Below are 72,089 nucleotides of genomic sequence, written 5' to 3' on the forward strand. Positions count from 1 at the left end.
TGATAAGCAAGTAGTAGGTATCGCGGCATAGGCATAGCAAAGGAGCGAGCATCTAGCAAGCAAAGATAGAAGTGATTTCGAGGGTATGATCATCTTGCCTGAAATCCCGCAAGGAAGAAGAAACGAGTCCATGAAGAAGACAAACGGACGTAGTCGAACGGGTCCTCACAAACGCGACGTTACCGGAACCAACCCGAAGAAGCAACACCGGAAAAGAAGCAAACAACGTAGTAAACAACCACCACATAATCATGGCATGATGCACAATCAAGTAAGATGCATGTCCGGTTTAATGAAGCATGGCATGGCAAAATGCACAAACAATCCTACAAATTAAGTGGAGCTCAACATGCAACTCCGTTGCATATTGGCAAAACACCACATTCAAGTTATTTAGTTCGATCTCGTTTATGTACCCAACAATATTAAATGTTGTTAAACATGGCAAGAGGGTGAAGCAAAGTAAAACTACCTATCTAGTCAAGTTTAAATGAGGCCGGAAACAACGAACAACAATTCCGGAAAATCCTCATATGCATATATTAGGTTTGGAACTGTTCTGCCCTAAATCATATTTTATAGTTATTAAGCATGCAAAGTAAGGTCACCATGTTAAACTAGGCATTTTTCTACCCCATTTACATATAAAGTTTATTAAAATCCGAGCTACGGTTATTTAGTTATGATTATAATCATTTTAATAAGTTATTTAAGCAAATTTAAACAAACAACATCTTAAGCATTTTAAACATGGATGAAAAAGACATATTATGAAACTAGATGAAAAACTAAGCATATTTCATATATAAGTTGTTTTAATCCGATGCACGGTTAATTTGTTATTAACAATGCAAAACAGTGGCAAAATGATGTAATTATGCATGCACTGGAAAATGATTAAACCCTAAGCTGAGAAAAAAAACATACTTGGGCCAGAAGCATCACGGTGCAGTGGCCCAGATGAGGCTTCGAGCTGAGTGGCTCTGTGCAAAATAAAATAAAATAAATGAAGAACAGGGCAAAACTTGGGTGCATGGGAATCGAACCCAGGACCTCCTGCTGTTGTTGCGCTGGGATGACTAGCAGAGCTGGCTTGGTGAACTTAGCATAGTAGCAGCAGAATATCGAGCAAACAAGGAGGCGGAGTCTGGACTCCACGGATGCACAGAAGTCACCGGCGAGGATGGCGAGTGAAGCGGCTGTTGCTGCCGCAGCAGAGCAACGGCGAGCGTGCGGGGACGGCCCGATCCGAGGCGGGGAAGGCACGGGCTCGTCCTGTTTCCGACCGGATCCGGGTCGATGTGGCTCCATGGTGCGGCGGCCATGGCGTTCCCTGGTGCAGCACAAGAGGGAAATCGTGAGGAGAGAGGCCATGGCAGGGGAAAACAGAAAGAGGGGAAGGTGAGGAGGAGGAGAGGCACGGCCTTGAGGCCCAGCGTCCATGGTGGAGGAGCTTCAGCGGCGGCGTGCGGCTTCGAGTTCTACGGTGACGGCCATGCCTGCTCCTGTTCGAGGCAAAGAACAGAGAAACACATAGATTAGAGGGAGATAGAGGTAGGGGAAACGGGAGGAAGGAGAAAGATGGGTAGCGGCACAACGAACTACCGCTGCTGATCGGCGCGTGGTCGCAGGAACAGAGACAGGTCCGCGCGATGACGTCCATGGCGGCTACTGAGACCTGAAGAAAGACAGACAGAGAGAATTGAGAGAAGAAAACGGGGGAGGGAAGCCGAGAGAGAGAGAGAGAGAGCAGGGAAGGAGAAGGGCACGAGGGTCCCTGGTGTGGCTGTTACTCTGGCAGGGCACTCCGGCGAGGTCACTTGCCGGCGCGAGGCGAGGGCGTCGGGGAGGCATGAGGCTTCGAGCGCGAGCGATGCGTCTGCTCTCTCCTCAGGTGCAGAGGAACGAGGAGAGCCCCGGGCGGGGTGGAAGGTGATCGATGGATTGGCTGCAGTGGATGGATTGGATCCAGGTGTGGCTGGTGGTTGGCGCGGTGGGGAATGGGAGGATCCCGAGGTGGGAGATGCTGGCGGCGGTGGCTGGGAGGATGGGACAAGGCTCCTCATTTCTAGGGTTCGGTCTGGTTATATATTAAGTGGGTTTTTATTAGGGGTATTTGGTCCCTCCGATCTTAATCGGACGGTCGCGAATAAATAGGTTAGGGGGCCCAAATAAAGAAACAGAGACGTTTTGTAGATGTTTGGGGATGATCCGGACACAACGGTGACGACTGCTCGGGTCGGGTCCGGGACAATTTTCGGACGCGCGCGCGAGGAGGGCCAAGGGCTGACGAGAGAGGTTAGGTTGGGTCTGGTGGATAGGTAGTGGACTGTGCAGAAGGTCTCAGGCTGAGAGAAGAGAAGAGAGGCCTGGCGACTGTTTCCGGAGACCGAAAACGTCCGACGTTTGACTGACTATATTGTCGCTATAGTTAATCGTTGGGGCGTCAAACGAACTCCGAATGCGATGAAACTTGACAGGCGGTCTATCTACACTATAATAAGACCAAACGCCAACTTTCATCCCATTCCGAGAACATTTTCCGGCCACTTATAAATTACTATTTCGGACATGCCGCGGACGCGTGCAAGTGTGGTTGGGCTCAGAACGGACAACGGACGGAACGAGGAGACCGAGACGGATGCAAGTTTTGAAAACATGATGATGCAATGCATATGCTGACATGATAAAATGCAACACGCAAGCAAATGACAAGGCAACAACAGCGAATAACTGGAGGACACCTGGCGCAACGGTCTCGGGGCGTTACACACAGTGACGGGATGACCAAGGAAATATTGCTTCAACTTACGACTAGCCATGAACACTCGATAAACCAGCTTCTGCCAATGTGGGTGCCTCTGCTTAGATTCAATGAGCACCTCACTAACATTGTAAACTGGCCTCCGAACTAGATACTCCTTGCCAGATTCCTTTCTTTCCACAACAACCGCTACACTAACGGCTCTACTGTTAGCAACCACACATAAAAGCAAGGGCTCCTGATCAATGGGAGCTGCAAGGAATGGCAGCTCAACCAACTGCTTTTTCAATGCCTCAAAAGCCTAATCAGCAGCATCAATCCATACAAAGTATCTCTTTTATTCATCATGTGGTATAAAGGGATATCCTTCTCTCCCAAGCGGCTTATAAACATGCTCAAAGCTGCAATACAACCCGCCAAATGCTGGACGTCATTGATACATGTCGGCTTAGCCAAAGAAGTGGTAGCCTTGATCGATTTTCTTCGGGTTAGCTTCAATGCCTCTCTTAGAAACCGAAAAGCCCAATAGCTTACCGTCTAGCACACCGAAAACACACTTGTCCCAGTTAAGCATCATTTTGTAGACCCAGAGGTTGTCAAAGGTCTCCTTCAAATCATCTAACAAGGTTTCCTTGTTCCTGGATTTCACAAAGATATCATCCACAAAAGCATGAACATTGTGTGCAATCTAGTTGTGAAGACAATTCTGAACACAACGCTGATAAGTTGCCTAGGCACTCTTGAGACCCAAGGGCATAGACACGTAGCAGAAGGCTCCAAAAGGACTGATAAAGTTTGTCTTCTCCTAGTCCTTAACTGCCATCTTGATCTGATGATAACCGGAATAAGCATCTAGAAAACTCAAATGCTCACAACCTGCCGTAGCATCAATGATCTGATCAATACGAGGAAGAGCAAAATGATTGGCCGAACAGGCCTTGTTAAGGTCTGTGTAATCCACACACATATGCCAAGTGCTGTTCTTCTTAAGTACCAGGACCGGGTTAGCCAACCACTCAGGATGAAAACTTCAATAATAAACCCAACCGCCAAGAGCCGAGCTACTTCTTCACCAATGGCCTTGCGCTTCTCTTCATTAAAACGACGAAGGAATTGCTTGACCGGTTAAAACTTTGGATCAACATTGAGAGTGTGCTCAGCAAATTCCCTCTGTACACCTGGCTTGTCTGAAGGCTTCCATGCAAAGATGCCCCGGTTCTCACGGATGAACTCGATGAGTGCGCTTTCCTATTTCGGGTCCATATTGGCACTGATACCGAACTGTTTGGATGAGTCGCCAGGAACAAAGTCAAGCTGCTTAGTGTCATCTGCCGACTTAAACTTCAACCAGGGGTCATGCTCTGTGGTTGGCTTTTTCAAGGGTGTCATATTTGCTGGGTTAACATTATCTTTGTAAAACATCAATTCCTCTGTTGCACAAACATACTCAGCGTAGGCAGCATCACCATCTTCACACTCCAAAGCTATCTTCCTGTTGCCATGTATCGTGATGGTACCCTTACGACCTGGCATTTTAAGCTGTAAATAAACATAACAAGGTCGTGCCATAAATTTAGCATAAGCTGGCCGTCCAAAGAGGGCGTGATAAGGGCTCTTGATCTTGACCACCTCAAAGGTCAAAGTTTTAGCTCTATAATCATGCTCATCGCCAAAAGCCACTTCCAAGGCTATCTTACCCACTGGATACGCCAACTTACCAGGCACCACCCATGAAAACAGTAGAAGACTACTTAAGATCTTTGTCAGTCAAATTCCTACCGCGAAAGGTATCATAGTAAAGGATATTGATACTACTGCCTCCATCGATGAGCACCTTTGTAAACTTGTATCCTCCAACCTGAGGAGCAACTACCAAAGCCAATTGACTTGGATTGTCAACCCGGGGTGAGTGATCCTCACGACTCCATACAGACCATCGCAAGTATCAAGGGACTGCTGGCTCAACCGCGTTCACTGCCCGCCTCTGAATCTTCTGGTCTCGTTTGCATAAGCTCGTGGTAAACACATGATGCCCACTATTTAGCTGCTTTGGATTACTCTGATAACTGGACTGCTGCTGCCGACTCCCTTGTTTAGATTGCTGATTAAAACCACCTTGATTGCCTTCGCCCTGAAAACTAGAGCTTGAGCCGCCACCTCCAAAGCCAGGTCCGTGCGAGCCGGATCCTGACCCGACGTGCCGACCATGATTGTTCTGGAAAACCCGGAATTTCTATACTCCCTCATGATGAAGCAATCTTTCCAGAGATGATTGGCCAGCTTCTCTTGCGTACCATGCTTTGGACAAGGCTGATTCATAATCGCCTCAAGGTTGAACTTTGGCCCGCCAAACCAGGGTGTTGATGATTTCCCCTTATGACGCTGATTGTTATTCTGCGTGTTGGTATTGACCACAAAGTCTGAATCGCCGTCCATCTGCTTGTGCTAACCATTATTAGCTTGACCCACTTTATTATGTTGTTGTCCCTTTGCATTGCCACTCTTCTCCCCTTGCCAGCCTTCTCCTCATCAGACTCAAGGTCCTTGGTATTACCAGAGTCTGCGTATTTGATAAGAGCCACCATGAGCTCTCCCATATTGTTGTAGTGGCGCTTAAGCCGCCCCAGCTTCTGTTTGATAGGAAGGAAACATAAATTTTTCTCCAAAACCAGGACAGCTGAGCCGGCGTTGATACTATCTGATGAGTGGATAACAGCCGAAATCTGGTGCACCCATCGAGCGGTTGACTCGCCCTCTTCCTGAACACAAGTGTCTAAATCAAGAATCGACAGAGGCTGCTTGCATGTGTCCTTGAAATTCTGAATAAAGCACATCTTCAATTCAGCCCATGATCTGATGGAGTTAGGGGGCAGGCCCTTTAACTAGGTGCGGGCCGTCCCATCCAACATCATGGTAAAATACTTAGCACATATAGCATCATTGACATCCAACATCTCCAGGGCTAGTTCATAGCTCTCAATCCAGGCCTCTGGGGCTGATCCGCTGTGTAATTACGCACCTTATGAGGGCCCATAAAATCCTTGGGAAAGCGCTCATTACGTAAAGCCGAAACTAAGTACGGCACACCAAGGGTTCTAGAGGTCATTCCTGCCTCCACGGACACCGATGGGTAAACCGGAGATTGTTGATGAGCCGCCAACTCAGCCTCCCGACGTGCCCTGCCTTGATCCACCAAAGCCTGAACATTGTTATCAGCACATGGCTTGTCGTGCCTACGGGGCTGGTTACGGTGCCACTCGTTGCTTGAAACTGCTGGCGACTCAGTATGCCTGTTGTAACTCTTGCTTTGACGAGGGGTTGAACGAATCCGATCCCGACTGTACGAGTAAGCCGCATGTTCAGCCACCGTTGTCTGAAGAAGCCCCGACCCTCCATATCTCCAGCACGGCTGGAGACTCCCCTTCAATGGGGAGAGCCAACAATTGCGTAGCTAAAACAATCATATTGTCCAAAGGGTTAGAATAATGACCCGACGGTGTCGGAACTTGCCAAGGCAGGGTCAAATTCAAACGAGGCGGGTCTGCAGCACGTGGTTGAACCGTCGCTCCAGTCACGGGTGCCTCAACAACCCGGTTTAGCATGGGCAGGTCACTGGTTCCTACCCTAGGTGTATTGAAAAGGTTCCTAGCCTCAAACTCAGTGAGTAGATGGGTCTGGTGCCTCCTCCTCATGACGGTATTCGAAGCGTTCTGGTCCAAGGTGAGCCGGAATGACTCTGCCTGAATCTGTTGTGTCGCAGCGTCCAAGCAGCTCGTTTTGTTGCCATCCTAGAATTCTCAGCATTAAACTCCTCCTTGGCCTGAGCTATCTCGTCTCACAGTTTCATAACATCCACCTTATGATGTGCTTGATTTTCTGGTGTCACCTCTGTAGCCAATAAGGTCGCCAAAGCTTCCAAGAGCTCGGATAACACCCGAGTCAGTTGGCGCGCAGAGCCGCTCGCCTCGGCCGTTGCTGCAGCCATTGAATTAGAGGTCATAGCCGCAACAGTTGTCAAATTGAGCATCGGTTGTGTGCCAGCCATGAAGATCGCAACCCTGTTCGGCGGCTCATATGGGTCCGGAATACTGTCGCCATCGGAACAGCCCCCAAGCCCACCATCTTGCAATTGATATACGTAATTGGTCTCACCTGTTGAGGACTCACCAACGGAATATATGGCTGTCTCTCCACCAGACACAGATCCCTCGTCAAGATCCACTCCGTGAGTAAAACCCACAAAATCATGTTTCATGGCGGCTTGAACCCTGGCGAGTCGTGTATGTTGAGCCGTCTCGATGATGTCGGTGCAGGTGCCCGGCTCAGGCTCCGACTCACCGATCTTGCTGATGAAGACGTGGATTCCGCTGAAGGGGACCTGGTACCCGTACTCGATTGAGCCGGCCTTGGGGCCCCAACTAGCGTCGTCGATGTAGAGCTTGCCGTTGTGGCTTTTAGTCATCCGGCTGAGGGCGTACCCCTTGATCCCTGCGAAGTTGCCCTTCAAGAACTCAAAATCACCATGCGCTGGCCCCACAGTGGACACCAACTATCATGGACATAACACGACAGATGCCCTAGAAAAAGGACTTAGGTGTGGAGCCATCGCAACTAGGTTAGCTTGAAAGGGTTAAACGTGGCAAAGGACTCATAAAGTTTACCCAGGTTCAACTCCTCTCAATGAGGTAAAAGCCAACTCCTGCTTTAGGTTGTATTGCATGCATTTCAATTACTAGGGAGCGACTACGCTTGACCTAGCTCTCAATTGATTGTTATTTGAGTCAACCTGCTGCCAGGACACCCCTTTATATACAGGTTGATGCCCGACGGCTTACAGAGTCCCGGCCGGCTCACACAAACGTGACCGACTCGGTTTCTACTAAGCTTGCCTCACAATACAAGCTAAACATATGGAGGTGTGACGCCCCGAGACCGATGCTCGAGAAGACCTCCATATATTCCGGGTTTCGCCGTGTGTTTCATTTGTGCCTCCCCTTTTATTTTTTGGCATTGCATCATGTCATCATGCCATCATCTCATAAATCTTTTGCAACTCAACAAAATAAATGGCATGGATCTTTGATCCATTTAAATCGAGGGAATTCACATGGTGATTCTCTATATAACATATCCTCCCGATATTAGGGAGCTATATTAAATATTTCATTTGTTGGAATTAACGGGAACACACTTGCAAAATAAATCCTTTCGTCATTTTCCGGAGCTCCACCTAAATTCTCAACATTTTTGGACACTTCCAAAACCTAGTCCTAGTTCAAACCCATTTGAACTAAATTCAAATGAGTTTGAATTTACATATTCCAATCTTGGCCTTTTATATTTTCTTGGGACAAGTGCATTTTTGTGAGTCCGGGAAAATAATCCCTTTGCCCAAATTCTTATCCACTCATTTCTTTTCTCTCCTTTTATTTCTTTGCTTTCCTGTTTTTGCGAGAGATTTGAAGAAGAGAGAGGTAGATGCCAGCAACAATAGCCGACCAGGCCTCTGGGCTTTCCCTCTCCATGGTCTGGCTCAGCAGATCGAGGTCCAACCAGCAGCCCCGCTGGCCTCTAAGGCCCATTTGGCCCAAGGCCATCTCGCAGCCCAGCCGCACTAACCCTAGCGCATCCCTCCTCTCTTCCTCGACTCATCCTCACGCCGCCAGCCTCTTTCTCCCTCGATCCCATCCCCGTGCGGTCGACCTACTTCTCCCTCTCGATCATCCAGTGCCTCCTCACCCTCTCCCTCGATCCCATCCTCCTCGACGCCCTCTCCTGGCCTCGCGCCGCCTCTCTCCCCTTTCCTCCTGGCGTCGCTGCACAGAGGGGGCCACTACCGCGACCCTGCCGAACACCGGATCCCGAGCGCCGCGCCCTCAAGGGCCCCGCCTTCACGCCGCCGTCCTCCATGGCCGTAGCCGACCGAGCTCGAAGCTCCCGCCGATGCACCTCGTCACGTCTCTGCTGCCTCCTCGCAACCGGCCATCCTCGCCGCCGCCCGGGGTTCCCCTGCACCTCAAGCCTGACGCCCGACCTGCGACCTCCGCCACCTCGATGTCCCTTGGCGCCCAACCGTCCAATCTGGCCCCGTCGTCCAGGATCTCCATGGTGCTACCTTGCTGCTTCCTCCAGCGCCCAAGTCCACCTTGCCGCTTCCGCCGTCCTCACGCCCCTGCTTCTTCCATGGAGCTGTTGCCATCCATGGCAGCTCTGCCGCTGTCGCCTTACCACCGCCGTCCAGCGCAACACCTGCAGGAGATGGCTAGAGCCTCGATCCCCTGCTCCTCTGCTTCGGGTCCTAGTGTCCTGCGGCCATCGCCCCTGCATCATGCCAAGTACATGCACCGTGCCCTGAACCGCCAAGGAAGACCACCGAACAGGGGTTCGCCAAGTACCAGGTCAACGGAGACCGCCAAGTTCATTTCCGCCGCCTTCGAAATCGCCAAGTACCACGACAACCTTGAAGGGATTCAACTCCGTCAAGTTCCTCTAGCGATGACCCGAACGGCTATGAAACGCGTACCACTACTGTCACCGAAGAGCCGTGCAATGGAACCGTCAAGTTCGACTACCTTCGTGTGTACCTTTACTTCCCACGATGACCGTGTACAACTACCATCCCGTGCATGTCGCGAAGTACCTCTTCAAAATGACTGAGTACCACTACCGTCGACCCTCGAAGAACCCGCGGACGACAAGTTCCTCGGTGTGACCCCGAACACCTACAGAGTGTGTACAACTACGAAACGAGAACAACTACTTCCTCTACTTTGCACCGAACGAGAATCGTCCCGTTTGCACGCTTTGAAGGTATAACCCCGAGACGACGCTCGTGAACGAACGCATGCATGTTGTATGAGATGCACCCTTGTTTTGCCTCGAGTCTTAACTATCGGTGCACGTTGCCCCTCTTTTGCCTTGCCACCGACATGTGGGAACCCGGTTACCGGGATCATCCCACCATCTTTTGCACGCTCCCGTCACTTCCTTTTGCACTGGTATCCCCGTGGGCTACCGGATAACCGATATGTTGCCATGGCATCATTTTCGTATTCGTTGTCGTGGCACCCCTTTCATTTCCGCCATGATGACAAATGCTTCATAATATGCTCTTGTTAACATTTTCTTAAAATTGCATAAACTTGAACATGACATCCGCATCATGATAACAACATTTAATATGTTTAAAAATTGTTGTTGCATTAAATTGCTAATGCACATGAGGATTTATCGGAATTGTAGTTTGTTGTTCCGGTCTCATTTAAACTTGCCTAGATAGGTAGTTTTTCATATGCTTCACCTCTTGCCATGTTAACAAACATTTAATTTTGTTGAGTACCTAACCGAGATCGAACTAAATAACTTGAATGTGGTGTTTCGTCAATATGCAACGGAGTTGCATATTGAGCTCCACTTAATCTGTAGGATTGTTTGTGCACTTTGCCATGCCATGCCATGTATCTTTAAACCGGACATGCATCATACTTGTTTGCACATCGTGCCATGCTTATGTGGTGGTTTTTTTACTATGTTGTTTGCTTCTTTCCGGTGTTGTTTCTTCGGGTTGGTTCCGATAACGTCGCATTTGTGAGGACCCGTTCGACTACGTCCATGTGTCTTCTTCATGGACTCGTTCTTCTTCCTTGCGGGATCTCAGGCAAGAGGACCATACCCTCGAAATCACTTCTATCTTTGCTTGCTAGTTGCTCGCTCTTTTGCTATGCTTATGCTGCGATACCTACCACTTGCTTATCATGCCTCCCATATTGTTGAACCATGCCTCTAACCCACCTTGTCCTAGCAAACCGTTGTTTGGCTATGTTACCACTTTGCTCAGCCCCTCTTATACCGTTGTTAGTTGCAGGTGAAGATTGAAGTTTGTTCCTTGTTGGAACATGGGAATGTTGTTCCTTGTTGGAACATGTTTACTTGTTGGGATATCACAATATATCTTATTTAATTAATGCATCTATATACTTGGTAAAGGGTGGAAGGCTCGGCCTTATGCCTGGTGTTTTGTTCCACTCTTGCCACCCTAGTTTCCGTCATATCGGTGTTATGTTCCCGGATTTTGCGTTCCTTACGCGGTTGGGTAATAATGGGAACCCCTTGACAGTTCGCCTTGAATAAAACTCCTCCAGCAAGGCCCAACCTTGGTTTTACCATTCGCCACCTAGCCTTTTTCCTTTGGGAGTCGCGCATCCTGAGGGTCATCTTTATTTTAACCCCCCCGGGCCAGTGCTTGTCTAAGTGTTGGTCCGAACTAGAGTCCTTTGCAGCGCCACCTCGGGGAAACTTGAGGGCTGGTTTTAGTTGTACGGAGCGCTCATCCGGTGTTTCCCTGAGAACAAGATATGTGCAGCTCCTATCAGGATGCCGGCGCATCGGGCGGTCTTGCTGGTCTTGTTTTACCTGTCGAAATGTCTTGTAACCGGGATTCTGAGCCTGATCGGGTCTTCCCGCTTGAAGGAATATCCTTCGTTGACCGTGAGAGCTTGTGATGGGCTAAGTTGGGACACCCCTGCAGGGATTTGAACTTTCTAAAGCCGTGCCCGCGGTTATGGGCAGATGGGAATTTGTTAATGTCCGGTTGTAGAAAACCTGAAGTTGATTTTAATTAAAATACATCAACCGCGTGTGTTACCGTGATAGTCTCTTTCCGGCGGAGTCCGGGAAGTGAACACAGTGTTGGAGTAATGCTTGATGTAGGTTGTTCTAGGATCACTTCTTGATCATACTTTTATCGGCCGTGCTTTGCCTTCTCTTCTCGCTCTTATTTGCGTATGTTAGCCACCATATATGCTAGTCGCTTGCTGCAGCTCCACCTCATACCTTTTACCTTACCCTTAAGCTTAAATAGTCGTGATCGCGAGGGTGTGATATTGCTGAGTGCCCGTGGCTCACAGATACTTTCAAAACCAGTTTGCTGGTGCTGATGTTACCAAGCAGGTGACGCAACCAAGCTGAAGGAGGAGCTCGATGAAGATCTTTTCCTTTGTGTTGTTCCGTTCTAGTTGATCAGTAGTGGAGCCCAGTTGGGGTCGATCGAGGACCTTGTCGCATTTGGGGTTCTTCTTTTATTTTGGTTCCGTAGTGGGACCTTGATTGTATTTGGTTGATGTAATGCTTTATTCATGTAATTGTGTGAAGTGGCGATTGTAAGACAATTATGTATCTCTTTCCCTTATGTATTACATGGGTTGTGTGAAGATTACCTCACTTGCGACATTGCTTTCAATGCGGTTATGCCTCTAAGTCGTGCTTCGACACGTAGGAGATATAGCCGCATCGAGGGCGTTACAAGTTGGTAATCAGAGCCTTCCCCGACCTTAGGAGCCCCACTACTTGATCGAATTAGCTGACGAGTTGAGTCTAGAAAAAGAATGTTTTGAGTCATTTAGGAATTATATATCGGAGAGTTTAGGAATTCTTTTTACTCCCCAGTGCCTTGATCGCTCTGGTAAGGCATCCTGACGTAGAGTTTTGACTCTTCTCTTCTCAAATTTCACTAAAAAAATTTAGGATCACGCGGGTATCTTGGAATCATTCTGATCGAGTTGTGACGAGAACATTGTTCTTGGTGCCTCTTGTCATTTAGGGGTTGTGGCAGTGTCCCGGGGAGTTGAGCTCCGAGGTGTTGTCGTCACAATTTTATCGTTGCAGTTCTGGAATACCTGAGTTTAGTTTCGCCGACATCGAAAATCTCTTTTATGCAGTTGTTGGTGAGATAACCTCGACGCCACCCAGTACTGGGGAGGGAGTTCGGGAGTATTGCCATAACTCGTATAACGGATGCTTTTCAAAGGTTGAGGTAGATGATTTCCGAAGGTTTCTTGGTTATGTGTTGAAGGATGGATACAGCTGGATGTAGGATTTGCTAGTTTGGGTGAGATATTATGCTTCCCCTGTATCCCCAACACCCGATTGCATAACTGGAAAATTTTGGGAGTTTATAAGTGGGAATTCAAGTAGTTCGTAGGATATCTTTCTGATGGATGTATGATATGAAATTGGGGTTCGACGTCTAGTGGTCCGCCTATTCATGGTTGGTTTTACAGTGGTCTTGTTGTGTCTTAAAGAGTCCTTGGCTATGCCGACTCGGGGACGCTTCGTATGTCATGTGCACTGCCTTGTACATGATGGTGCTGTATGATCGAGCCCGTGTAGGCCCCACCACGAAAACTTCGGACGAAATCTCTACCATATGTTTGTTCCGGCTTATTCTGCAAGCCAATCCTTTGTTTTTGTTTTGAGTTGTGGTATTCGAGTTGCTTCGAAGTCGAATGTGGATTCCATACCTTTCCTAAATGGTGTTCTCATATTTCTATGGGAATACTAATCCTTCATGATAATCGAGATTGTCATGCCAATTTCTTTTAAACCGGCGTGTTTCTCTTCAAGTGGATCCGATCATTTCAACTTCCGCAAGATCACTTATCACTTCTTCTCAACGGTGTTTGTTTCAAACGTCTCCAAGTTGCCTTTGTTTTTCCTACCCTCCCACCCTTTTTCCTTAAGGACTCGGATTTCTTAATCAAGCATCCTTTTATTCTTGTGAAGTCTCTTCATTCTTTTCTTTCAATGTTCTACCCGGTGGTTCACATGAAGATGCTCTTCTAGTTCGTCATTCCTCACTCATTTTCCTTCTCCGGTGGATTCAATTCAAACTTCGGTATTGAGCATTGTCTTCTCTTTTGTCCAATGCTTTTCTTATGCCGGTGTACCTCATTATCATTCCACTTCTCGCTATCCATTTGTTTCGGAGTGTTCAAGTTATCTCGAAGATTCGTGTTTTCCACTTCGCATCCGTTCAAGCTATTTTGAGGTCCTATCTTATTCAATCCATTTAATTCAACCGGTGCAATCTCTCCTTCAAATCGTTCTACGGTGTATCTTTTGGGTGGGCCCTAACCCACAGGTCTTTTCCCAGGATCTTACCTGACTCTTCTTATTTTCCCGGAGCTATCCTAAATTCTTTTCCAAGTTTGACGTAAGAATGAGTTATCATCAGTCAAATGCTTTTCTCCAAGATCTTTCAAATTTTTTCATCATTGGCTCTACCTTTTCTATTATTCATTCCGAAGTGTCTATTCCCATCGTAATTCCCAGATTTTGAAGACAGAAGAAGATTTTCCCTCCAAATCATATCTGTTCTCTCAAGATTCATGGTGCTAGCTTGTTGCCATCCTCTCATAATTATTTTCGATTGTGAGAATCTTTTTTCACCCATCAGGATATATTCAAGGGTATTTTCAGTTCGATTATCCGGAGCCCATCATTTCAGAAGACTTGTTCATTCTCAGCTTTCAGCTATTGTTCCCCAAATCTCACCGGTGCATCATTCAATATTCTTTAATCAGCGCGTGATCTCTTCGTTTCAGTTGTATCTAAATTCTCTCAAGTATCTTCGTTCATTTTCATTTCTTATGGTGGTTCTTCCAGGTTTCTCTTCCTTATCAATTTATTCATTGTTCAATCCTACCGGTGGTTCAAAGAAGACCTTCCCAAGTTGGCGCTATATCTCTCTTAATCCTTGCTACGAGAATAAGTAGTGTGCCAAATCCGTTGCTTGGCATCAATTTAATTGATGAAGCATAAGCATAATGTAGTTCTTATTCTTGTTTCATCCAAGTGATTAATTCCTTATTCCGGAGGCTCATCAAATTCCTGATTTCAATTGTTTCATCTTCTCTTTTTCCTGGAGTTCCAAGTTCTTTCAATTATATCATCACGAAGATCCATCTAAAGCATTACAAGGTTTCACCTTGTGTTTTCTACTTCCCTTTCTTCTCGTTATCCTTTTGTTACCGGAGTTCTTCATGAAGGTTCTACATGATGGATTCATCAAGGATTTAATTCCTTCTCGAAGTGTTCATCGACATTCTTTGCTAAGAAACTCAAGTTTTCTTCATCTTGCAATCCGGAGTGCAATTCTTTCTTCCATATCATTGGAGGTGGTATTATGTCATTCTTGATAATTCGGGTTCATGTTTCATGATTCACATGTTGTTAGGAATGAGATATTTTGAATCCATCAATCCCTTCTTTGGAATTATCTTGGGTTATATTTCATCTAAAGCTTTCCCTAAGGATTGTGGCTATTTATGGTGCTTATAAATGATCCAAGTTCTTCATTTATCCTCTCGGTGAAATAAGTTTCTCGTCCCCTTGTTCTTATCAATCCAATTCTTTTTCCCGTGAGTGGCAGGTTGTCACCTCATAATTTTAGATGTATTCCATAAGACCATATCAAGCTTACTGTTTTCGTTGTTGGTTTTCCAACAACTCCGTTCTAGCATTTGTTGTAACCATGCTCTTTCAAGATCTTGTTTTCCCTTTGTTCCGGAAGCATTGTGATGTTGCTCTCTGCAACTCATCTTCTTGTTTTGTCAGGATCGTGTTCTTTTCGTCCTTATCCTTTTAACTGGAGTGTCGTGCCTGCTTTTCGAGTTCTTCCCATCCTGTCAAGTTTTGCCTCCCTTCTCAACCAGACTGCCGCCTGAAATCGTTCTTACCCATTGTGCCATTCTTTCAATAGTTCCGAAGGTAGTGTACTGTTGTTTTCATCAAGTATCCCCTCATCTTGTCAAATTCATATTCAATTCCTTCCGTTTATAGTCGAAGTGCTCTCCAAATTATATCATTCTTAATCCTTCTCTATCTTGTCTTAACTGGAGTGGTTTCAATATATATCTTGCCCTTCAACCTCAAGGTTTTTTTCGCAATGATTCTTTGTCCCTCTTTTCTAACGGAGTGTTTTCGAATTTTTTCACCTTCGTTGTATTCTTTTCTCGAATTTGTTCAACCTCGCAAGGTTCTTTGGTCTCACTCGTTTGTCAAAGAAGCAACTTAGGTTTACCTCTTCTCTTTCTCTTCCGTTTTCCCTCCGGTGCCATTCTAGATCTCGGGACGAGATCCTCTCGTAGTGGTGGAGTGTTGTGATGCCCCGACACCGATGCTCGAGAAGACCTCCATATATTCCGGGTTTCGCCGTGTGTTTCATTTGTGCCTCCCCTTTTATTTTTTGGCATTGCATCATGTCATCATGCCATCATCTCATAAATCTTTTGCAACTCAACTAAATAAATGGCATGGATCTTTGATCCATTTAAATCGAGGGAATTCACATGGTGATTCTCTTTATAACATATCCTCCCGATATCAGGGAGCTATATTAAATATTTCATTTGTTGGAATTAACGGGAACACACTTGCAAAATAAATCTCAATGCCTTTGTTATCACAAACTCTTGGCCTCTAACTTTGCCCATATATCCTTTCGTCATTTTCCGGAGCTCCACCTAAATTCTCAACATTTTTGGACACTTCCAAAACCTAGTCCTAGTTCAAACCCATTTGAACTAAATTCAAATGAGTTTGAATTTACATCTTCCAATCTTGGCCTTTTATATTTTCTTGGGACAAGCGCATTTTTGTGAGTCCGGGTAAATAATCCCTTTGCCCAAATTCTTGTCCACTCATTTCTTTTCTCTCCTTTTATTTCTTTGCTTTCCTGTTTTTGTGAGAGATTTGAAGAAGAGAGAAGTAGATGCCAGCAACAACAGCCGACCAGGCCTCTGGCCTTTCCCTCTCCATGGTCTGGCTCAGCAGATCGAGGTCCAACCAGCAGCCCCGCCGGCCTCTAAGGCCCATTTGGCCCAAGGCCATCTCACAGCCGAGCCGCACTAACCCTAGCGAATCCCTCCTCTCTCCCTCGATTCGTCCTCACGCCGCCAGCCTCTTTCTCCCTCGATCCCATCCCCGTGCGCTCGACCTCCTTCTCCCTCTCGATCATCCAGTGCCTCCTCACCCTCTCCCTCGATCCCATCCTCCCCGACGCCCTCTCCTGGCCTCGCGCCGCCTCTCTCCCCTTTCCTCCTGGCGTCGCTACACAGAGAGGGGGCCGCTACCGCGACCCTGTCAAACACCGGATCCCGAGCGCCGCCCCCTCAAGGGCCCCGCCTTCGCGCCGCCATCCTCCATGGCCGTAGCCGACCGAGCTCGAAGCTCCCGCCGATGCACCTCGTCGCGTCTCTGCTGCCTCCTTGCAGCCAGCCATCCTCGCCGCCGCCCGGGGTTCCCCTGCACCTCAATCCTGACGCCCGACCTACGACCTCCGCCACCTCGATGTCCCTTGGCGCCCTGCCGGCCAATCTGGCCCCATCGTCCAGGATCTCCATGGTGCTACCTTGCTACTTCCTCCAGCGCCCAAGTCCACCTTGCCGCTTCCGCCGTCCTCACGCCCCTGCTTCTTCCATGGCGCTGTTGCTATCCATGGCAGCTCTGCCGCTGTCGCCTTACCGCCGCCGTCCAGCGCAACACCTGCAGGAGATGGCCAGAGCCTCGATCCCCTGCTCCTCTGCTTCGGGTCCTAGTGTCCTGCGGCCATCGCCCCTGCATCATGCCAAGTACATGCACCGTGCCCTGAACCGCCAAGGAAGACCATCGAACAGGGATTCGCCAAGTACCAGGTCAACGGGGACCACCAAGTTCGTTTCCGCCGCCTTCGAAATCGCCAAGTACCACAACAACCTCGAAGGGATTCAACTCCGTCAAGTTCCTCTAACGATAACCGAACGGCTACGAAACGTGTACCACTACTGTCGCCGAAGACCCATGCAACGGAACCGTCAAGTTCGACTACCTTCGTGTGTACCTTTACTTCCCACGATGACCGTGTACAACTACCATCCCGTGCATGTCGCGAAGTACCTCTTTGAAACGACCGAGTACCACTACCGTCGACCCTCGAAGAACCCACGGACGAAAAGTTCCTCGGTGTGACCCCGAACACCTACGGAGTGTGTACAACTATGAAACGAGAACAACTACTTCCTCTACTTTGCACCGAATGGGAATCGTCCCGTTTGCACGCTTCGAAGGTATAACCCCGAGACGACGCTCGTGAACGAACGCATGCATGTTGTATGAGATGCACCCTTGTTTTGCCTCGAGTCTTAACTATCGGTGCATGTTGCCCCTCTTTTGCCTTGCCACCGACATGTGGGAACCTGGTTACCGGGATCATCCCACCATCTTTTGCACGCTCCCGTCACTTCCTTTTGCACTGGTATCCCCGTGGGCTACCGGATAACCGATATGTTGCCATGGCATCATTTTCGTATTCGCTGTCGTGGCACCCCTTTCATTTCCGCCACGATGACAAATGCTTCATAATATGCTCTTGTTAACATTTTCTTAAAATTGCATAAACTTGAACATGACATCCGCATCATGATAACAACATTTAATATGTTTAAAAATTGTTGTTGCATTAAATTGCTAATGCACATGAGGATTTATCGGAATTGTAGTTTGTTGTTCCGGCCTCATTTAAACTTGCCTAGATAGGTAGTTTTTCATATGCTTCACCTCTTGCCATGTTAACAAACATTTAATTTTGTTGAGTACCTAACCGAGATCGAACTAAATAACTTGAATGTGGTGTTTCGTCAATATGCAACGGAGTTGCATATTGAGCTCCACTTAATCTGTAGGATTGTTTTTGCACTTTGCCATGCCATGCCATGTATCTTTAAACCGGACATGCATCATACTTGTTTGCACATCGTGCCATGCTTATGTGGTGGTTGTTTACTATGTTGTTTGCTTCTTTCCGGTGTTGTTTCTTCGGGTTGGTTCCGATATCGTCGCGTTTGTCAGGACCCGTTCGACTACGTCCGTGTGTATTCTTCATGGACTCGTTCTTCTTCCTTGCGGGATCTCAGGAATGATTACCATACCCTCGAAATCACTTCTATCTTTGCTTGCTAGTTGCTCGCTCTTTTGCTATGCCTATGCTGCGATACCTACCACTTGCTTATCATGCCTCCCATATTGTTGAACCTAGCCTCTAACCCACCTTGTCCTAGCAAACCGTTGTTTGGCTATGTTACCGCTTTGCTCAGCCCCTCTTATAGCGTTGTTAGTTGCAGGTGAAGATTGAAGTTTGTTCCTTGTTGGAACATGGCAATGTTGTTCCTTGTTGGAACATGTTTACTTGTTGGGATATCACAATATATCTTATTTAATTAATGCATCTATATACTTGGTAAAGGGTGGAAGGCTCGGCCTTATGCCTGGTGTTTTGTTCCACTCTTGCCGCCCTAGTTTCCGTCATATCGGTGTTATGTTCCCGGATTTTGTGTTCCTTACGCGGTTGGGTAATAATGGGAACCCCTTGATAGTTCGCCTTGAATAAAACTCCTCCAGGCCCAACCTTTGGTTTTACCATTCGCCACCTAGCCTTTTTCCCTTGGGAGTCGCGCATCCTGAGGGTCATCTTTATTTTAACCCCCCCGGGCCAGTGCTTGTTTAAGTGTTAGTCCGAACTAGAGTCCTTTGCAGAGCCACCTCGGGGAAACTTGAGGGCTGGTTTTAGTTGTACGGAGTGCTCATCCGGTGTTGCCCTGAGAACGAGATATGTGCAGCTCCTATCAGGATGTCGGCGCATCGGGTGGTCTTGCTGGTCTTGTTTTACCTGTCGAAATGTCTTGTAACCAGGATTTTGAGCCTGATCGGGTCTTCCCGCTTGAAGGAATATCCTTCGTTGACCGTGAGAGCTTGTGATGGGCTAAGTTGGGACACCCCTGCAGGTATTTGAACTTTCGAAAGCCGTGCCCGCGGTTATGGGAAGATGGGAATTTGTTAATGTCTGGTTGTAGAAAACCTGAAGTTGATCTTAATTAAAATACATCAACCGCGTGTGTTACCGTGATGGTCTCTTTCCGGCGGAGTCCGGGAAGTGAACACGGTGTTGGAGTTATGCTTGACGTAGGTTGTTCTAGGATCACTTCTTGATCATAGTTTCTCGACCGTGCTTTGCCTTCTCTTCTCGCTCTCATTTGCGTATGTTAGCCACCATATATGCTAGTCGCTTGCTGCAGCTCCACCTCATACCTTTTACCTTACCCATAAGCTTAAATAGTCTTGATCGCGAGGGTGTGAGATTGCTGAGTCCCCGTGGCTCACAGATACTTTCAAAACCAGTTTGCAGGTGCTGATGTTACTAAGCAGGTGACGCAACCAAGCTCAAGGAGGAGCTCGATGAAGATCTTGTCCTTTGTGTTGTTCCGTTCTAGTTGATCAGGAGTGGAGCCCAGTTGGGGTCGATCGAGGACCTTGTCGCATTTGGGGTTCTTCTTTTATTTTGGTTCCGTAGTCGGACCTTGATTGTATTTGGTTGATGTAATGCTTTATTCATGTAATTGTGTGAAGTGGCGATTGTAAGCCAACTATGTATCTCTTTCCCTTATGTATTACATGGGTTGTGTGAAGATTACCTCACTTGCGACATTGCTTTCAATGCGGTTATGCCTCTAAGTCGTGCTTCGACACGTAGGAGATATAGCCGCATCGAGGGCGTTACAAGTTGGTAATCAGAGCCTTCCCCGACCTTAGGAGCCCCATTGCTTGATCGAATTAGCGGACGAGTTGAGTCTAGAAAAAATGTTTTGAGTCATTTAGGAATTATATATCGGAGAGTTTAGGAATTCTTTTTACTCCCAGTCCCTTCATCGCTCTGGTAAGGCATCCTGACGTAGAGTTTTGACTCTTCTCTTCTCAAATTTCACTAAAAAATTTTAGGATCACGCGGGTATCTTGGAATCGTTCCGATGGTTTGTGACGAGAACATTGTTCTTGGTGCCTCCTGTCATTTAGGGGTTGTGGCAGTGTCCCGGGGAGTTGAGCTCCGAGGTGTTGTCGTCACAATTTTATCGTTGCAGTTCTGGAATACCTGAGTTTAGTTTCGCCGACATCGAAAATCTCTTTTATGCAGTTGTTGGTGAGATAACCTCGACGCCACCCAGTACTGGGGCGGGAGTTCGGGAGTATTGCCATAACTCGTATAACGGATGCTTTTCAAAGGTTGAGGTAGATGATTTCCGAAGGTTTCTTGGTTATGTGTTGAAGGATGGATACAGCTGGATGTAGGATTTGCTAGTTTGGGTGAGATATTATGCTTCCCTTGTATCCCCAACACCTGATTGCATAACCGGAAAATTTCGGGAGTTTATAAGTGGGAATTCAAGTAGTTCGTAGGATATCTTTCTGATGGATGTATGATATGAAATTGGGGTTCGACGTCTAGTGGTCCGCCTATTCACGGTTGGTTTTACAGTGGTCTCGTTGTGTCTTAAAGAGTCCTTGGCTATGCCGACTCGGTGACGCTTCATATGTCATGTGCACTGCCTTGTACATGATGGTGCTGTACGATCGAGCCTGTGTAGGCCCCACCACGAAAACTTCGGACAAAATCTCTATCATACGTTTGTTCCGGCTTATTCTGCAAGCCAATCCTTTGTTTTTGTTTTGAGTTGTGGTTTTCGAGTTGCTTCGAAGTCAAATGTGGATTCCATACCTTTCCTAAATGGTGTCTCATATTTCTATGGGAATACTAATCCTTCATGATAATCGAGATTGTCATGCCAATTTCTTTTAAACCGGCGTGTTTCTCTTCAAGTGGATCCGATCATTTGAACTTCCGCAAGATCAATTATCACTTCTTCTCAACGGTGTTTGTTTCATCTGTCTCCAAGTTGCCTTTGTTTTTCCCACCCTCCCACCCTTTTTCCTTAAGGACTCGGATTTCTTAATCAAGCATCCTTTTATTCTTGTGAAGTCTCTTCATTCTGTTCTTTCAATGTTCTACCCGGTGGTTCACATGAAGATGCTCTTCTAGTTCGTCATTCCTCACTCATTTTCCTTCTCCGGTGGATTCAATTCAAACTTCGGTATTGAGCATTGTCTTCTCTTTTGTCCAATGCTTTTCTTATGCCGGTGTACCTCATTATCATTCCACTTCTCACTATCCATTTGTTCCGGAGTGTTCAAGTTATCTCAAAGATTCGTGTTTTCCACTTTGCATCCGTTCAAGCTATTTCGAGGTCCGATCTTATTCAAGCCATTTAATTCAACCGGTGCAATCTCTCCTTCAAATCGTTCTACGGTGTATCTTTTGAGTGGGCCCTAACCCACAGGTCTTTTCCCAGGATCTTACCTGACTCTTCTTATTTTCCCGGAGCTATCCTAAATTCTTTTCCAAGTTTGACGTAAGAATGAGTTATCATCAATCAAATTCTTTTCTCCAAGATCTTTCAATTTTTTTCTTCATTGGCTCTACCTTTTCTATTATTCATTCCGAAGTGTCTATTCCCATCGTAATTCCCAGATTTTGAAGACAGAAGAAGATTTTCCCTCCAAATCATATCTGTTCTCTCAAGATTCATGGTGCTAGCTTGTTGCCATCCTCTCATAATTAATTTTCGATTGTGAGAATCTTTTTTCACCCATCAGGATATATTCAAGGGTATTTTCAGTTTGATTATCTGGAGCCCATCATTTCAGAAGACTTGTTCATTCTCAGCTTTCAGCTCTCGTTCCCCAAATTTCACCGGTGCATCATTCAATATTCTTTAATCAGCGCGCGATCTCTTCGTTTCAGTTGTATCTAAATTCTCTCAAGTATCTTCGTTCATTTTCATTTCTTACGGTGGTTCTTCCAGGTTTCTCTTCCTTATCAATTTATTCGTTGTTCAATCCTACCGGTGGTTCAAAGAAGACCTTCCCAACTTGGCGCTATATCTCTCTTAATCCTTGCTACGAGAATAAGTAGTGTGCCAAATCCGTTTCTTGGCATCAATTTAATTGATGAAGGATAAGCATAATGTAATTCTTATTCTTGTTTCATCCAAGTGATTAATTCCTTATTCCGGAGGCTCATCAAATTCCTGATTTCAATTGTTTCATCCTCTCTTTTTCCCGGAGTTCCAAGTTCTTTCAATTATATCATCACAGAGATCCATCTAAAGCATTACAAGGTTTCACCTTGTGTTTTCTACTTCCCTTTCTTCTCGTTATCCTTTTGTTACCGGAGTTCTTCATGAAGGTTCTACATGATGGATTCATCAAGGATTTAATTCCTTCTCGAAGTGTTCATCGACATTCTTTGCTAAGAAACTCAAGTTTTCTTCATCTTGCAATCCGGAGTGCAATTCTTTCTTCCATATCATTGGAGGTGGTATTATGTCATTCTTGATAATTCGGGTTCATGTTTCATGATTCACATGTTGTTAGGAATGAGATATTTTAAATCCATCAATCCCTTCTTTGGAATTATCTTGGGTTATATTTCATCTAAAGCTTTCCCTAAGGATTGTGGCTATTTATGGTGCTTATAAATGATCCAAGTTCTTCATTTATCCTCCCGGTGAAATAAGTTTCTCGTCCCCTTGTTCTTATCAATCCAATTCTTTTTCCTGTGAGTGGCAGGTTGTCACCTCATAATTTGAGATGTATTCCATAAGACCATATCAAGCTTATTGTTTTCATTGTTGGTTTTCCAACAACTCCGTTCTAGCATTTGTTGTAACCGTGCTCTCTCAACATCTTGTTTTCCCTTCGTTCTGGAGGCATTGTGATGTTGCTCTCCGCAACTCATCTTCTTGTTTTGTCAGGATCGTGTTATTTTCATCCTTATCCATTTAACCGGAGTGTCATGCCTGCTTTTCGAGTTCTTCCCATCCTGTCAAGTTTTGCCTCCCTTCTCAACCGGACTGCCGCCTGAAATCGTTCTTACCCATTGTGCCATTCTTTCAATAGTTCCGAAGGCAGTGTATTGTTGTTTTCATCAAGTATCCCCTCATCTTGTCAAATTAATGTTCAATTCCTTCCGTTTACAGTCGAAGTGCTCTCCAAATTATATCATTCTTAATCCTTCTCTATCTTGTCTTAACCGGAGTGGTTTCAATATATATCTTGCCCTTCAACCTCAAGGTTTTTTTTGCAATGATTCTTTGTCCCTCTTTTCTAACGGAGTGTTTTCGACTTTGTTCACCTTCGTTGTATTCTTTTCTCGAATTTGTTCAACCTTGCAAGGTTCTTTGGTCTCACTCGTTTGTCAAAGAAGCAACTTAGGTTTACCTCTTCTCTTTCTCTTCCCTTTTTCCTCCGGTGCCATTCTAGATCTCGGGACGAGATCCTCTCGTAGTGGTGGGGTGTTGTGACGCCCCGAGACCGATGCTCAAGAAGACCTCCATATATTCCGGGTTTCGCCGTGTGTTTCATTTGTGCCTCCCCTTTTATTTTTTGGCATTGCATCATGTCATCATGCCATGATCTCATAAATCTTTTGCAACTCAACTAAATAAATGGCATGGATCTTTGATCCATTCAAATCGAGGGAATTCACATGGTGATTCTGTTTATAACATATCCTCTCGATATTAGGGAGATATATTAAACATTTCATTTATTGGAATTAACGGGAACACACTTGCAAAATAAATCTCAATGCCTTTGTTATCACAAACTCTTGGCCTCTAACTTTGCCCATATATCCTTTCGTCATTTTCAGGAGCTCCACCTAAATTCTCAACATTTTTGGACACTTCCAAAACCTAGTCCTAGTTCAAACCCATTTGAACTAAATTCAAATGAGTTCGAATTTACATCTTCCAATCTTGGCCTTTTATATTTTCTTGGGACAAGCGCATTTTTGTGAGTCCGGGAAAATAATCCCTTTGCCCAAATTCTTGTCCACTCATTTCTTTTCTCTCCTTTTATTTCTTTGCTTTCCTGTTTTTATGAGAGATTTGAAGAAGAGAGACGTAGATGCGAGCAACAACAGCCGACCAGGCCTCTGGCCTTTCCCTCTCCATGGTCTGGCTCAGCAGATCGAGGTCCAACCAGCAGCCCCGCCGGCCTCTAAGGCCCATTTGGCCCAGGGCCATCTCGCAGCCCAGCCGCACTAACCCTAGCGCATCCCTCCTCTCTCCCTCGACTCATCCTCACGCCACCAGCCTCTTTCTCCCTCGATCCCATCCTCGTGCGCTCGACCTCCTTCTCCCTCTCGATCATCCAGTGCCTCCTCACCCTCTCCCTCAATCCCATCCTCCCCGACGCCCTCTCCTGGCCTCGTGCCGCCTCTCTCCCCTTTCCTCCTGGCGTCGCTGCACAAAGAGGGGCCGCTACTACGACCCTATCGAACACCGGATCCCAAGCGCCGCGCCCTCAAGGGCCCCGCCTTCGCGCCGCCGTCCTCCATGGCCGTAGCCGACCGAGCTCGAAGCTCCCGCCGATGCACCTCGTCGCGTCTCTGCTGCCTCCTCGCAGCCGGCCATCCTCGCCGCCGCCCGGGGTTCCCCTGCACCTCAAGCCTGACGCCCGACCTGCGACCTCCGCCACCTCGATGTCCCTTGGCGCCCTGCCGGCCAATCTGGCCCCGTCGTCCAGGATCTCCATGGTGCTACCTTGCTGCTTCCTCCAGCGCCCAAGTCCACCTTGCCGCTTCCGCCGTCCTCACGCCCCTGCTTCTTCCATGGCGCTGTTGCCATCCATGGCAGCTCTACCGCTGTCGCCTTACCACCGCCGTCCAGCGCAACACCTGCAGGAGATGGCCAGAACCTCGATCCCCTGCTCCTCTGCTTCGGGTCCTAGTGTCCTGCGGCCATCGCCCCTGCATCATGCCAAGTACATGCACCGTGCCCTGAACCGCCAAGGAAGACCATCGAACAGGGATTCGCCAAGTACCAGGTCAACGGAGACCGCCAAGTTCGTTTCCGCCGCCTTCGAAATCGCCAAGTACCACGACAACCTCGAAGGGATTCAACTCCGTCAAGTTCCTCAAATGATGACCCGAACGGCTACGAAACGCGTACCACTACTGTCGCCGAAGACCCGTGCAATGGAACCGTCAAGTTCGACTACCTTCGTGTGTACCTTTACTTCCCATGATGACCGTGTACAACTACCATCCCGTGCATGTCGCGAAGTACCTCTTCGAAACGACCGAGTACCACTACCGTCGACCCTCGAAGATCTCGCGGACGACAAGTTCCTCGGTGTGACCCCGAACACCTACGGAGTGTGTACAACTACGAAACAAGAACAACTACTTCCTCTACTTTGCACTGAACGGGAATCGTCCCGTTTGCACGCTTCGAAGGTATAACCCCGAGACGACGCTCGTGAACGAACGCATGCATGTTGTATGAGATGCACCCTTGTTTTGCCTCGAGTCTTAACTATCGGTGCACGTTGCCCCTCTTTTGCCTTGCCATCGACATGTGGGAACCCGGTTACCGGGATCACCCCACCATCTTTGGCACGCTCCCGTCACTTCCTTTTGCACTGGTATCCCCGTGGGCTACCGGATAACTGATATGTTGCCGTGGCATCATTTTCGTATTCGTTGTCGTGGCACCCCTTTCATTTCCGCCACGATGACAAATGCTTGATAATATGCTCTTGTTAACATTTTCTTAAAATTGCATAAACTTGAACATGACATCCGCATCATGATAACAACATTTAATATGTTTAAAAATTGTTGTTGCATTAAATTGCTAATGCACATGAGGATTTATCGGAATTGTAGTTTGTTGTTCCGGCCTCATTTAAACTTGCCTAGATAGGTAGTTTTTCATATGCTTCACCTCTTGCCATGTTAACAAACATTTAATTTTGTTGAGTACCTAACCGAGATCGAACTAAATAACTTGAATGTGATGTTTCGTCAATATGCAACGGAGTTGCATATTGAGCTCCACTTAATCTGTAGGATTGTTTGTGCACTTTGCCATGCCATGCCATGTATCTTTAAACCAGACATGCATCATACTTGTTTGCACATCGTGCCATGCTTATGTGGTGGTTGTTTACTATGTTGTTTGCTTCTTTCCGGTGTCGTTTCTTCGGGTTGGTTCCGATAACATCGCGTTTGTGAGGACCCATTCGACTACGTCCGTGTGTCTTCTTCATGGACTCGTTCTTCTTCCTTGCGGGATCTCATGCAAGATGACCATACCCTCGAAATCACTTCTATCTTTGCTTGCTAGTTGCTCGCTCTTTTGCTATGCCTATGCTGCGATACCTACCACTTGCTTATCATGCGTCCCATATTGTTGAACCAAGCCTCTAACCCACCTTGTCCTAGCAAACCGTTGTTTGGCTATGTTACCGCTTTGCTCAGCCCCTCTTATAGTGTTGTTAGTTGCAGGTGAAGATTGAAGTTTGTTCCTTGTTGGAACATGGCAATGTTGTTCCTTGTTGGAACATGTTTACTTGTTGGGATATCACAATATATCTTATTTAATTAATGCATCTATATACTTGGTAAAGGGTGGAAGGCTCGGCCTTATGCCTGGTGTTTTGTTCCACTCTTGCCACCCTAGTTTCCGTCATATCGGTGTTATGTTCCCGGATTTTGCGTTCCTTACGCGGTTGGGTAATAATGGGAACCCCTTGACAGTTCGCCTTGAATAAAACTCCTCCAGCAAGGCCCAACCTTGGTTTTACCATTCGCCACCTAGCCTTTTTCCTTTGGGAGTCACGCATCCCGAGGGTCATCTTTATTTTAACCCCCCGGGCCAGTGCTTGTCTAAGTGTTGGTCCGAACTAGAGTCCTTTGCAGCGCCACCTCGGGGAAACTTGAGGGCTGGTTTTAGTTGTATGGAGCTCTCATCCGGTGTTGCCCTGAGAACGAGATATGTGCAGCTCCTATCAGGATGTCGGCGCATCGGGCGGTCTTGCTGGTCTTGTTTTACCTATCGAAATGTCTTGTAACAGGGATTCCAAGCCTGATCGGGTCTTCCCGCTTGAAGGAATATCCTTCGTTGACAATGAGAGCTTGTGATGGGCTAAGTTGGGACACCCCTGCAGGGATTTGAACTTTCAAAAGCCGTGCCCGCGGTTATGGGCAGATGGGAATTTGTTAATGTTCGGTTGTAGAAAACCTGAAGTTGATCTTAATTAAAATACATCAATCGCGTGTGTTACCGTGATGGTCTCTTTCCGGCGGAGTCCGGGAAGTGAACACGGTGTTGGAGTAATGCTTGACGTAGGTTGTTCTAGGATCACTTCTTGATCATACTTTTATCGACCGTGCTTTGCCTTCTCTTCTCGCTCTCATTTGCGTATGTTAGCCACCATATATGCTAGTCGCTTGCTGCAGCTCCACCTCATACCTTTTACCTTACCCATAAGCTTAAATAGTCTTGATCGCGAGGGTGTGAGATTGCTGAGTCCCCGTGGCTCACAGATACTTTCAAAACCAGTTTGCAGGTGCTGATGTTACCAAGCAGGTGACGCAACCAAGCTCAAGGAGGAGCTCGATGAAGATCTTGTCCTTTGTGTTGTTCCGTTCTAGTTGATCAGTAGTGGAGCCCAGTTGGGGTCGATCGGGGACCTTGTCGCATTTGGGGTTCTTCTTTTATTTTGGTTCCGTAGTCGGACCTTGATTGCATTTGGTTGATGTAATGCTTTATTCATGTAATTGTGTGAAGTGGCGATTGTAAGCCAACTATGTATCTCTTTCCCTTATGTATTACATGGGTTGTGTGAATATTATCTCACTTGCGACATTTCTTTCAATGCGGTTATGCCTCTAAGTCGTGCTTCGACACGTAGGAGATATAGCCGCATCGAGGGCGTTACAGGCGGCTCATCTCTTTGGGTCTCAAGTCGCCTCTGGGTCTTTGGGCCTTCAATAAGCCTGCTTCCTGAACCGCCATCTTCCTATCTTCTTGGACCTTACTAGGCTTCTTCATCTTTAAACCGCTAGTCACATGACCCGGCTCCTCCTGGGCGGCTCATATTCAATAGTTATATCCCCAATAGGAGGCATGCTTTTCTGTCAACGAGAACGATCGAGTAGTTCCCAATACTTTCCATGCTAGATATATCATAGGCGGTTCCCAAATAGAAATTAAAGTTTATTCCTTTTTCAACCATACTTACACTTTCCATGGCTAGTCGTATCCACGGGTGCCTTCCATACCAACACTTTTCAAGGATTTATTATTTGACAACATAAAGTAACATTACTAGAGAAAAGGCTAGCAGCAAGCCGGGTTTTAGGTGTATCAGTAGCGCGGGGACCGGCGCTACTAATAAGGTGCTACAGCTAACACGTACCAGTAGCGCGTGCTCACCAGCGCAACTGCTACGCAAGTGTAGCAGCAGCGTGCTTCATGGAAGCTCGCTACTGCTAATAGCTCTAGCATTCTTTGCCTGGATGCGCTACTGCTATCGTGGCACTGCTGCTAACCTTTTGCCACTCGCTACTGCTAATTTTAGTAGTTTTTGTTTTTTCTGCATATTTGTTTTGTATTTGAACAGGATTTATAGAAGAATCTTTAGCAGATACAAATGTCATCAGGATACACATACCAATGGTTGCGAGACCACAAATTTAATCATAGCATAAACATACAAATAGTCTCATCATAATCATCATCCAACACAAAGTGGTATCTCGTCATCATCTCGAAAATAGCAATACATGCAAGTCTCGAATACTTGCAACTACAACGTCATCCATCTAAACAATGGTATATGCGAGAAGAGCTATCACTACGAGTTAGAGCGAAACTATGCAGTACATCAGGCGGCGGTTACGAGTCCTCTCTCGCGCTAGCGTGAACCTCAAGTAACTAGCTTCTCCTTCTTGTCTGCTTTTGAAGCCTTTATGGCTGGCGCCCGAGACCCCATTCACTTGCGCCTGACACTTAGGCCACTCGTTGCACACCCCCGGAACCTTCCCTTTGTACACGACATAGCACCGCCATCTCGCCATCAAGAAACTAGGTACCTGTTAGAGATTCATGCCAATCAAGAGGATGCATAATCATATGCGACAAAATATATTAGAGCAACACTAAAAAGAAAGGGTTAATTAGCAACTAGATGCAACATACAGTACGCAAACTAATTAACTAGAGGTACGCAGGTCATCGTACCCAAACAAACAAAGTAGCGTTACACAAGTTTGGCAGGGACCGTGGACATCACAAAGTTTCATCGTTACAGAAACTATACAAGTTCGTCCGACACATATCATCATCATCGACATCATAAATCACTAGAAGTTCCATCCTTCCATATCATTGAGGATGGACCCTAGCTTCTTGAACGGCGTGAGGTCTTGACATTGCATGCCTATGCGAGTTCGGACGTCAGCTCGTGATATAGGGCCGTGGTGGAACATCCCCTTCTCATCGACGACTTCTTTCATGATGATCATCACAATGTCCCTTTGGATGCGAAAGAAGTCATCTCTAAGTTGATAATCCGCTTCTCCATGAGAGTCTAGCCAGTTGTGGATATGTTCATCATTTCTTCTTGTCATGCAAAGCTTTTGGTGATCCTGTTGAACTCAATCTTAACATGGAGGATGTAGAATCCATCCTTCTTGCTTGGTTTTGGGACATGGATACAACAGAAGTTAGTTTTATGCGTGAAACCCATCTTCTTGTTCCTTTGTTTCCTGATCTGCATGTGGCCGCCTCTAATCTGAAGCCTTGGAGAGCATCATCCAGAATATTCATTATGTGGGTGTAGTCCTTCTTCTCGTAGTCTCTGGAAGGGTCGAAATACACGGCGTGGGAGACTCGCGGGTAAAGAATGATAAGGACGGCGCGCCCGTTGCTGCGGGGAGAAGATACCTCAAATTATTCTTCATATGAGCAACAAGGATTGATTGAAATGTACGAAAGGGTTGTTCGGAACTGACTTACTTTGGATGATAAGGCAGGAGGACAATTTCCTGGTCCTTATTCTGTACCATGAAGTTTTGGAGGTAGTCCCTAGCAGTTTCATGCTCAAAGTCACCGAGACTCAAGAAAGACTCGTGCATGTAGTATGGATCCGCCACACAGATTTGTGAGACTTCTTCTCTCTTCATGACGGAGCTCATATGTAGCGCAAAAAGGCGGAAGATTGTAAAATCGATCCGCCTTGTCAGAAACATCTCAAAGATATGGTCAAACCATAGGAAGAACACCTCCGCGGGCCATGTGTCGACGTAGCACTTCCCCTCAGGCACATGAGCTGCGTATGTCAGATATCCTGGATCCTTCGAGGCTAGTAGGCTTTTCTCAGTCGACAGTACATGGTCATGCAGTCTCCTGAGATGCCATGATAGTGCCTATAGCGGTTTCAACGGTAGCATCGGCTCGCCCGTGAGATGGAACATGGCCTCACCTTTCATGGGTACACGCTCTTCAGAATCCATCATCTGGCTACTATGTGCTCTGGCTTGTTTGGAGGCAGCTATCTTCCCTGATCTCTACCTCTCCTTTTTCTTGGGCACACCTTCCAGACCCTTCCTTAACCCCTGCCCCAGTGTTCCCGGGCTAAGCACTATTCGGCCCTCGGCTAGTTGAGCCTGTGTTGAGGCGGCATCTTCAGGCGTGTCCTGTGAGGATTTCATGCAGAGAGACTTTTTGCAATCCTTGCTACGACCTTCCGGCCCGGGCAGATCATCCATATCCTCATTAGCATGCTGATAGCCCGATTCGTCATATGGTTGACTCATCATATCTATGTCACAGTCATACGTGTTTGTATTGAGGAAACCCATTGGGTCGACCTCCGTCTCTTCATCCATTATATGTTATACAGGACCGATTACATCAGCCAGTACTATTGCACCCCCTTCATCACGTCGTCCGCTGCTCTCACCTGACACTACAAGATCTGGTAATTGCGTAGGCGGGGTGGTGGTCTCCGCGCATGGTTGTTGATGTGTGGTTATTGGTGTGCTCTCGACCGGCTCCAGACGAATAAGATTCTTCGGCCATAGCAGCACCCAACTGTAACGCCCCGAGACCGATGTGCCAGGTGTCTTCTAGTTATTTGCTGTTGTTGCCTTGTCTTTTGCTTGCGTGTCATGCATTTCATAACATGTCTTCATGTGCATTTCTTTTGCATACATGTTCATCTCATGCATCCGAGCATTCTCCCCGTTGTCCATTTTGCAATCCGGCGCTCCTATGTTATCCGGTGTCCCCTTTTACCTCTTTTCGTGTGCGGGTGTTAAACATTCTCGGATTGGAACGAGACTTGTCATGCTGCCTTGGTTTACTACCGGTAGACCGCCTGTCAAGTTTCGTGCCATTTGGACTTAGTTTGATACTCCAATGGTTAACCAAGGAACCGTGAAGGCCTCGTGTGTGTTGCAGCCCAACACCTCTCCAAAGTGGCCCAAAACCCACCTAAACCCCCTCCATCATCTCGGTCGTTCGATCACAGTCGCGTGGACGAAAACCGCACCTCATTTGGACTCTCCTAGCTCCCTCTATCTATATATTGGTGATCCCCTCCAAAAATTCGTGGTTGAAACCCTAACTTCGTCCTCCCTCCGCGCCGCCGGACATGTCCGCCCGCCGGCGGACGCGTCCACCCCACCGCCACATCGCTCCGGCCAATCCGGAGGCGACACGTCATCACCACCGCCACCGTGCCCTATCCCGCAGCGCCACGTGTCCCTGCCGACCTCCTCTCTCCACCGCGCGCCGCCGTCGGCCCGCGCGGCCCGGATCGGGCCCGCGGGGCCCATCCCGTCGCCGCCCGAGGCGCCCGCTCACTGCGCCCCGCCTCCAACCGCCGCTCCGCCGCGACGCTTCCCGCTGGTCGCCGTGCGCCTCGCCGCCGCCGCCTCGGTCGCTGTGCGCCGCCGCCGTCTTTGCCGTGCCGCGCTTCGCCGCCTTCCGCCGCCCAGCCGCGCTGCTAGCTCGCCACGTCACCGCCGGCCCCGCACGCCGCCCCGCGCTCTTCGCCGGAGCCGCTTGCCCTCGCCGGAGTCAACGCCTGCCAGATCCGGTCCGAGTGGACCAGATCCACCGGGCCAGCGATCCAAACGTGCCCCCGCGTCCCGGATCTCGTCATCCCGCACCGCTTCATCCCATTGACTTCTCGGAGGTTTAATTTTCGACTAAGTCCCCAGTATTTTTTTAGCATTATTCATCGCATCATAACTTTGCACCCGTGGCTCCGATTCGTGCGTGTAGCATATCAAATTGTTTTCTGGACGAGTACTTCATTTAATTCCATTGCACCATGTTCATTTGAGCTCATCTTGATGCCCTAAATGTTGTTGCAAGAGTGATATGTGATGTTAGTTTCAGATTATTATCAATAATTGGGCATTTGTCATTTTTGTCATGATTAATGTGTGCCTGCTATGAACTTGAGCCCTACATGTGTTTTGAAGTATGCCATGCCATCTTTACAGGGGTGTTTGCCATGTATTTTTGTGATCTTTGTGGTGACTAGCACAAACATGCAAAGTAGCTCTCGTGATGTTGCTGATTTCAGGGACTTACAAATCTTCCAAGTCATTTCCCTGATTATATTTTTATGCCATGTATTCATGTTGCTGTAGAAGTGATCCATGACTCTTTTGAGCATGATCAGTAAGGATGTTTTGTAGATATTGTTGTGCTCTTTCCATCCATGTCTTTGCTTGCAATTATGGAGCAACCTAGCTTGACTCAATTGAGCTCTACTTTTGCTATAAAATGTTCCTGGCAGAATGTTTACGTGTTAAGCATTTTTGCCGAGGTTGTTATTTTTGATTCATGCATGCTATGATGTTGTTCTTGCCATGTTTAGCTTCTATGCCATGTCTACTTGCTGGGTGTATCCTTAGTTTGTCATGCAATGCCTCGTGGTGAGCGCATCGAGCTCGCAAACATGCCTACTTAAATCTGTTTTGCCATGTTCCAGTTTTCTGCTAAGTCTGAATCTGTTAACGATAATTGCTATGTTCACATGGTTGCCATTGTATTTTCTGATCCCTTTTGGCTTATGGTCAGTAAGGGACTTTTGTTGTATGATTTTCGTAGCTTCATGCATGCCTTTCTTTGCCATGATATGTTCCTGTAGCATGTTGTTATCTTGCTCTAAACATTGCTTCCTGATGTTAAATCCTGCCATGTTGTTATTTTCACTAAGTCTATAACCTATTATCTTTTGCACTTTTGCCATGCTTGTTTGAACCTGCTATTGAGTGAATTAGCCGTAGCTCGGTGTTCATCTTTTGTCTAGCATCTTGAGTGGATCCCAGCCATGTGTTTTGTTGCTCTGTAAGAGTGCAGGAGCTTGTTGTTCTTGATGCATTTAGATGGCCTCGTGCTGTTAATCGCAGACTTGTGCCATTATTGTTTTGCTTGCCATTTGCAAACCGTGCATCCGATTCCGGTGATCTTTATATCGATTTGGACTGAAATCAACTCATCTTTCCAGCGGAACTCTTGGTTTTCCAAGTTGAGGCCAGGTTCAATCTTTCCTTTCCGAAGCATGCATATGCATCGCATATCATATCCCGCATATCATGTCATGTTTTGCATCATGTTGTTTGTACATTGCACCGCGGTTGATGGTTGTTCCCTTTGCCTGTGTTCTTGCTTTGGGTAGAGCCAGGAGACGAGTTCGTGTTTGAGGTACCCGTTGGGTACGTTTACGAGGATCAAGCTTTCTTCTTCTCGAAGAACTTTGCAGGCAAGATGACCATACCCTTGAAATCACTTCTATCTTTGCTTGCTAGATGCTCGCTCTTTTGCTATGCCTATGCTATGATACATACCATATGCTTTATCATGCCTCCCATATTGCCATGTCAAACCTCTAACCCACCTTGTCCTAGCAAACCGTTGTTTGGCTATGTTACCGCTTTGCTCAGCCCCTCTTATAGCGTTGCTAGTTGCAGGTGAAGATTGGAGTTTGTTCCTTATTGGAACATGTCTATTGTTGGGATATCATTATTATTTCTTGTCTATCTTAATGCATCTATATACTTGGTAAAGGGTGGAAGGCTCGGCCTTACGCCCGGTGTTTTGTTCCACTCTTGCCGCCCTTGTTTTCGTCTTACCGGTGTTATGTTCCTTGGTTTTGCGTTCCTTACACGGTTGGGTTATAATGGGAACCCCTTGACAGTTCTCCTTGAATAAAACTCCTCCAGCAAGGCCCAACCTTGGTTTTACCATTTGCCACCTAGCCTTTTTTCCATTGGGTCGGCCAACCCAAGGGTCATCTTTATTTAAACCCCCGGGCCAGTGCTCCTCTGAGGGTTGGTCAAAACTAGAGTCCTTTGCAGCGCCCCCTCGGGGAAACTCGAGGTTGGGTTTTAGCTGTACGGAGCGCTCATCCGGTGTGCCCTAAGAACGAGATATGTGCAACTCCTATCGGGATTTGTCGGCACAATCGGGTGGCTTTGCTGGTCTTGTTTTTACCATTGTCGAAATGTCTTGTAACCGGGATTCTGAGCCTGATCGGGTCTTTCTGGGAGAAGGAATATCCTTCATTGACCGTGAGAGCATGTGATGGGCTAAGTTGGGACACCCCTGCATGGTTTTGAACTTTCGAAAGTCGTGCCCGCGGTTATGGGCAGATGGGAATTTGTTAATGTCCGGTTGTAGAGAACCTGAAACTTAACTTAATTAAAATGCACCAACCGTGTGTGTAGCCGTGATGGTCTCTTCTCGGCGGAGTCCGGGAAGTGAACACGGTGCTGGAGTTATGCTTGAACGTAAGTAGTCTTGGATCACTTATTGATCAAAGTTTCTCGATCGTGCCTTGCCTTCTCTCCTCGCTCTCATTTGCGCATGTTAGCCACCATATATGCTAGTGCTTGCTACAACTCCACCTCATACCTTTTTCCTACCCATAAGCTTAAATAGTCTTGATCGGGAGGGTGTGAGATTGCTGAGTCCCCGTGACAAACAGATTACTTCCAAAACCAGTTTGTGGGTGCCGATGAAACCATGCAGGTGACGCAACTGAGCTCAAGGAGGAGCTCGATGAAGATCTTGTTCATCATGTTATTTCGTTTTCGTTGATCAGTACTGGAGCCCAGTTGGCGCGATCGGGGATCTGTAGCATTAGGGGTAGTCCTCTTTTATTTTGGTTCCGTTGTCGGACCTTGTTTGTATCTGGGTGATGTATTGCTTTACTCATGTATTGTGTGAAGTGGCGATTATAAGCCAACTATGTATCTCTTTCCTTTATCCAGTACATGGGATGTGTAAAGATTACCCCTCTTGCGACATTGCCTTCAATGCGGTTATGCCTCTAAGTCGTGCTCCGACACATGGGAGATATAGCCACATCGAGGGTGTTACAAGTTGGTATCAGAGCCTTCCCCGACTTAGGAGCCCCCTGCTTGATCGAATCATTGGCATTGTTGAGTCTAGAAAAATGTTTTGAGTCTTTTCGGATTATATATATCGGAGAGTAGGATTCTCTTTACTCCTCAGTCCCTTCGTCGCTCTGGTGAGGCATCCTAACATAGAGTTTTGACTCTTCTCTTCTCAAATTTCACAAATATTTTTTTTAGGATCACGCGGGTATCTTGGAATCGTTCCGATGGTTTTGTGACGAGAACATTGTTCTTGGTGCCTCCTGACATTTAGGGGTTGTGGCAGTGTCCCGGGGAGTTGAGCTCCGAGGTGTTGCCATCACAATTTTATCGTTGCAGTTCTGGAATACTTGAGTTTCGACGACATCGAAAATCTCTTTTATGCAGTTGTTGGTGAGATAACCTCGACACCACCCAGTACTGGGGCGGGAGTTCGGGAGTATCGCCATAACTCGTATAACGGATGCTTTTCGAAGGTTTCTTGGTTATGTGTGGAAGGATGGATACAACTGGATGTAGGTTTTGCTAGCTTTGGGTGAGATATTATGCTTCCCCTGTATCCCCAACACCTGATTGCATAACCGGAAAATTTCTGGAGTTTATAAGTGGGAATTCAAGTAGCTCCTAGGATATCTTTCCGACATGTAACATCCCAAATTTTCAATTTGGAATGTTATACATTAGATCATCAATGCATATCATATTTTATTTTGCTTTTGGTCTTGGTCCTAGAAAATTCTATGCAACTCAAGGACCCACGGAGAGAGTTGGGGATTTCGTTATTTTCATATTTGAGTTTTCCCAAATTTTGAGAATAGGATCATTTGATTTTAATTATTTTATCATCAATTATTTCTATTACAAAAATATGAGAGAGGGAATAAAATGACCTTCCCAAAATAAAGAAATATTGAGGATTTAATAATAAAATCAAATAAGATTTTGTTTCGGAGTTTTTCGTTATTTTATTTGAATTTAGGAAAAATGTGCCGTTTTTCAAAATTGCATTTAGGCCCCAAATAAATGTTCACCTTGTGCGGCTTGATTTTAGAAGCCCGGCAAAATTTATTTCGGGATTTTTGGAGTCCGTTTAGTATTTCTTTTTATTTTTCTTCTGTGCGTAATTATTTAAAAAAATCGCACCGACCTACGGGCCGTGTCCGACCGGGACTCCGGCCCGACTAGCTTTATAAGCCGGCCCACCCCCGGACTGAAACCCTAGCTCCGAGCCGCCCCAGCCCCAGCCCCGCCCGAGCGGCCGCCGCCACCAGCTCGCGCCGCTGCCGCGCCTCGCCGCCGTGCCGCCGCCGCCCGTCGCCGGACGCCACCGCCTCGCCGACCCGCCGTCCGAGGTCGCCTCGAAATCCGTGCCGCCGTTTTTTTTGAAAAACCGTTCGGTTTTTCCATCGGTTTTTCGTCGGTGTTTTTAGATTCTGTTTTTTTTAAATAGATCGGTTTTTTCCGATTTATTATTTAGCGAGCGTTCGTCCGTTCGTTCGTTCTAGCGAACGTTCGTCGTTTTTTCTTTTTCTCGGATTAAATCCGTGATTTTCTGATCGCGATTTCTGATCCGATTTTCGTTTTAGTATAACTTTTCGCTCGTTTATCGGAATCAGGCGATTCAAGCACGTGGAGTTTCGTCTCGAAACTCTCTATCCGTTTAACCAACTTAAACAAGTTTTTGCTACTGTAAAATTTGACTTAGATCCAGATTAGTAGAACTAAGTTGTTTTCTTTCGCTGTTTGACTTTCGTTGCTTCGTTCGATTTGATTCTTTTTGCAAACCGGAGTTCTTAAGTTGAACTTTTTGGTTAGATCTCTTATTTGACTTTTACCTGTGCATTAGATCAGTGCTTATTGTATGCTTGTTTGTTTGTCTGCGATAGAATACCCGGAGTGCGCCGCTTGTTACTTCGAATCGCTAGGTTTCGCGGATCATCAGCAAGGCAAGTAACACTTTGATCATACCCTTTTCTACTACCCATTTTTATTGCATTAGATCAATCCTCAAACATTGCATGATTAGGATCCAATTAAATTGTGGGATGGGAAGTAGTTGAGGTAGTACCTATTACCTGTTTTATTATCAAACCTTTGGGAGTTACTTCTACGTTTGCCATTATGCCATGCTATGCTAGTCGACGTGGATTGGGTGAGTGATATCCATGACAGATGTGAGTTTGTTAATTAATGGTTTATCTAAGGTGGCAACTTAAACACACATCTGGGTGGATTGAGGTACCTGGGTATTCCAGGATTGCCTGTTTCTTTTTGGACCGCCACCTAGGCTCAAAGGGATCATGAGATTGTTCATACTAGAAACTTTCGTGTGCAGCCACAAGCCATTATGGGCTCTGGCATAGTTGATTATGTCATGCGAACTCTTACAAGGTAGACTAGCAGATGTAGGGGAAAGTAGGTGTAACGGTCTATCCATCATAAGGTGCTAGCGCTTCTGAAAGACTATGTCTCGGTCATCCGTTTCTCAAACACCATGTAGTGCGAGAAACCAAACGGAGGCGATCGAGTCTTGTGGGGAAAAGTGCGCAAACCTCTGCAGAGTGTAATAAACTAATCATGATTAGCCATGTCCCCGGTTATGGACATCTTGAGTATCTAGTACCTGGATTATCATGTGAATCTCAACATGTTACTATAAAATTAATTTTGATGGGTTTGTTTAATGACGATGCTTAATTGGGATTGAGGATGCTGTCAACCATTCTCAATGTTTAACAACTACCATGATAGTTAAATAAATTTTATTCCTTTGAAGTAGGGAAAAATTGGCTTTACGCAAAACTGTAACCATAGAGCTTTCCACCAGCCCAATATGCATATAGTATAGCAGTTTCATTCCATTACTCTCTATGTGTTACCTTGCCAGCATATTCCATGTGCTGACCCGTTTCGGGCTGCAACGTTAATGTTGCAGACTTTTCAGACGACGATTAAGGAGTTTTTAGGTCGTGGTTCTATACTCAGTGATGCCGTTGGAGTTGATGGACTCACTTATCTTCCAAGCCTTCCGCTGTTATAGTTATTAGATGGCCTTAAGCCATATTTATTGTAATAAGTTCTCTATGGGGACACTCGATGTAATAAGTGTGTGATTGCTACTCTGTTATAAATCCTCCGAGTACTGTGTGGTGTCAGCATTACTGATCCAGGGATGACACCAGAGCATAGAGATTGGACCGTTTGAGGTCTGGTCGCTACAGAGATGGTATCAGAGCACACACTGACTATCGGACACGACCACTAAGCTAAAAACCTAGATCACTATTCACTCTCTTCTCTTCTGACCTCTCATCTTTTCTACTCTTTAGGATGGTGGATGCAAGGAACAAGTTCACGCAACCAGATGAAGATACACCCTTTGGACGTCACTTGAAGGAAGTCACGAGATACCTGAACATAGGAGTACCAAGCTTCACCGGAACCTACAACGCCACTTTACCTGAAGAAGAGCGCTGGATTATTCAAGTTCAAGTTCCAGGAAGGACGTTCATGCCAGTCGCTGAGCCCATAGAGTTTTCTTTTGATGCACCAACTTGGAGTCTAGGAAAGAGCATGGCAGCTCACATCGCCATGGGACGCATTGGAGAAGTCTACCGCAATGATCTCAAGGATACTATCTACGATATTTGTGGGCGCCGAGATGAGCACTGGGAGATGATCAGCACCAGAAAGGATAGATCAGTTGCAGCTTTTATCCAGGAGTTAAACCAGCACATTCAACGACAGGAGAACCAGATGTGCGCCGACATGATAGACCTGAAGAAGGCAAGGACAAGAATCAAGGAACTGGAGGAAGAACTCAAGGCTACACGTGAAGATTATGAAGGGGAAATTGAAGTACTAGTGGATAAGAATGCCGACCTAACAATGAAGCTAGCAATATTTATGGGAGGCCCTACACCAGTAGATGAAGATGAAGAACCCAAGGAGATTCGCCCGGAAGACTACATCATCATCGACGATACCGACTTGGACCCAGATGATAGAGATGATGATTATGTTGATGAAGCTGGAGCAGATATCATGGAGTCTGCAACCGAAGAATATTTTTAGTAGACCACCTCATAATTAGTAGTAGTCCACCATGTAAATATAGTAGTCCGAGCACTTTTGCGATAGTTAGATCGATTGTATGCCCTTGTTTGATTGAATGAAGTGAATTGTTTGCTTTTGCCTCATGTGCATATGGGTAGTGTTTTCTCTTTAGACCCCCTCTATTCTTACATCTCATCTTTTCTGAAACCCTCAGATGCCTCCGAGACGTGACCCCGGATTTACCTTTCCACCGGAGCTCACCCAGTTGATCCAGCAGCAGAATACATTGATGCAGTTGCTAGTCCAAAACCAGAATCAGGGGAACAACAACAACAACCCACCACCACCACCACCTGTTGATCACTTAGCCCGTTTTCTTAGGCTGAATCTGCCGGTGTTTTTCAGTAGCACCGAGCCGATAGTAGCAGATGATTGGCTCCGCAAGACAGCTAGAGAGTTGACCACAGTAGGATGCACAGATGCGGAGAAGGTGAAGTTTGCCACACATCAGCTTGAAGGACCCGCAGCATCATGGTGGGAGAATTTCACAGCCACTTTCGCTGTCGACACTGTCACATGGGACCAGTTTCAGCAGGCCTTTCATACTGCCCATGTTTCAGCAGGAGCTATGGCCATGAAGAAGCGAGAGTTTCGCAACTTGCGCCAAGGAGGACGGGCAGTTGGCCAGTATGTGGAGGACTTTAGTAAATTAGCACGTTATGCCCCAGATGACGTTGCTACGGATGCAGCCAAGCAGGAGAAGTTTTTGGAAGGACTGAATGATGAGTTGAGCATGCAGTTGATGATAGCAACCTTCAACAACTACCAGGAGTTGGTAGACCGTGCTCTTATGATTGAAAGCAAGCAGCAGCAAGTTGAGAACCGCAAGAGGAAGTATGGACAAGGGAAGTACAATTATGGAGCCCAGCAGAAGCCGCGTTTTACCCCTAGATCGAGAGGACATTTTCAGCATACCCATGGAGGAGGTAGCTCGCACAATCACAACGGCACCAAGAATGGTAATGGGAATGGAGGAAGCAACGGCCAGAACCGTACCAACCCATCAACCCCAGCCAAGAAAGACCTGAGCCAAGTAACTTGCTTTAAGTGTCAGAAGACCGGACATTATGCCAATGAATGTCCTGAAGGCCAGAATGGCAATGGAAGTTCTGGGAAGAAGCCTAACCCTTTCAACAGGGTACAGGTGAACCACGTTAACGTGGAGGAGGTTGAAGAGCAGCCAGATGCCGTAATCGGTAAGTTTTTGGTTAAGTCATTTACTGCACTCATTCTTTTTGATACTGGTGCATCGCATTCATACATATCAAGGGGATTTGTGAACAAGTATAACCTGCCCACTAAGGTTCTTAGAACACCTATGCTAGTAAGCTCACTAGGAGCGAGTATATGGCCAGTCAAGGATGTTTTCAAGTGCCATTGAGTATAGGTAGGCATGTGTTTCCCTCAGATTTAATCATTTTGGAATCACAAGGATTGGATGTAATTCTGGGTATGGATTGGCTATCGATGTATGGAGGAAACATCGATTGCGCTAGCAAGACAATTTTGCTTACCACCCCAGAAGGGAGAAGGATCAAGTATGTATCCCGACATATGCCAAAAGGGACTCAAGTAAATTGTTTAACAGGAGTTGTACAGCAGGAAGTACCAGTGGGAAGGGATTTCGCTGAAGTATTTCCAGAAGAGTTGCCAGGCATGCCACCGGATAGAGATATTGAGTTTTTGATTGAGCTATTGCCAGGCACAGGGCCAATATCAAAGAGACCATACAGGATGCCTGCAAAGGATTTGGTGGAGATTAAGAAGCAAATTAAGGAGTTACTGGATAAAGGATACATTCGCCCAAGTTCTTCGCCTTGGGGATCACCAGTACTTCTAGTGGAGAAAAAGGATGGATCGTTAAGGATGGTTATTGATTATCGAGGATTGAATGAAGTAACCATCAAGAACAAGTACCCACTACCAATGATCAATGATCTGTTTGATCGATTGCAAGGAGTTAAGGTATTTTCCAAGATTGATCTGTGATCAGGATACCACCAGTTGAAGATTCGAGAACAGGATATACCTAAGACAACTTTTACCACCAGGTATGGGCTATACGAGTATACCATTATGTCATTTGGTCTGACTAACGCACCTGCCTATTTTATGAACATGATGAACAAAGTGTTTATGGAGTTCTTGGATAAGTTCGTCGTGGTGTTCATTGATGATATTCTGGTTTACTCGAAAAGTGAAGAGGAGCATGAGGAGCATTTGTGATTGGTACTTGAGAAGCTCAGAGAACATCACTTGTATGCCAAGTTCAGCAAATGTGAGTTTTGGTTGAAGGAAGTAGGATTCCTCGGACACGTTATATTCGGAGAAGGTATATCAGTAGATCCCACTAAAGTTGATACCGTGACCAAGTGGGAGGCACCAACAACAGTTGGAGAGATCCGAAGTTTCCTTGGACTCGCAGGATACTACCGGAGATTCATTGAGAATTTCTCAAAGATTGCGAAGCCTATGACAGAGTTATTAAAGAAGGATACCAAGTTCATATGGACCGAGGAGTGTGAGGCTAGTTTCCAGGAGTTGAAGAAACGTTTGGTTACTTCACCAGTGTTGATTTTGCCTAACCAGACAAAGGATTATGAGGTGTATTACGACGCTTCACGTCGAGGACTTGGAGCAGTGCTTATGCAGGAAGGGAGAGTTGTTTCATATGCCTCAAGACAACTGAAACCTCATGAGTTGAATTATGCTACGCATGATTTGGAATTAGCAGCCATAGTGCATGCATTGAAAACATGGAGACATTTCCTCATTGGAAACCATTATGAGGTGTACACGGATCATAAGAGTTTGAAATACATTTTCACACAGAAGGAGTTAAACCTCAGACAAAGGAGATGGTTGGAGCTCATCAAGGATTATGATATGAGGTTGCATTACCATCCCAGAAAGGCTAATGTAGTAGCTGACGCATTAAGCTGTAAGAGCCATGTAAATACATTAATGACGGGAGAAATACCAAGGGAGTTAGCCAAAAATCTTCATGAACTATGTTTGGAAATAGTTCCGAGAGGCTATGTAGCGGCATTGGAGATTTAGTCAACTTTGATGGATAGAATTAGAGAAGCTCAGAAGACTGACTAGGAGATTGCCACTATAAAGGAGAAAATAAGCGAAGGAAAGGCTAAAGGATTTTGTGAGGATGAGCACGACACCCTATGGTTTGAAGACCGTGTTTATGTGCCCAATGACCCGGAGATCAGGAAGTTGATTCTGCAAGAGGCACACGATTCACCATATTCGATTCACCCAGGAAATACCAAGATGTATTTGGATTTGAAGGATATTTTCTGGTGGACCGGAATGAAGAAGGATATTGCGGAGTATGTAGCAGTTTGTGATGTGTGTCAGAGAGTAAAGGCAGAGCATCAGAAGCCAGCAGGATTGTTACAACCATTGCCAATACCCGAATGGAAGTGGGATAAGTTAGGCATGGATTTTATTACGGGATTACCCAGGACTCGTTCAGGCTATGACTCGATTTGGGTTATAGTCGATCGATTAACGAAAGTAGCTCATTTCATCCCGGTAAAGACCACTTACACAAGTGCTAAGTTGGCAAAGGTATACATGACCAGGATCGTATGTCTGCATGGAGTTCCGAGGAGTATCGTATCAGATAGAGGAACCCAGTTTACCTCAAAGTTCTGGAAGCAGTTGCATGAAACTTTGGGTACCAGGCTAGAGTTCAGCACAGCTTTTCATCCACAGACAGATGGACAGACCAAGAGAGTCAATCAGATTTTGGAGGATATGCTGAGAGCTTGTGCGCTAGATTACAGATCTAGTTGGGACGCCAATTTGCCACATGCAGAGTTATCTTACAACAACAGTTACCAAACCAGTTTAAAGATGGCCCCTTTCGAAGCTTTGCACGGAAGGAGGTGCAGGACACCATTGTCGTGGGACGAAGTTGGAGACCGCTAGTTGTTTGGGCCTGATTTGATTAAAGAGTCTGAACAGAAGGTGAAATTGATTCGCGATAGGCTCAAGGTAGCTCAGTCCAGACAGAAGAGTTATGCAGATTCTAAACGCAAGGAGACTGTTTACGAAGTTGGAGATAGAGCTTATCTTCGAGAATCCCCACTTCGGGGAACAAAGCATTTTGGTGTTAAAGGTAAGTTAGCGCCACGATTTGCTGGACCATATCGAGTTTTGGAGCGTATGGGAGAAGTGGCCTACAAGGTGGAATTGCCCGAAGGATTGTCAGGAGTTCATGATGTGTTCCACGTTTCTCAGTTGAAGAAGTGCCACGCGGAGATGGCTGACATACCCTTGAGAGACACAATGCCATTGGATACAATTCAGTTGGATAACGATTGGACCTATGAGGAGAAACCAATTAAGATTCTCGAGTTTGCCAGCCGAGTCACTCGCAGCAAGGTTATCAAGTTTTGCAAAGTTCAGTGGAGCCACCACACGGAGGATGAAGCCACCTGGGAGTGAGAGGAAGATTTGCTCAAGGACCACCCTCACCTATTTTCTAGCCAACCCGAATCTCGAGGGCGAGATTCATCTTAAGGGGGGTAGGTTTGTAACATCCCAAATTTTCAATTTGGAATGTTATACATTAGATCATCAATTCATATCATATTTTATTTTGCTTTTGGTCTTGATCCTAGAAAATTCTACGCAACTCAAGGACCCACGGAGAGAGTTGGGGATTTCGTTATTTTCATATTTGAGTTTTCTCAAATTTTGAGAATAGGATCATTTGATTTTAATTATTTTATCATCAATTATTTCTATTACAAAAATATGAGAGAGGGAATAAAATGACTTTCCCAAAATAAAGAAATATTGAGGATTTAATAATAAAATCAAATAATATTTTGTTTCGGAGTTTTTCGTTATTTTATTTGAATTTAGGAAAAAATGTGCGTTTCTCAAAGTTGCATTTAGGCCCCAAATAAATGTTCACCTTGTGCGGCTTGATTTTAGAAGCCCGGGAAAATTTATTTCGGGATTTTTGGAGTTCGTTTAGTATTTCTTTTTATTTTCTTCTCCGTGTAATTATTTGAAACAAAAATCGCACCGACCTACGGGCCGTGTCCGACCGGGACTTTGGCCCGACTAGCCTTTATAAGCCGGCCCACCCCCGGGCCGAAACCCTAGCCCCGAGCCGCCCCTGCCCCAGCCCCGCCCGAGCCGCCGCCGCCGCCCGCCGCCGCCTCGCCGACCCGCCGGCCGAGGTCGCCTCGAAATCCGTGCCGCCGTTTTTTTTGAAAAACCGTTCGGTTTTTCCGTCGGTTTTTCGTCAGTTTTTTTAGTTTTGGTTTTTTTTAAATAGATCGGTTTTTTTTCGATTTATTTATTTAGCGAGCGTTCGTCCGTTTGTTCGTTCTAGTGAACGTTCGTCGTTTTTTCTTTTTCTCGGATTAAATCCGCGATTTTCTGATCGCGATTTTTGTTTTAGTATAACTTTTCGCTCGCGCCTGGAGTTTCGTCTCGAAACCCTCTATCTGTTTAACCAACTTAAACAAGTTTTTGCTACTGTAAAATTTGACTTAGATCCAGCTTAGTAGAATGAAGTTGTTTTCTTTCGCCGTTTGACTTTCGTTGCTTCGTTCGATTTGATTCTTTTTGCAAACCGGAGTTCTTAAGTTGAACTTTCTGGTTAGATCTCTTATTTGACTTTTACCTGTGCATTAGATCAGTGCTTATTATATGCTTGTTTGTTTGTCTGCGATAGAATACCCGGAGTGCGCCGCCTGTTACTTCGAATCGCTAGGTTTCGCGGATCATCAGCAAGGCAAGTAACACTTTGATCATACCCTTTTCTACTACCCAGTTTTATTGCATTAGATCAATCCTCAAACATTGCATGATTAGGATCCAATTAAATTGTGGGATGGGAAGTAGTTGAGGTAGTACCTATTACCTGTTTTATTATCAAACCTTTGGGAGTTACTTCTACGTTGCCATTATGCCATGCTATGCTAGTAGACGTGGATTGGGTGAGTGATATCCATGACAGATGTGAGTTTTTTAATTAATGGTTTATCTAAGGTAGCAACTTAAACACACATCTGGGTGGATTGAGGTACCTGGGTATTCCTGGATTGCCTATTTCTTTTTGGACCGCCACCCAGGCTCAAAGGGATCATGAGATTGTTCATACTAGAAACTTCCGTGTGCAGCCACAAGCCATTATGGGCTCTAGCATAGTTGATTATGTCGTGCAAACTCTTACAGGGTAGACTAGCAAATGTAGGGGAAAGTAGGTGTAACGGTCTATCCATCGTAAGGTGCTAGCTCTTCTGAAAGACTATGTCTCGGTCATCCGTTTCTCAAACATCATGTAGTGCGAGAAACCAAATGGAGGCGATCGAGTCTTGTGGGAAAAAGTGTGCAAACCTCTGCAGAGTGTAATAAACTAATCATGATTAGCCGTGTCCCTGGTTATGGACATCTTGAGTATCTAGTACCTGGATTATCATGTGAATCTCAACATGTTACTATAAAATTAATTTTGATGGGTTTGTTTAATGATGATGCTTAATTGGGATTGAGGATGCTGTCAACCATTCTCAATGTTTAACAACTACCATGATAGTTAAATAAATTTTATTCCTTTGAAGTAGGGAAAAATTGGCTTTACGCAAAACTGTAACCATAGAGCTTTCCACCAGCCCAATATGCATATAGTATAGCAGTTTCATTCCATTACTCTCTATGTGTTACCTTGCCAGCATATTCCATGTGCTGACCCGTTTCGGGCTGGAATGTTAATGTTGCAGACTTTTCAGACGACGATTAAGGAGTTTTTAGGTCGTGGTTCTATACTCGGTGATGCCGTTGGAGTTGATGGACTCACTTATCTTCCAAGCCTTCCGCTGTTATAGTTATTACATGGCCTTAAGCCATATTTATTGTAATAAGTTCTCTATGGAGACACTCGATGTAATAAGTGTGTGATTGCTACTCTGTTATAAATCCTCCGAGTACTGTGTGGTGTTAGCATTACTGATCCAGGGACGACACCGACGCACAGAGATTGGACCATTTGAGGTCTGGTCGCTACACGACAGATGTTTGATATGAAATTGGGGTTCGACGTCTAGTGGTCCACCTATCCACGGTCGGTTTTACAGTGGTCTCGTTGTGTCTTAAAGAGTCCTTGGCTATGCTGACTCGGGGATGCTTCGTATGTCATGTGCACTACCTTGTACATGATGGTGCTGTACGATCGAGCCCGTGTAGGCCCCACCCCGAAAACTTCGGACGAAATCTCTATCATATGTTTGTTCCGGCTTTTTCTGCAAGCCAATCCTTTGTTTATTTTCAGTTGTGGTATTCGAGTTGCTTCGAAGTCAAATGTTGATTCCATATCTTCCCTAAGCGGTGTTCTCATATTTATATGTGAATATCAATCCTTCTTGATGATCGAGATTGTCATGTTAAATCTTTTTCATCCGGAGTGTTCCTCTTCAAGCGGATCCGATCATTTCAACATCCGCAAGATTCAATCTCAGCTTTCTCAACGGTGTTCGTTTCATCCACCCCAAGTTGTCTTTGTTGTCCCTCCCTCCCACCCTGTTCTTCAAGGACTCAGATTTTTCTGAATCAAGTATCCATCTTATTGATGCAAAGTCTCTCCATTATTTTCCATCAATGTTCTTATCCGGTGATTCTCGTGAAGATTCTAACGGAGCTTCATGTTCGTCACTCTTCACTCATTTTCTTCTCCGGTGGTTTCAAGTCAAGCATTGTTGATCATATTCCTTTTCCTCGTTTCAAATGCTTTCTCATGCCGGTGCACCTCTTAATCATTCCCCGCTTGCTATTCATTGTTCCGGAGTGCTGAAGATATCTCAGAAGGCTCGTCTTGTCATTCAAGATCCGTTCAACTTATTTCGAGGTTGTTATTCCATTCAAGCCGTTTAATTCAACCGGTGCTATCTCATTTTCAAGTAATCGTTCAACGGTTTTCTTTTTGAGTGGGCCCAAACCCACAGGTCTTTTCCCAGGATCTTACCTGACTCTTCTAATTTTCCCGGAGTTACTCTCAAATTATTTTCAAAGTTTGACGTAAGAATGATTTTTTCATCAGTCAAATGCTTTTCCCCAAGGTCTTTCAAATTCTTTTCATCATTGGCTCAACCTTTTCTATTCTTCATTCCGGAGTGCCTCAACAATTCTTGGTGGTGTTTCTCATCATCATTATCAACATTTGAAGACCGAAGAAGAGTTTCTCTGCAATCATATCCGCTCTTTCAAAGATTCATGGTTCTAGCTTGCTGCCATCCTCTTATAATTGTTTTTGTTTGTGAGAATTCTTTTCATCCTTCTGGAGCTATTCAGAAGTATTTTCAGTTTGATTATCCGGAGGCCATCATCTCAGAATTATTCATTCTCAGCTTTCAGCTCTCTTTCTCTAAATCTTACTGGTGCATCATTCAAATATCCTCTAATCAGTTCATGATCTCTTCATTCTCTTGCATCTAAATTCCCTCAAGCATCTTCATTCATTTGCTAATTCTTCCTGGTGTTTCTTTATCTTTTCTTCGTTCATTTTCAATTCTTACGGTGGTTCATTCAAGATTCCTTTTCTCTTGGTATCATATCAATTTATTCGTTGTTCCAATCCTACCGGTGGATCGTTGAAGACCTTCTCAAGTTGGCGCTATATCTATCTTAATCCTTTCTACGAGAATAAGTAGTATGCCAAATCCAATGTGGGTCATCAATTTAATTGGTGAAGGATGAGCATAACATAATTCTTATTCTTGATTCACCCAGATGATTAATTCTTTATTCTGGAGGCTCATCAAATTCTCAATTTTATTTGTTTCACCTTTTCTTTTCCCAGAGTTCCAAGCTCTTTCAAGTATGTCACCACGGAGATTCATCTAAATCTTTGCAAGGATTCACCTTGCGTTTTCAACTTCTCTTTCCTTTCGTGTGATCATCCTTTTGTTACCGGAGTTCTTATGAAGGTTCTACATGATGGTTCATCAAGGATTTAATTCATTCTCGAAGCGTTCGTCAAGATTCTTTTCAGAGGAGCTCAAGCATTCTTCTTGTTTTTCTCAGGATCGTGTTCTTTTCATGCTTATCAATTTAACCGGAGAGTTGTGTCCTCTGCGCAAGATCTTTTCGTCTTATCAAGTCTTGCATCTCTTTTCAACCGGAGTGCTGTCCGAATTTGTTCTTCCTTGTTCCTTTTTCCTAGAGGAGTGTTTTCAACCTCGATCATCTTCATTGTAGTCTTTCTTTCAAGTTGTTCAACTTTTCAAGGTTCTTTGGTTTCACTCATTTCTCAAAGAAGCAACTTAGTTTTACCTTTTCTCTTCCTCTTCCTTTTCCCTCCAGTGCCATCCTAGATCTCGGGACGAGATCCTCTCGTAGTTGTGGAGTGTTGTAACACCCCGAGACCGATGTGCCAGGTGTCTTCCAGTTATTCGCTGTTGTTGCCTTGTCTTTTGCTTGCATGTGATGCATTTCATAACATGTCATCATGTGCATTTCTTTTGCATACATGTTCGTCTCATGCATCCGAGCATTCTCCCTGTTGTCCGTTTTGCAATCCAGCGCTCCTATGTTATCCGGTGTCCCCTTTTACCTCTTTTTATGTGTGGGTGTTAAACGTTCTCGGATTGGAACGAGACTTGTCATGCGGCCTTGGTTTAGTACCGGTAGACTGCCTGTCATGTTTTGTGCCATTTGGACTTCGTTTGATACTCCAACGGTTAACCGAGGAACCGTGAAGGCCTTGTGTGTATTGCAGCCCAACAGCTCTCCAAAGTGGCCCAAAACCCACCAAAACCCACTCCATCATCTCGGTCGTTCGATCACGACCGCGTGGACGAAAACCGCACCTCATTTGGACTCTCCTAGCTCCCTCTACCTATATATTGGTGATCCCCTCCAAAAATTCGTGGTTGAAACCCTAACTTCGTCCTCCCTCCACACCGCCGGACATGTCCGCCCGCCGGCGGACGCGTGCACCCCACCGCCACGTCGCTTCGGCCAATCCGGAGGCGACACGTCATCACCGCCGCCCCCGCGCCCTATCCCGCAGCGCCACATGTCCCTGCCGACCTCCTCCCTCCACCGCGCGCCGCCGCCGGTCCGCGCGGCCCGGATCGGGCCCGCGGGGCGCATCCCGACACCGCCCGAGGCGCCCGCTCCCTGCGCCCCACCTCCAACCGCCGCTCCGCCGCGATGCTTCTCGCCGGCCGCTGCCTCGGTCGCTGTGCGCCGCCGCCGTCTTTGTCGCGCCGCGCTTCGCCGCCTTCCGCCGCCCAACCCCGCTTCTAGCTCGCCGCGTCGCCACCCCGCGCTCTTCGCCGGAGCCGCTCGCCCTCGCCGGAGTCAACGCCGGCCAGATCCGGTCCGGGTGGACCAGATCCACCGGGCCAGCGATCCAAATGCGCCCCCGTGTCTCGGATCTCGTCGTCCCGCACCACTTCATCCCGTTGACTTCTCAGAGGTCTAATTTTCGACTAAGTCCCCAGTATTTTTTTAGCATTATTCATCGCATCATAACTTTGCATCCGTGGCTCCGATTCGTGCGTGTAGCATATCAAATTGTTCGTCTCGACGAGTACTTCATTTCATTCCCTTGCACCATGTTCATTTGAGCTCATCGTGATGCCCTAAGTGTTGTTGCAAGAGTGCTATGTGATGTTAGTTTCAGATTCTTATCAGTAATTGGACATTTGTCATTTTTGCCATGATTAATGTGTGCCTCCTATGAACTTGAGCCCTACATGTGTTTTGAAGTATGCCATGCCATCTTTACAAGGGTGTTTGCCATGTATTTTTGTGATCTTTGTGGTGACTAGCACAAGCATGCAAAGTAGCTCTCGTGATGTTGTTGATTTCAGGGACTTACAATTCTTCTAAGTCATTTCCCTGATATTATTTTTATGCCATGTATTCATGTTGCTGTAGAGTGATCCATGACTCTTTTGAGCATGATCAGTAAGGATGTTTTGTAGATATTGTTGTGCTCTTTCCATCCATGTATTTTCTTGCAATTATGGAGTACCCTAGCTTGACTCAATCGAGCTCTACTTTTGCTATAAAATGTTCCTGGCAGAATGTTTACGTGTTAAGCATTTTTGCCGAGGTTGTTATTTTTGATTCATGCATGCTATGATGTTGTTCTTGCCATGTTTAGCTTCTATGCCATGTCTACTTGCTGGGTGTATGCTTAGTTTGTCATGCAATGCCTCGTGGTGAGCGCATCGAGCTCGCAAACATGCCTACTTAAATCCGTTTTGCCATGTTCCAGTTTTCTGCTAAGTCTGAATCTGTTAACGATAATTGCTATGTTCACATGGTTGCCATTGTATTTTCTGATCCCTTTTGGCTTATGGTCAGTAAGGGACTTTTGTTGTATGATTTTCGTAGCTTCATGCCATGCCTTTCTTTGCCATGATATGTTCCTGTAGCATGTTGTTATCTTGCTCTAAACATTGCTTCCAGATGTTAAATCCTGCCATGTTGTTATTTTCACTAAGTCTATAACCTGTTATCTTTTGCACTTTTGCCATGCTTGTTTGAACCTACTATTGAGTGAATTAGCCGAAGCTCGGTGTTCATCTTTTGTCTAGCATCTTGAGTGGATCCCAGCCATGTGTTTTGTTGCTATGTAAGAGTGCAGGAGCTTGTTGTTCTTGATGCATTTAGATGGCCTCGTGCTGTTAATCGCAGACTTGTGCCATTATTGTTTTGCTTGCCATTTGCAAACCGTGCATCCGATTCCGGTGATCTTTATATCGATTTGGACTGAAATCAACTCATCTTTCCAGCGGAACTCCTGGTTTTCCAAGTTGAGGCCAGGTTCAATCTTTCCTTTCCGAAGCATGCATATGCATCGCATATCACATCCCGCATATCATGTCATGTTTTGCATCATGTTGTTTGTGCATTGCACCGCGGTTGATGGTTGTTCCCTTTGCCTGTGTTCTTGCTCTGGGTAGAGCCGGGAGACGAGTTCGTGTTCGAGGTACCCGTTGGGTACGTTTACGAGGATCATGCTTTCTTCTTCTCGAAGAACTTTGCAGGCAAGATGACCATACCCTCGAAGTCACTTCTATCTTTGCTTGCTAGATGCTCGCTCTTTTGCTATGCCTATGCTACGATACCTACCACATGCTTTATCATGCCTCCCATATTGCCATGTCAAACCTCTAACCCACCTTGTCCTAGCAAACCGTTGTTTGGCTATGTTACCGCTTTGCTCAGCCCCTCTTATAGCGTTGCTAGTTGCAGGTGGAGATTGGAGTTTGTTCCTTGTTGGAACATGTTTATTGTTGGGATATCATTATTATTTCTTGTCTATCTTAATGCATCTATATACTTGGTAAAGGGTGGAAGGCTCGGCCTTATGCCTGGTGTTTTGTTCCACTCTTGCCGCCCTAGTTTCCGTCTTACCGGTGTTATGTTTGTTGATTTTGCGTTCCTTACACGGTTGGGTTATAATGGGAACCACTTGATAGTTCGCCTTGAATAAAACTCCTCCAGCAAGGCCCAACCTTGGTTTTACCATTTGCCACCTAGCCTTTTTCCCTTGGGTCGGCCAACCCAAGGGTCATCTTTATTTAAACCCCCGGGCCAGTGCTCCTCTGATTGTTGGTCCAAACTAGAGTCCTTTGCAGCGCCCCCTCGGGGAAACTCGAGGTTTGGTTTTAGCTGTACGGAGCGCTCATCCGGTGTGCCCTGAGAACAAGATATGTGCAGCTCCTATCGGGATTTGTCGGCACAATCGGGTGGCTTTGCTGGTCTTGTTTTTACCATTGTCGAAATGTCTTGTAACCGGGATTCCAAGCCTGACCGGGTCTTCCTGGGAGAAGGAATATCCTTCGTTGACCATGAGAGCTTGTGATGGGCTAAGTTGGGACACCCCTACAGGGTTTTGAACTTTCGAAAGTCGTGCCCGCGGTTATGGGCAGATGGGAATTTGTTAATGTCCGGTTGTAGAGGAACTGAAACTTAACTTAATTAAAATGCATCAACCGTGTGTGTAGCCGTGATGGTCTCTTCTCGGCGGAGTCCGGGAAGTGAACACGGTGTTGGAGTTATGCTTGAACGTAAGTAGTCTTTGATCACTTCTTGATCATAGTTTCTCGACCATGCCTTGCCTTCTCTCCTCGCTCTCATTTGCGTATGTTAGCCACCATATATGCTAGTGCTTGCTACAACTCCACCTCATACCTTTTTCCTACCCATAAGCTTAAATAGTCTTGATCACGAGGGTGTGAGATTGTTGAGTCCTCGTGACTCATAGATTACTTCCAAAACTAGTTTGCAGGTGCCGATGAAACCATGCAGGTGACACAACCGAGCTCAAGGAGGAGCTGGATGAAGATCTTGTTCATCGTGTTGATTCGTTTTCGTTGATCAGTAGTGGAGCCCAGTTGGGGCGATCGGGGATCTGTAGCATTAGGGGTAGTCCTCTTTTATTTTGGTTCTGTAGTCGGACCTTGTTTGTATCTGGGTGATGTATTGCTTTACTCATGTATTGTGTTAAGGGGGAGATTGTAAGCCAACTATGTGTCTCTTTCCTTTATCCAGTACATGGGATGTGTAAAGATTACCCCTCTTGCCACATTGCCTTCAATGCGGTTATGCCTCTAAGTCGTGCTCCGACACGTGGGAGATATAGCCGCATCGAGGGTGTTACACCAACCCTTGCAGTTTCCAATCCACGGTGGGGTCTCGTCGTCCTCTCCCACAGGATATACTGGAGGAGGCAAATGTTCATGCCTCGATTTCACACTAGACAAGCTAACCCTGAAGTGCCCAGTGGGGATCGGCTGGTTGTGGAACGTGTGTTGCAAGGGGTTCAATATCTTCCCCTTTCCCACGTCCAGCTTCTGGCCTTTGATCAAGTAGAGTATGGTGCACGGGGTTTCTTCGGCCTGCAAACACATATGTCTGTGGCGTAAAACATCCGAAAGGCAACGAAAATGGAATATTCTATGTTGGTGCGACATGTAATTACCATGATGGCGTCAAGCTCAGCCAAAGACGAAGGCCCACCTAGCACGCCAGAGACTGAGGACGGGCTACTATGAGCGGGAGCAACTGCGAGAGGAGGCCCGGTTGCGTGAGCAAGTGATGGTGCGGTGTTGTTGTTTTTTGTGTGTGGAACTGAGACAGTGGGAGAAGCTCCCACTATTATATATTAATCATCATAACACATTTACAAAGTGTAATCACATCACATACATTTTTCCTCCCATCCCACTTTGTGGTGATGAGGTTAAAGGACTAGGGTTCTTCTAATCAGACGGTAGGGAGTCTAGGAGTAAGAAGATAAAGTCTTTCTTGTTTTCTTTGACCCTATATTGTAGAAGACTAAAGTCTTATTTGAATCTTTTCATCCAAGAGTTATATGAGGGGTTTATATCTCGGAACAATTTGTTATTCCTTTCTTTCCATATACTCCAGGATGTTTATAGGACGATTTCCATGAAGAGAGGTCGGCCCCAAGTAGTTTTGGCTTGTTCTATCTAGGACAACCTAGTGGCTTGAAGGCTAGGGTCTAAACCGAAGGTGGACCAACAGTTTCTGCTGAATGGGCACGCGAGGATCATGTGGTCTATGTCTTCCTCTTTTGGCCACAAAGCAGGCAGTTAGGGTTTGTACCAATGTTGTAGTGTCTTCTCTTCAACATGTTTCTTGTGTTTAATCGATCAGAGAGCATGAGCCAACCAAAGACTTTGATTTTGGTAGTGACTTTTGATTTCCATAGCCAATGATATGTTGTGTGGGCCCTCATATCCCTGAACCAGAATCTGTAGTATTTGCGTGCTGAAAATTCTCTGCCCCCCCATGAATAGGTCCATACATCCATTGTGTTTTGATTATTGCCCGTTGTAATGTGAGCCAGCATTGTTTGCATATCTTGTACTTCCTCAAGGGCTTGTCTGGAGAGTGGCAGAAAGAATGCTTCTTGAAGGGAAGTGATGGTCAAGAAGTCTCTGACCGAACAGTCTTCATTTCTGGCATATGAAAACGCTCTAGGATGTGTGTCTGTGAGGATTTCGTTAAGCCATAGGTCTTTCCATAGTAGCACCTTGTCACCATGGTGCATTTCAACTTTTGATATCCCTCTAAAAATAGGAGTTAGTTTGAGTATGTCTCTCCACCAGAAAGACCCACATGGGTCAGAGGCATGTGGGATTTTATTGGTGTAGTAGGTGGACCACAACAACTCAACCCAAGGGAGATCATGTCTGTTGTAAAATTTTTGTAGGTATTTGAGTAGGAGTGCATCACTTTATATCTTAAGGTTTATGATCCCTAGACCTCCACATTTCTTTGGTGTGCACACTCTATCCCATGCAGTTAAGGAATTACATTTTCCACCTTGTTCTATCTTCTTTGTCCAGAGACATTTCCTTCTCAACTTCTCCAGCAACTCAAGTATTTTTGGTGGAAATCGCAGCGTACAGAGTGCAAAAATTGTTAGTGAGGTGATGACCGTGTTTAGCAGTGAAAGTTTGGAGCCATACGACATCATTGACAATGTGGAAGTGAGCCTCCTTTCCATGTTACATACAATAGGCATTATGTCTTGGACAAAGGGTTTGGATGTTCCAAGGGGTAGTCCAAGGTATGTGAAGGGCATCCTTCCAATTCTACAACCAAAAATTTGTGCAATGTCGTTACTTAAGTCCTCATTACAATTCATGGGAATCAAAGTTGATTTGTGGAAGTTGATTTTGAGGCCAATTGAAGTTGCATAGTCAGTGCCGGCATAATGATTATAGTGTCGTCAACATATTTGATGATAGGGTAATCCATTTGGTTTTGTCGTGGGAAAGGTAGATGTAGGAGACCATGTCTGAAGGCATCATTAATGGCCGCTTGTAGAAGATCTGCTGCAAGAACGAAGATGAGTGGAGAGAGTGGGTCTCCCTGCCGCACTCCACTTTTGCAAAGGAATTGCTTGCCCGGGACTCCATTAAGAAGAACTGATGATTTGCCTGTGGAGAAAATTAATTTGATCCACTGAAGCCATTTATCATTGAATCCCATGTGTTTCATTATGTACAACATTGCATCATGTTCAATGGTGTCAAATGCTTTAGCAAAGTCTAGTTTGAGGAGCACAATCTTATTCTTGGAGGTTTGGCATTGATGTATATACTCAAAGGCCCATGCAAGACAATCTTGGATTGCTCTGCCTTTAATGAAACCATATTGATTCCTATGTATGATCTTTAGAATGAACTTTTGAAGACGGTTGGCTAGTAGTTTAGTAATTACTTTGAGATAGCAATTGAGGAGTGTAATGGGCCTGAAATCATTGACTGTGGCCGGAGAGGATATTTTAAGGATTAAGGTGATGTACCCTTTGTTGATGCTCTCAGATTTAAGGTCCCTGCATGAAATTGATCACAAAGTTTGTAGAAATCTTCCTTAATAATGTGCCAGCATGTCTTAAGGAAAAGACCCGTAAAACCATCAGGTCCAGGTGCTTTGTCAGCAGACATTTCTTTAATGACCTCATCAATTTCTACTGTAGAAAAGGGGTCTGTTAGCCTGTCTAGGTCATTTTTTTGATTATATTGGCTAGGTTAAACATCATTTGGAATTCTCATGATGTGCCCAATCTCTGTTTGAAGCTTTGATATATTAGAGCTTCTTTACCAAGGTGATCCTCAATTATGGTGCCATTATCTAACTGTAGAGAGGAAATGTTATTCCCGCGATATCTCTCAGAAGCCATTGCTTTGAATAATTTTGGATCTTCGTCCCCAAATTTTCCCCATCTTATGGTGCATCTTTTTCTCCAATATTGCTTTTGATAATCTAGAAGTCTGAGTAAATGTTTTTTGAGAATTCTTTTGAAGTTGCTCCCTTGTGTTGTGAGAGTCCTTTTATTTTCCAGTGAATCCAAGTCAGCAAGTGTGGAGTTAGAGTTGGCTATAGCAGTAGCAAGTTTAGATATTTGTTTACTCCGTTGCTTGAGCTCATATCTGAGTGCTTTGAATTTTCTGCAGATAATTGTGGCATAGTTATTTGAGGGGATTATCTTGTTCCAAGATGATGCAACCACCTCCATGAAACCAGGGTGTTGGACCCAGTATGATTCAAACCTAAAGAGATTACTTTTGGGGATGTTAGTTTCAATGGATATCACACAGGGTATATGGTCAGAAACTGGTTAGAGAGTGGTTTTACAATGGTGTGGGGGTAAGATGTGGTCCAATTATTGGAAGCGAAAAACCAATCTATTTGTTTAAGTAGGGGATCCTCCTGCATGTTGCTCCATGTGTATGATCGTCCCTTGAGAGGAAGTTCAATCTATCCCTGTGTGTGAATGAAATCATTGAATGTGATCATATCATTAATATTACCAGCTGGTTTATTTCTATTTTTTGGACTGCGGATATAGTTGAAATCGCCAACAAGAAGCCAGTCTTCGTTGTGAGGTATGTAAATATTAAGTAGCCAGGATGTGTAATCAATTCTAGAATTGCCTTGACAAGGGCCATATATGTTTACCAAAGTACATTCTTGGGCAGATTGGTTAGATTTAAATTTGGTGACCAGGGTAAAATCTTCTTCAATTAACACTGTGCCAGTAAAGATAGCACTATTCCATATGGTCATGATGCCACCAGACGCACCTCTTGAGGGAATAAAAACAAATTTATCAAATCTTTTGGGGCAACAGGATTTAATATAAGAGTTATCAAAAGTAGTTTTCTTGGTCTCTTGTAAGCAAATGACAAAGCATCCACTAGAAGTAATAACATTCGATAAAGCTAAAAGTTTGGGGTCTGAGTTCATGCCCCGGATATTCCAACATAACACATTCCAGTTCGATAGAAGTACCATTAAAGACAAGATATTAAAGCTAAATTACGAAGAAGAAGGGCCAGCCTCCTTGTTAGCAAGAAGCATTTCTTCAGTCACCTCCTCCAATGGGACATCACACTTGTGTATAGCAATGTCTTGGATTTGTGCCATGGTCATGGGGGGAGGGGTGTCGCCAGCTTCTGTCTGCTCCTCGGTGATCTCAGTAATAACCACAACAGAGACATCATTAGGGGTCACTCTGGGTTTCACCTTGGAAGTTTTGGGCCTGCTGTCAATGATGGATGGCACCTTGAATCCATCATATTTGTTGGAGCGAGAGCTTCTACGCACAATGGACACAGAGACAGTAACTTTAGTTTTGCTGCGCTTGTTGTGAGCACCACCCCTAGAAGTACCAGCTCGAACTACAGGTAGAGTCTCAGGTTCAGTGTCTATTTCATGAATTTAAGAAGCTTCAGATAGAGTAACTGCATTGCACTGGGTATCCTCAGAAGCAACAGCCATGTCCTCTGCATCCATGGACCAGAATTGGGCAGTGGAAGTAACTGATCCATCAACCTCACCTTGTGAGATAATGGAATTCACTTGGACAGAACCATCATTGTTTTCAGAGAGAGAAAGATGGATGTCCAAAGTGGTCGGCCTCATGCCATAACCATGGGCCCAGGGACGAATAGTTGCCAGAGCAGGGAGAATGGAACTTGAAAGGAAGTTTGTTATGGGCACAAATGACAGTGGTTCAACAATTAACATTGTGTTTATGAACTCATTGTCAGCAGAAAAACTGATGTTCGTACCAGCATTTGTAACAGATATATTGATCTGGACCTGAGGATTCTGTGCCTGGAAGCTGTGTGGGATCATCATCTCATTTTGTTGCCCTGTGGGAGTGTTCTGAACAATAGCTGCAAAGTTGAGAGCTCAATTTCTCTGTAGGGTCTGCAGAATGTTGACTGGCACAAGCACCAGTGCTTCTCAGTCAGAGCTTGTAGCTGAGCTGCTCTAAGAGAGAGAATCATTCCATGCTGCAAATGGACTGTCTTCCAAGTTGTTGCTGGGCTGAATGCCATCTTGGACTTGCAGGCCTTCATTTGCAAGCCACTCCTGAAAGTTGTACAGTACACATGGGGCAAGAGGTGGAGGAGCTGGCCATTCCCCCCACCGAGGCTGAATCTCAATGTCCACTTGAACTGCAACATTTTCACCCACATCCTCTACAACATTGTTGCCTACACCCTGTTGAGCCATCCAATTATTAAGATGCATCTGGTAAAGTTGTTCAGCATTGAGACCTTCACCATAGAGAGGGTGAGGAATTCCATCCTGGGGTGGTGGATCCTCTCCAGCAGGAGGAACCTCAGGCAAATGGGCATTCCAATCAGAATTGCGCAACATGGTGACACATACAATCCAGCAATGACGATTTCCACCAGGCTGGCAAATAACCAAACTCTTTGGCACCAACCTGAGATGGATTACCTTAACCCTAATTAAGACATACTTTCTATCTCCTCTTGGATTGTGCCAGTGAGTCAGACTACCAAAACCATCAACAGATCTATGCAAATAGTGATAAGTTTGGTAATCTTGCGGAAAGCCAATATACAAAATCCACACATCTGGGCCATAGGTTGTGAGACTCATATTGAGTGCCTCATCATGAGGAACAAAAGAACTATGGTGTTCACATCACCTTCCTCCTCTGCGTCAATCTACCCACTACATTGTCTCGCATCAGCGGAGAAGGAAATCCATATATGGCAATGCCTAGTGGGTGATCATCTACTTTGGTTGGATCAAAGTTGGATTCATGCAGCAGACCAGTGATTACTTGCCTCAGAGCAGCTTTGTGGTGGAAGGGAACATGGCGATTCACCTGAGCAATGGCGAGGAAGTCATGGTTGAGAGGAGGAACCGGATGCACTGCCATGTCACCGCGGACGATCCGATCTTCCGGGTCGAGCTCGATGGTCATCCCTGTGGGGATGTAGGGGATGACGTTGACAGGGTAGTTCGCCATTGTTGCAGGAAGAGGAGCTCTCGAGGTGGACAGAGAAAGGGAGGTGGAATGCAGAGCGGCAGCGGTAATTGTTTTAGGCTTCCATACTAGCCTTTGGGCCGATCTCTCCTTCCAACAGGAATGTGACATATGTCCATACCGGCCACAGATGCTACATCGGGTGGCTGTAAATTCATTTGCTTTTTTATTGCGGTCAGGGAAGGTAATTAATGGACTATGGCAAGTGGATACCTGATTTTGATGTGATGTTGATTTGATGCCACAGTCGGTGGTAGAATGCCTTGCTAGCGGTACATGCATAGGAATATCATCCCCATATTTATCTGTATCCAAAGGAGAATCAATTTCCTGTGAAGCCAACTTTGGTTGCTACCACAGATACAAACAACCCCGGGATCCACAATTATATGGTAGATGGCCCAAAAGATGGCAATATTGACAATATAATTTGGAAGGGTAGAAGTCCGAAAAGCGATCCAAAGATGAGCAAATAATACAAGAAAATCCTTGTTTTATAGGGATAGAGCTATCTTCAGAGGAAACCTGGGCCGGGTTGGATTCCGTGGGAGTTACCTGGGCCGGTACGCGGGTTGGAGCATTTGTTGGACAATTTGGGCCAAGGTGGCCCATTTGGTAACAACGTGAACAATTGTTGACTCTTTTAAATATGTAGTAGGCTGTCGGTACCGAATCTAGGGCCCAAACTTTGGCAATGTGCGAATCATCATATCCCACCTGTCGAAAATCCATAGTGTGGAGAAGGATAAAGATTGGAATAGAATCCCAATAAGAGGACCAGTAATTAGTGCCAGTAAATATAGATTGCTGCACTTTAATGTCTGGCTTAATGACCGATTGGAAATTGCCAAAACGGACAGAAGTATTAACTTCGTTATGCAGGGGAATATTCAAATGAAAACTTCCAAAAGAAATCTTTTGGCCATGAGCGAGAGAATGATCTTTGTGAATGTTTGAATCATGACTATGAACCAAGGAATGTTTTGTATTGGAATCATGGAAAGTTATTACTTGAATTTGGAGGAGATAAACCAAAATTTTCCAACTCCTTCAAAGAAGCAATATTCTGATCATCAACACTAGACCAAAGGTGTAACTTTGGTTTGATAGCTACAGGAGAACGTAAAACCACTTCCGTAAGCTCTTGGTCAGAATGCCATGCTTGATCATTTCGAGAGGGAGACCAAGCATTGTGTCGATAAAGATTGAAGTGACAAACGAAATCAGGCCACAACCGGTCCTTAAGACCAGCAAGATGTTTGACATTGAAACCAGTAGAGGATCCACCAATGCAACATTGAATAGCAAGACCCACCGATTCAACCGTGAGAGAGAAGGAAGCAGAAGAGAAAGCCACAACTAGGAAGAATTCCTTTGTACCCACAGAGGGGGAGAAGTGGACCGTGGAACCAAACCTTTTGCGCACCTATGTCTCCACCGCATGGCCAGGGGAGAAATCCCAGTGGAGTAGACCCTCCATCGTCCTAGACTAGAGATCTCCATTATTGTTGGTGGGAGAGGAGGGAGAGGCGGGGAAGAGGGGGAGAGGAGCCATCTGTATATCACCGAATCTGGGGTGCGATGGTGGTGTTGTTGTTCACGGAGTTGCTCCCGACGAAACTGGGCAATGGGAAATCATGTACCATCTTGTCTGGATTTTCCTTCGTCCAGTTGATGATAGATGGAACCAAGTTAGTAGTGAAATCATTTTTGCAGGCAGTTACAGCTGCATTGACTGCTTGTAGTAGGAACTCATTTTTCTCCTTGGCTGTTTTTTTCGCGTCCTCAGCTGCTTTTTTCTCGACCGCAAGCTTCACCTTCTCATTGATGTCCACCTGACTAAACTTCCTTTTCTGCTTCTTGGCCTCTGTGCCCTCATTGTAAAACACCTTCCACATGGCGCCGTCTCCAGCGCCGTGCACACGACCATATTGCGGCCGCTGGCCCAAAGGGAGTCCCGGTGTCCCACTTGCGCCTCATCAGAGAAGTAGGGCTTTCGGCTGCAAGCTGGTGTTGCTTCTCCTGCAGAAGGAGCATGAACCGTTTAGGAATGTGTAGTCGACTAAATCTGGAGCTAAATGTAAGGTGGTAAAAGAATAATTACCAATAGTCTAATCAATTTCCTCATGATCTGGTCCGTGTAAAAAACCTTATTTTCCTTGTCCCACTTGTAGAGGGCCCTGATGAAGTCACGCTCGAAGGGGTTGGTGAACTTCGCGAAGGGGTCTGGGAGACCCATGGCTTCGCGTTCCGCATCCTCCTTATCCCATATGGGCCTTTTACCGAGGTAGCCACGACTTCCGAGGTGATGCTTCCCCGTGTTCCTTTGCTGAAGGCTCTTGAATTGCGCAGCCTTAGACTTGGCTGCCTCGGTAGCGCAAGTGTCCTTGAACTTTTCGAACTCCTCTACCATAAGTGTCGGATTTTCCTCCAGAATCTTGGACAGGGGTTCCTCAGCCTCAATAGCTCGTTTCACCCTGCCTTTCCAGGAGGCCAAATCATTGCTGAACATGCCCATGGCGTGATTATTAAACTTTTTCATCTTCGGATCATCCCACGGTTCTTCTATGTTATCATCCCGGTCGGGGAACTTGAATCTCTTGTGCAACTTCGTCAGGAGTAACTGCGTCAAATGTTGTTTAGTCCTTAAGTCATCGTCGTTGATGCTCACGCATTCCCGTAGGATGCATCCTACTTGGTTCCCATAGCACTTGCGAGGTTCTTCCGTCTCTAATGGCTCAAACTTGCTAGGTGTTATCTTTGTGATCACAAGTCGTCCAATCCCTAGTTTGTTAGGTTTTCGTATCATCTGCTTCTTCTACTTCTTTTTTTCGGTACCGACATCGGTACCTTCCCCGCCGGTATATTCCTCGGCGGTACCTTCCCCGCCAGTCTCGGCGCCGCCATCGGTGCCGGCACCGTCAGTGTCGATGTCGGCATCAGTACCATCATCGAGGCCGACCTACAAACCTTGACTTTGCATTTTCTTAGCAGTCAAATAGTCGAGGTACTCTTCTTCACCATCATAATCTATCTCGTCTGCATCTTGGTCAGAAGGCCCAGTTTCTTTGTTGTTCGGCATGTTTCCTATGATTAAGTCTCCTTGATTAATTCTATAACTATGAAAAAAATGAGAAATGACATAAAAAAGAAATCTATGTTTGCCGGAATGTCGTTTCCGAGCACTTGATATGCCTACTATCTAGCACAAATCATGCCAAAATTCACGAAAAATTTCGGCATGACCTTTGCTAAAAAAATGGACATATCGAGCGCCTGAAATTCACCGGAACGGAAATGAATCAACATTCCGGCGCAACATAGGCTACTTGGATCATTTACCCTGCACATAATCATCATGTCCAAATGTCATGTCCAAATTTCCAAATATGACATGTCCAAAACATCACATGTCCACATATATAACCTAATTAACCATATGCCCTAACTAAAACCTAACTAAATTAACCAAGAAACCTAACTAAAACCTTACAGAGGGTGCAGGCCCAACGACGGCTGAGGTTGGGAGAGGTCGGGGTCGGGGTCGAGCGCCGGGGCCGGAGCCGGGGTCGGGGTCGGGGTCAGGGCCGTGGGCGAGCGCCGGGGTAGAGGTCGGGGACCGGTGCCGGCACCGGGGTCGGTCGGCGTTAGGGTCGGGGGCGAGCACAGAGGCGCAACAAGGGCTTCGGCGATGCGACGAGGGAAGGGAGAGTGTGGGGATTTGGGGGAAAAGAGGCGGGATGAAGAGAGGAGTCGGAGTTTTGGGGGTTAAGTGGGCATAGTAGTAGCGCGTTTAGGAAAAACGTGCTATAGCTACTCGAGGTAGCTGTAGCGTTTTCCTGTAGAAACCGCTACTGCTACCTTAACTAGCTGCAGCTCTTTTCTGAAAAACGCGCTGCTGCTATAACTAGTACCTATATAACAGTTTTCCCGTTTGTTTCCTTCTGTTTTCTTTTCCTTTATTTTCTCTCACTTTTTTTCCGAGAGCAGCTAACTAAGGGAATTGAAGGTGGTATATATTGCATCATTTGACGGTTAAATATGTATACAAAATAGGAACATATATATTACATCATTGGATCCATGCATAATAATGGCTAAGTGTGTATACAAAATAGGAACATATATATTACATCATCTGCCCTAACATACGGTTCCTCAGCGTTGACGTTTTCGTTTTTGAGTCAGCTTCTTTCCCTTCTTGTTCGTTGAAGAATAATTGAGCCCCTCATTATGGCTTTGCCTTTTCCATGGAGTACGATTTTTCTTTGGTAATGTAGTATTGATTCTTGTTTTGACGTATACTTCATCATCATCATCACCATCTTCCCCCATTGGGTTGCCGTACTGATCGTAGTCTTCCTCGTTGTTGACTCCATCCATTCCAATGATGTTCCTTTTGCCTCTCCTCATGACAACACGGCTGGGATTGCGCGGGTCGGTTATGAAGAAGCATTGTTTCATGTGCTTAGCATGTACCCATGGCTCATTTTTTGCGATAGCGTTCACGGTAGCGCTCTTGGCGTCGGGTATAGTCATGTTAGTGAAATTTCCGTTTTCTCTTTCAACATTCTTAGCCCATCTGACACGGAGCATCGACGTGTTGCGCAGTCCAGAGTAGTCAAGCTCCCAGATCTCCTCGACCCTTTCATAAAATCTTTCAGTTGCGCCGTTGTCGCTGCCGGTCATGCATTCCATCGTCACCCCTGAGTTCTAATCATCACTGAACATATCTTTGGCCTCCGTGTAGAACGTGTATCTGTTGACATCGTATGCCTGATAGGTTAGGAGGTTGGGCGAGGGGCCATGTGCTAAGGTGTATATGAGCAATCTGTCCTGCAACCCTCCTTCGGGGGATTAGCAATAATATCACACACACTGAGGGAGTCCTGGATTAGGGGGTCTCCAGACAGCCGGACTATATCCTTTGGCCGGACTTTTGGACTATGAAGATACAAGATTGAAGACTTCGTCCCGTGTCCGGATGGGACTCTCCTTGGCGTGGAAGGCAAGCTAGGCAATACAGATATGTAGATCTCCTCCCTTGTAACCGACCTTGTGTAACCCTAGCCCCCTCCGGTGTCTATATAAACTGGAGGGTTTTAGTCTATAGGACAACAGACAATCATACCATAGGCTAGCTTCTAGGGTTAGCCTCTACGATCTCGTGGTAGAACAACTCTTGTAATACTCATATCATCAAGAACAATCAAGCAGGACGTAGGGTATTGCCTCCATCAAGAGGGCCCGAACCTGGGTAAACATCGTGTCCCCTGCCTCCTGTTACCATCCGCCTTAGACGCACAGTTCGGGACCCCCTACTCGAGATCCGCCGCTTTTGACACGGACATTGCTGCTTTCATTGAGAGTTCCACTGTGCCGTCGCCATAAGGTTTGATGGCTCCTTCGATCATCGGTAACTATGCGGTCCAGGGTGAGGTTTTCCTCCCCGGATAGATCTTTGTATTCGGCGGCTTTGCACTGCGGGCCAATTCGCTTGGCCATCTGGAGCAGATCGAGAGCTACGCCCCTGGCCATCAGGTCAGGTTCGGAAACTTAAACTACACTGCCGACATCCACGGAGACTTGATCTTCAATGGATTCGAGCCCATGTCAGGTGCGCTGGACAGTCACGACGAGCATGATGTAACTCTGCCGTCGGACAATATTCGGGAGATCGCATCTGCCACTACTCCGGCCGTCAATCCGGAGCAAATCACGCCATCCGAGAGCGGAGGGATAGACCCCGCCATGGAGGCCGCACTCTCAGTGGCGATAGAGCTGTATACTGACTTCACCCCTTACAAGAGCCGTGTCGCCGAACCCCTTGATTCATCTCCGGCCATGGACTCTGAGCCGCTTAGATCCGTGCCAGTCGAATCCGACTGGCCGCCGATCGTGGAGTTCACCTCCGCGGATATCTTTCAGCACTCACCTTTCGGCGATGTGCTAAATTTATTAAGGTCTCTCTCCCTACCAGGAGAACCTTGGCCGAACTATGTCCGGCTAGAATGGGATGCGGACGACGAAGAAATTCGCTGCCCACCCACCACCCACTTAGTAGCCACTGTCCACGATTTAACCGACATGCTCGACTTCGACTCCGAAGACATCGATGGTATGGACGATGATGTAGGAGACGAGCAGGAACCACCTCCCATAGGGTGTTGGGCCGCTACCTCATCATATGATATATACATGGTGGACACCCCCAAAGAAGGCAATGGCAACGAGACAGCGGAGGATGACCCCTCCAAGAAGCAACCCAAGCGCCGACGTCAGCGGCGCCACTCTAAGTCCCGCCACAGTAAAAGTAGTGATACCGGCACCGGAGATAATAGCACCCCGGATAGCACCGAAGGCAACCACAATCCCCTCCAGCGCGATGTAGAGCCGGAGGATGAACAAGCCAGCCCTCTAGAGAAGGCAGCAGATGGAGAATCGGAGGAGGACAATTACATGCCTCTCTCTGAAGACGAGGCGATCCTCGGCGACAAATAATTTATCATGCCTGAGGACTCCGTCGAGCAAGAGCGCTTCAAGCGCCGGCTTATGTCCACGACAAATAGCCTAAAGAAAAAGCAGCAACAGCTTCAAGCTGATCAAGACTTGCTAGCAGACAAATGGACCAAAGTCCTTGCGGCCGAGGAGTACGAACTCGAGCGCCCCTCCAAGAGTTACCCGAAACGCAGGTTGCTACCTCACCTCGAGGAGGAAGCATTGAAACCTTAGTCACCAGTGTATAATGCGACTGACCGGGCACTGCGTGGCCGAGCGAGAGAGGCGTTTTAGCCTGAAGTCCAGCCTGCACCCCGCCGCCACTCAATCAAAAATACCAAGGCCCGGGGCAACACACGGGACCTGTGAGACGTATTGGACAGTAAGGCAAAACTTGCAAGGACAATATACGGGTCACGGGCACGCGCGCCAACATGGGACGATGATCGTCGCGCCGGATACACCAAAAGCAAATCCGGTCGAGCCAAATCCAGCAGACAAGACTCATATGAACTGCATCGTGATATAGCCCAGCACAGAGGCGCCGCACACCCCCTATGTTTCACTGATGAAGTTATGGATCACAAATTCCCGAAGGGTTTCAAACCCGTAAATATCGAATCATATGATGCTACAACAGATCCTGCTATATGGATTGAAGATTTCCTCCTTCACATCCACATGGCTCGCGGTGATGATCTACATGCCATCAAGTACCTCCCACTAAAACTCAAAGGACTAGCTCGACATTGGATGAATAGCTTGCCAGCAGACTCCGTGGGAAGTTGGGAGGATCTGGAAGACGCATTCCTTGACAACTTCCAGGGCACTTATGTGCGACCACCGGATGCTGATGACTTGAGCCATATAACTCAGCAGCCAGGGGAATCAGCCAGACAATTCTGGACTCAGTTCCTGACTAAGAAAAACCAAATTGTCAACTGTCCGGACGCAGAGGCCCTAGCGGCATTCAAGCATAACATCCGTGATGAGTGACTTGCCCGCCACCTTGGCCAGGAGAAGCCGAAGTCTATGGAAGCCCTCACGACACTCATGACCCGCTTTTGCGCAGGTGAGGATAGCTGGCTGGCTCGCAGCAATAACCCATCGAGGAATCCAGGCACTTTGGATGCCAAAGATGCCAACGGCAGACAACGTCGTAACAGACCAAAGAGCCACAATAACGGCGATAACACTGAGGATACGGCAGTCAATGCCGGATTCAGAGGCTCTAGATCCGGTCAGCGGAAAAAGCCATTTAAAAGAAGTACTCTGGCTCCGTCCAGTTTGGATCGCATACTGGATCGCTCATGTCAAATCCACGGCACCCCCGACAAGCCAGCCAATCACACCAACAGAGAATGATGGGTGTTCAAGCAGGCCAGCAAATTAAATGCCGAAAACAAGGACAGGGGGCTGCATAGCGATGACGAGGAGGATCCCTGGCCGCCGAACACGGGAGGACAGAAGGGTTTCCCTCCACAAGTGAAGACGGTGAACATGATATACGCAACCCACATTCCCAAGAGGGAGCGGAATTGTGCACTAAGGGACGTCTATGCGATGGAGCCCGTCGCCCCAAAGTTCAACCCATGGTCTGCTTGCTCGATCACCTTTGATCGCAGGGACCACCCCACTAGTATCCATCATGGCGGATGCGCCGCACTGGTCCTAGACCCCATCATCGATGGATTTCACCTCACTCGAGTCCTTATGGACGGCGGCAGCAGCCTGAACCTGCTCTATCAGGATACACTGCGAAAAATGGGCATCGATCCCTTGAGAATCAAACCCACCAATACCACCTTTAAGGGCGTCATCCCAGGTGTAGAGGCCCATTGCACGGGCTCAATCACACTGGAAGTGGTCTTCGGATCACCGGACAACTTCCAAAGCGAGGAGTTAATCTTCGACGTCGTCCCGTTTCGCAGTGGCTATCATGCACTGCTCGGACGAACTGCATTTGCAAAATTCAATGCAGTACCGCATTACGCATACCTCAAGCTCAAGATGCCAGGACCTCGGGGGGGGGGGGCATAACAGTGAATGGAAATACAGAACGCTCGCTCCGCACAGAAGAGCACACTGCGGCCCTCGCAGCAGAAGCACAAAGCAGCCTTTCAAGGCGAACCACTAATTCGGTGATACAGCCCCCGAACACCTTCAAGTGTGTCCGGACTAAACTGCAGCAGGATCGCCTGGCACGTTCAGAGCTCGCCTAGCAATTCGGCCCCCATCCCAATCCCAGTCAAGCAATGAAATCCGTGCCGCGCGTACATAATTACACACTAAAAATACCATGGACATAGGCGGGGGCACGATCAGGGCACGCCCAGCAATGCGGCTTAACCGCCCTAGGGGCTATATATCTTTATCATTTCTTTTATCTTTCAGGGCCTAACTCTCTAGAAGCCCTTTCCGACAGTATGATTGCCGGACACATTACGATAAGGAAAAACCAAGGTGGCAAGAAGCTATGATGTACACGGGAACCCCCAGGTGGTGTCTAATAATAATACCCGCTTTCTACTATCCACACGCAGCTTTCCCTTGGATAGGACATTTTGAATAGTCCTACTTTCTGCTTATTGTACTACCTGTACCAGTATGCTTTGACATATTATTTAAATAACAATGCATAGCATTAGTCTATTTTTGCATTTTTTATCTTTTATCTCTCTTATATGTCCATTCACAACAATCCGCACCCATACGTTTGGATACGGTCAGTATGCCAGGGGCTTTCGTTTACCCCATAATACGGCGCAAGAAGTCCAAACACTTTCGACAGTGCGGCACCCCGAACTTATAGCATTATATGCATCAGCTCCGAATCATGTCTTTATTCAAATGTTGGGTTTTCCAGGCTCCCATGCTTTGGTACCTTACGTTCCGCTCTATCGGCTAAGGTAGCGGTGGGATAACTACTGAGATTGTGTCCCGGTTCTTCCGGACGAGCACCTCAGTAGAGAAAGCCGAAAACTGACTGTCATGATAAGGCGAGAGACTGGTCGCTGTTCGAGAGGTCTCAAGTCCTTAAAGACTTTTGCCGCTTCGGGCGAGGAGTCGGCCTTGTCCGGCTTAGGCGTGTATAGCGCCCCAAATTCGGCTTTCCGAATACTAGGGGCTTCGCCAAAATTTAAAATTGTAGACTTCTATGGCTAAGTGAGATTGATAAAGCATTATAGTCCGATTGCCTGGTTCGTTGCACTGAACACCTCCCTCGAAGGACCCAAAACTGGGGTAAAGAGTGCTCGGGTTTATCCCGAACACCCTAGTACTAGTTACATGGGGGCAAAAGCCGACGACTGGCCAACTCTCGGATTTTATAAACGGCCGCACATAAGGTAATATTTTAAATTAAAAAAGCGTCGCATGGCGCAAATTAACTCGTTTCATATTACAGGATCACATGAGCATGTTCATTCAAAAATTACATCCTTGGCACACTCATCCGCCACAAGGCGGGAACCCTTCAGTACACTCTCATAATAATTTTCGGGGCAGCGATGCTCCTTGCCCTCCGGCGGCCCCTCCTTCACAAGCTTCATGGCTTCTAGCTTCGCCTAGTGCACCTTAGCCCGGGCAAAAGCCCTGCGCGCACCCTCGATGCAGACGGACCACTTTATGACTTCAAGTCGTTGGCAGGTGTCGATGAGCCACCTCACCAGACCGAAGTAGCTTCCTGACAGGGGCTCGCTAGGCCACATCCGGACTGTAAGGACCTTCATGGCTTGTTCAGCCGCCTTGTGAAGCTCGACCAACTGCTTCAGCTGGTCGCTCAAAGGCACGGGGTGTTCGGTCCCAGTATACTGAGACCAGAACAACTTCTCTATCGAGCTCCTCTCCTCAGCTCGATAAAACTCCGCGGCATCCAGTACACTGCGGGGAAGATCTGCAAACGCTCCTGGAGAACTCTGAGCTTGGGTAAGAAAAAGGAAAGTTTCCTTCACATGCTTGCTTTGCATAATGAATGCCTTACCCGCGGCTATCTTCTTCACCGCATCAATCTCCTGAAGGGCCTTGTGGGCTTCAGCCTTGGCGCTCCGGGCGCTTTCGAGATGCCTTCTCCAGCTTGGACTCTCGCGTCTTAGAGTCAAGCTCCAATGACTCGTGTTTCTTGGCGAGAGCCTCGAGCTCTTGCCGCACCTCGCCCACTCGGGCTTCTTGTTTCTCCCGCTCAATGTGCTCCTCAGCCAGTTTGTTTTCGGCCTCGGACAGCGCCTTCTTCAGGGTCGCCACTTCGGTCATGGCCCCTGGGAAATTCATGATGATCCTATTACTTTACACCTGAACTTCTTTTATTTCATATAAGCAAGGTATTGCTTACCTTTTCTCTCCTCAAGTTGCCTCTTGGTAAGGCAAGCTCGTTCTCGAACCGCTCCAGGTCCTGCTTCAGCACAGAGACCTCCGCAGTACGTGCGGCAGCGGCCAGCAGCGAAGCCTGCACATACACATAGATATATTCTAATTAGACTCCTGCATCATCATTAGATCCTCTATTCAGCCTTTCTACTCGAACGCCGAACAGAGCATCAGGGGCTACTATCTATGTTGTAATATTTTCCTATATTTTGATTGCTTACCTCAAGCCTATTAGGAGGCTGGCGCAAGCTTTGGTCAGCCCATTTTTGGCGGACTGAACCTTCTCGATCACTGCACTCATGATAGTGCGGTGCTCTTCGTCGATGGAAGCGCTGCGAAGCGCTTCCAGCAAGTTGTCTGGTGCCTCTGGATGGACAGAGGACACTGGCATGGGTGGTTGGCCCCCCTTAATGGGGGACCGCCTGCCGGAGTCCGGAACCATCAAAGGTTCTGGTGCAGTGTTCGGCTGGGGGCAGAACCTGGAGCCCACGGGAGTCCAGCTCCCTTTGCGCCCAGGGTCCGGAAGGTCGCCTCGAGGCGCCCCCATGACCGCCTCCCCTTGGCCCGGTGCCTGTTGAGACAACACCTCGATGTTTTCCGCAGGGCAAGGGGTGGAGGCGGTCAGAAGAGAACCGCTATTCATATCCGACGAGTCCAACGAACCGCTCGACGAAGATACATCGAGATGAGCTCGGGACGGACTGCATAATCATGTTCGGCATGAGGAGAAGCAGTGCAATAAAACATACCATGAAGTACTATGGTGTCCGGACACTTACGATTTCGCCAGGGGCTTGACCCTGGGTAGCCACTCGTCGCCGCTATTGGCGGCCGTCGTGGAACAGTCCAGAGCACGGGTCCTTCCCTTCTTGGACCCTTCGGCCTCCCCGGTTGGGCCGGCCTTCCTTTTCTTGTCTCCCCCATTCGGGGGAGAGAACTCTCCTCCTCCTCCTCATTTTTATTTGAGGAGGGCGCGTCGGAGTCATCGTTGGATGAGTCTGATACGACCTTGCGCCGGAGACCCTTTCGGGTCCCCGTGGCCTTCTTCGCCGGCACCTCGTAAGGTGCCGGAGTCAGCATCTTCGTCAGGAGAGCATACAGGGGATCTTCAGGCAGAGGGGCTGGGCAATCAAGCTGCTCCGCTGTCTTTATCCAGTCATGTTAATGGTAAGAGACCTTAGATCCCGCACATCATTTAACCAGGGCAAAAAATACCCTGCGAGGTACGAAAACTTACCGGATTAGCGCGGCGCTTCGCCCTGAGTCCGTGGTCCTCGGAGAGGGAAGGAGGCACCTCGGCGCCTTTGAACAGCACCCTGCAAACGTCCTCGTGCGTCGTGTCGAAGAGCTCTCGCAGCGTTTGGTGCTGGGTCGGGTCGAGGTCCCACAAATTGAATGCCCATCGTTGGCACGGGAGAATCCAGTGGAAGAGCATGACCTGGACCATGTTGACGAGCTTGATTTTCTTGCTCATCATGTTCCTGATGCAGGGCTGGAGTCCGGTCAGCTCTACCGAAGAACCCCAGGACAAGCCCTTCTCTTTCCAGGAAGTGAGCCGCGTGGGGATTCCTGATCGAAAT

The sequence above is a fragment of the Triticum aestivum genome, chromosome 3A (genome assembly GCF_018294505.1).
Source record: "Triticum aestivum cultivar Chinese Spring chromosome 3A, IWGSC CS RefSeq v2.1, whole genome shotgun sequence".
Taxonomy (NCBI): domain Eukaryota; kingdom Viridiplantae; phylum Streptophyta; class Magnoliopsida; order Poales; family Poaceae; genus Triticum; species Triticum aestivum.